Genomic DNA, 72,089 nt, shown 5'->3' with positions numbered 1-72,089 from the left:
TCACAATTTTCTATTTATTTATTTTTTATTTCAGCATATTATGGTGGTACAAATGTTAAAGTTACGTATATTGCCCATGCCCTCCCTTCCCCCTTGAGTCAGAGCTTCAAGTGTGACCATTACCCAAATGTTGCACATCTCACTCATTATGTTTTTATATACCCATCCCCTCCTCCCCGCTCCCATCTGCCTGACACCCGATAAATGTTATTCCTCTATGTTCACTTAGATGTTGATCCATTGCCAATTTGCTGGTGAGTACATGTGGTGCTTATTTTTCCATTCTTGAGATACTTCACTTAGTAGAATGGGTTCCAGCTCTATCCAGGAAAATACAAGAGGTGCTATATCAATTGTTTCTTAAAGCTGAATAGTACTCCATGGTATACATATACCACATTTTATTAATCCACTCATGGATTGCAGGTGTCCCTTTTGTAGAGTGTCATTTGATCTTTTGGGTAGATACTCAGTAGTGGAATTGCTGGATCAAATGGTAGATCCACTTGTATCGCTTTAAGCTATCTCCATATTGCTTTCCACAGAGGCTGAACCAGTTTGCAGTCTCACCAGCAGTGTAGGAGTGTTCCTATCTCTCCACATCCATGCCAACATTTATTGTTTGGGGACTTTTTGATAAAGGCCATTCTTACTGGAGATAAGTGATATCTCATTGCAGTTTTGACTCGCATGTCCCTGATGATTAGAGATGTTGAGCATATTTTCATATGTTTCTTGGTCTTTATTCTGTCTTCTTTTGAAAAATTTCTGTTCATGTCCTTTGCCCACTTTTGAGGTTTTTATCTCAAAAACTTGATCCAAAGTGATCCAGCTGTGTATACTGGTTTTATTGTATTTTGTCTACACTTTAATTTTTAAAAGTGCTTCAATCATGTGGAATTTTGTAGAATCCCTTTGCAAATTGGAAGAAATATTGAGGATGTAGGAATCTGTTATTATACCTCTTATTTTCCCCATTAAATTGCTAACTGAAAAAAAATAGAGCAGAGTGGATTTTTAGGGCAGTTAAAATATTCTATATGATACTCTAATGGTGGCTACATCTTGTTACTATACATTTATCTAAACCCATAGAATAAACAAGAGTGAACCATAATGTAAACCATGGACTTTGATTGACAATGACGTGTCAATGTAGGTTCATCAATTGTAACAAATTTATCACTCTGGTGGGGGATGTTGACAATGGGGAGGCTATCGATATGTTGGAGCAAAGGTATACGAGAACTCTCTGTACTCTCTGTACATAAACAGCTGTAAAAAATAGTCTTAAATAATGCTGGCTAGAATATTTTAAATTATTCCTCACATGAATTATACATAGTTGATATCATTTGCTTGTGTGTAGAATTATAAATAGTACTCTCACCAACACACACACACACACACACACACACACACACACACACACACACACACACACAGATAGTATATTTTAAAAGACCAGGTTAGTAACAGTAAAGTTTTTCATTTTGGAATGCTTTTGGATTTGGAGTGGTTTATGTTCTGATTTTCCTCAGTTATCAAAGTACCTTTAGGCCTTGGGAAGATAAATTAAATATATAATTATTCTTTTAATTAAAAAAAGATATAATAAATAAGTGTGGGTACCCGATAAAGCAAATATTGGCATTTATTGTCTAAGTTGGATTAAGAGACAACTAAAGTTTGACATAATCTTGTATGTTCAAGTTTCTTATCAGATATTCTTTTACTCAAGAAATATTTTTCATTAAAAAAATAAGGGCTATAGATTGTTTAACACAAGAACCAAAAAAAGTTCCTTACATCTTGCCTAAAGCATCTAACCTCAAAACTAATTAGGTTTTATCTATAGAGGGGAAAAAAATGATTCATTAATATTTAACCCCAGAATCACTGGCATGAATGTAAAAAGAAAATTTAACTAATATCAAATATTAAATAGTAGTAGAATTTATATCTTTGCAATTTGAAAGGTCAGATGAAAGACCTCTAAGTATTGTTTTGCATTATAAATATTCTTATGTAAAAAATGACTGTAGACTATGTTTCATGCTTGTTTTTAAAGGGTCATTTTTTTTTCTTTTTTTTTTTATTTCGGCATATTATGGGGGTACAGATTTTAAGGTTTCAATAAATGCTCATTTCCCCCCCTCCCCCCAAAAGTCTGAGTCTCCATCATGACCATCCCCCAGATGGTGCACATCTCACTCATTATGTATGTATATACCCGCCCCCCTCCCCCCTCCCACCTGCCCAATACCCTATTACTGTAGTACCTATGTGTCCACTTAGGTGCTATAAAGGGTCATTTTTTTTTTTTTTTTGAGACAGAGTCTCACTTTGTTGCCCAGGCTAGAGTGAGTGCCGTGGCATCAGCCTAGCTCACAGCAACCTCAAACTCCTGGGCTCGAGTGATCCTTCTGCCTCAGCCTCCCGGGTAGCTGGGACTACAGGCATGCGCCACCATGCCCGGCTAATTTTTTATATATATATCAGTTGGCCAATTAATTTCTTTCTATTTATAGTAGAGACGGGGTCTCGCTCTTGCTCAGGCTGGTTTTGAACTCCGGACCTTGAGCAATCCGCCCGCCTCGGCCTCCCAAGAGCTAGGATTACAGGCGTGAGCCACAGCGCCCGGCCTAAAGGGTCATTTTTAAGCAACTTATTTTTCTTTCTCACCCCAAAATATCAGAGCTCATATATTTGCTAAATAATTGTCTATTTCCTGGAATTTCTTGATGTCAGTGGTACTCCCTAAAATCTTTGGCATACTTTTATATGGATAGCTACTGCCTTTTTAATCAATTGTTCTGATCAAAGGGAAAAGAAATATCAAGCCAGACTGTGAGTATGTCTGTCCATAGAAGCATTCATTTATCATTAAAAGTTTATGATTCCCGTTCTATATCCCTTCTAGCAAAACTTTGTTTAAAGGACTTTTTAAAAATGTATTTTTTTTTTAAGAGGCAAGGTCTCACTATGTTGCCCAGGCTGAACTCAAACTCCTGGGCTCAATCAATCCTTCCACCTCAGCCTTCTAAGTAGCTGGGACTATAGACACAAGCCACCATACCCTGCTCTTACGGGGCTTTGTTAATAATTCTTTGCAAACACATTCCATATTTCAAACTTAATGAGAAACTTGGATTATGGTTATCAATTGATAGTGTGGCACTCAGTATTCTTTATAACATCTTAATAATTCTAAATATCATTTAAATCCTAACTAATAAAACATGTAAAATACACATTTTTAATAAGTTTTTTAATTCTCTCCTATGGTGACAAAACAAATTCCTAACAGGCAGTGTTAAGTATGGCTGTATTAAGTAAGATCCCTTTCTTTGTAAATATACATGTTCAGAAAATCCTTGTTTTGAAGTTATTTAGTTTATTTCAAAAATTATTTCTTAAATGAGAAATATCTGCTAATACTGTGAATTCCAATGCTATATAATTATTATTAATCAAAATTTACACATAGAAGCTCTTTGGAGTCTAAAATATTGACTTCCTGATCCCACAAAAGGAGACCTGCATTATAGTACTGCGATTTTTAGGCAAATTTGGAAAAAGAAGCCAAGAAATCAATGCTTAACCACTTCGGTACCAGCGTTGACTATAGTCGATAGGCACAGATAAACTTTAGTCGACAGCTGTGATAAGACTTTTCTAATTTTTCATTTATCAAAATAAAATTGTGAACATTTAAAAATAACGTAATGAAAACACATATGTATATGTTACCTATTCTGATTTACATTACAAGTAAAGCTGCCTGTAAAGTAAAACAAGCTTTCAGTGCTTTAAAGCTTTCCTCATCACACAAGAGCAAAACGGATTCGTCATCAATGCACAGCACAAGCTATCATGCAGACTATGAGTGCCGGCTGTGGGCAAGGTTTCGCAGCTGGTGAGCGTGGTTCCGAAGTGGTTAACTATCAATTATTAACATGAATATTATTTCCATTAGACCGCAAACTTTAGAAAGCTTCAGACTATGCTGGTTTTACTCTTCTCACTCATTTCCCTGGGCCTTCCTTTCCTGCTTTTTATTAGTATATATTTCCAAATCAACAGTGGCAAAAGTAAAATATAATGTAGAAGATATAGTTTACTAAAATAAAATTATAAAACTCATTCTAAAGTCATATAAGGATAGATATTAAACTATCAAAATTTTGAAAATGTGTGATGTTCCTTTAATTTAAATGCTTAGTTTACTGTGAATTTATTTATTTATTTATTTATTTTTTGAGACAGACCCTTACACTGTCACCTGAGCTAGAGTGCCACGATTTCAGACTAGCTCACAGCAACCTCAAACTCCTGGGCTCAAGTGATTCTCCTGCCTCACCCTCCCATGTAGCTGGGACTTTGCATCTGCCACCACGATCAACTAATTCTTTTTTTCCTATTTTTAGTTGCTCTGCTATTTTTTTTTCTATTTTTATTATTATTATTATTGTAGGAGAGATGGTCTGGCTCTTGCTCAGGATGGTCTTCAACTCCTGACCTCAAGCAATCCTCTAGTCTCAGCCTCCCAGAGTGCCAGGATTATAGGTGTGAGCCACCATGGGTTGGACCAATTTTTAGGATTAACATTGGTCTTTTATTTGTTGGACTTTTGAATAGGCTTTACATCCAAACTGACTAGTTTCCAATTGTTTCACTTTTAAGAAGATGTATTATTTAAATTCATCTATGTTGTGCCAAAATTTCCCAGGAAAAAAATGGAAACAAATATATTTTTACTTAAAAAATTGAAGGTGTGTACAAAGTCCAACTTGATGCAGTCCAACAGAATAATCTATAATGGTGGAAATGCCTTATAGCTGCACTATCCAATACTGTAGCCTATAGCAACATGTAGCTATTGATTATTTGAAATGCTGGTGCAATTGAGGAACTAAATTTTTAATTTAATTAAGTTTTAATTTTTAAAAATTTTAATAGTTTTGGTAGCAACTACCATTTATGTCTACACATAAAACATTACATCGTGGGAGGTGGAGGGAAAATAAAATAAAATACAACATTATGTCAATGTTTTGCCCTTCCTGTTATTCTTCATATTTTCCTAAAATTATGCAGATAGTTTTATAATTAGCATACAAAACATTATCGAGGAAGATACAACAACTGTCACCATTGTAATTTGAAAAAGTGATCAGAGTTTGAACTACATGCCATGAAAACTTTTTCAATATTTTTTCTTCAATATTTGATGGAGTAACAAAGTTCTATTTTCAAATAAGTGACTCAAATGATGATGAGCTTAGAAGGACACATATAATTATGTTACCCAAAATAATTTTTTCCATAATTGTTTCTTTTATATGATCACTACTTTCAACTTTTAATGACATTCCTTTTATAAGTGAATGACTTTTCATAAAGACATCCATTACACTTTCTAGGACCAATTGACTTCTTCCTGAATGCCTGCTTTTAAAAATACATTTTTCAAGTATTTTTTTCAAGGCTTTTAATGATGAAGTCTTCACTTGATTAAAATACATGTTTCATTTGTTGGTATTTTGAGAATGACAGGCATGGTTTTATATAGCCAAAATAATTTATAAAACCTGTCACAAATTTGACGCATTTATTATTGTGTATATAAGGAAATTCCAATCATAGGATTGTCCCAAAGTGCTCTCTAAACTGTGGGTGGTGTAATTGGCATGATGTTATTTTGAATATATTCCCCAAATTAGTGATTGATTATATATCTTAGATTTAATAAAAATAATTTACATTTTTATTGTCAAAAATGTTAACTATATTTCCTTTTGTGTTTTTTTTGTAGTTATGTTATTAATATAATATATCATTGCTATCCTGTTTTATTCCATTGATAAACTCTAAGCTTTCTATTTCTGGAAGATAGAAACACAAGGTAAAGAAAATAAACTTATTGAGTCAAAGTTGGAAAAATATAAAGAATCATTATTTTTTGTCATATTAAAAATACTTTTCAGATGAGGAATTATTCTTTTTAGTCACATTAACTTTACTTACGTGATTCTATATGGCAAAAAGAAATTAGTAAAATTGAGTCTAACATTGGAAGAATTTAAATTTACTACTTTAAATAATATACATTAAGGGAAAACACACAAGTAGATAAACTATTTTATATCTGTGTTATTTAGGACACAGAATAGTTAAGAAATATTGAGAGATGTTGGAAATAAACTTTCATATAATGTATATAAAAAGCATTAGAGTGACTTTTGTTCTTTTGGGTAGATGCCCAGTAATGGGATTGCTGGATCAAATGTATACAATTATAGATCTACTTGTATTGCTTTAAGGTATCTTCATATTGCTTTCCACAGAGGTTGCACTAGTTTGCAGTCCCACCAGCAATGTAGGAGTCTTCCTGTCTCTCCACATCCCTGCCAGCATTTATTGTTTTAGGACTGTTAGTAAAGGCCATTCTCACTGGAGATAAGTGATATCTCATTGTGGTTTTTATTTGCATTTCTCTGATGATTAGAGAAATTGAGCATTTTTTCATGTTTGTAGGCCATTATCCTGTCTTCTTTTGGGAAATTTCTGTTCATGTCCTTTGCCCACTTTTTGATAGAATTGTTTGATTTTTCCTTGCTGATTTTCCTGAGTTCTAAATAGATTCTAGTTATTAACCCTTTATCAGATGTGTAGCTTGCAAAATTTTCTCCCATTCTGTAGGTTGTCTGTTTACTCTCTTGACAGTTTCTTTGGCTGTGCAGAAGCTTTTTAATTTGATCAGGTCCCAAACACCTGCACTCGAATGTTTATAACAGCACAATTCACAATTGCAAAGATGTGGAAACAACCGAAGTGCCCATCAATACATGAGTGGATTAATAAAATGTGGTATATGTATACCATGGAGTACTATTCAGCTGTACGAAACAACGATGATATAACACCTCTTATATATTCCTGGATAGAGCTGGAACCCGTTCTATTAAGTGAAGTATCCCAAGAATGGAAAAATAAGCACCACATGTACTCACCAGCAAATTGGTATTAACTGATTAACACATAAGTGAACATATAGGAATAACATCTATCAGGTGTCGAGCAGGTGGAGGGGGAAGGAATGGGTATATATATATATATATATATATATAATGAGTGTGATGCGCACCAACTGGGGGATGGACACATTTTAAGCTTTGACTCGAAGGGGTGGCAAGGGAAATATATGTAACCTCAACATTTATACCCCCATAATATGCTGGAAAAAATTAAAAAATAAAATAAAATAAATAAAATACAAAGCATTATAAAAGGCTGGGTGCATTGGCTCACGCCTGTAATCCTGGCACTCTGGGAGGCTGAGACAAGAAGATCTCTCAAAGTTAGGAGTTTGAGGCCAGCCTGAGCAAGAGCGAGACCCCATCTCTACTAAAAAATAGAAAGAAACTAGCTGGACAACTAAAAATATATAGAAAAAATTAGCCGGGCATGGTGGCACATGCCTGTAGTCCCAGCTACTCAGGAGGCTGAGGCAGAAGGATTGCTTGAGCCTAAGAGTTTGAGGTTGCTGTGAACTAGGCTGATGCCACAGAACTCTAGCCTGGGCAACAGAGTGAGACTGCCCCTCCGTCCTCCCCAAAAAAGCATTAGAAAAACTGGATCCTATACTGTTATTCCATGCTGCAAGTTTATTTCCAGGTAGGCTAGTAGAGTTCTTTTAGCATTCAAAGCTAAATTTTTGTATTTAATTCTATAACAAGAAGTTTGCTCACTGCTATACTTTTATATTTAGGTATATTAGCATTAATAAAGAGAACAAGTAGTCATTGATCCAGAAAAGTAAACCATATTAAGTTGAAAACACACTGATATTTTAAAATGATTATCTGTAGTCGCAGGTTTATATTAACTTTTTCTAATTAAAAGCATACAATATGCAATTATAGGCAAAGGTCAGTCTTATTTTTAATTATTTTTCCCATGTACTGAGACATTTATTTCTCTGCAGATTAGAATTTGCAAAATTAAGATACTTATTTAAAGGTCATGGATTAAACACAGGTGAAAGGCATTATACATTAACTTACATTTCTAATATTAGGATATACATATATATGTATGTGTATAAAAGATGAGACACAAGAATAAATATACTAAGATCACTGTAAAAAGTAGACATTTTGGTGGTTTGTTTTTCTCTTTCACTTCTGCCTTTATTTAAAAAAAGGGCATTAAATAAAAACAAGCAGAGGGGGGAATAGTCAAACCAATATCAAAATTGATATAGGTACATCTTAATTATATATGATTTTAATGTATATTACATATGTGAGTTTTGAGCTGTGTCACCCACCTATGCTGTTTACATGTAGATCCTGGAATTATATACTTGTAAACTTACTTTCAATATCTGAAAGATTTATCACAATTTGAAATATGTGTTCATATGGGCAGAAAGTACAGTATGAAGCCTCAAGTTTCTGTATGAAATTTAATTGATCCTATTCTGAATCCAGGATTTTGGATATAATATATTATGGAGAAGATTGATTTTTATGTGTTAATACCATTAGTAAGTATAATTTCATCTTTTGTTTCAAAAATTAAAACCAACTCACAGATAGCAAAAAGGAAGCAAGGCCTTTTTCAAAGCATGATTATCTATGGGCTGTGCAAAAACAAGTGTATAATGGAGGCAGATACTGAAAGAATGCAAAATCTGAATAATAGAATATAACATTTGCCTCATTAGAAGTACACAGAAGAATAAAAAGGTAAAAAGGGGAAGGTCAACACCTTGAGAGGATAAGATTGAATTTAGGTGACTTTGATAAATTAGAGAAGTTATGAAAAACAAATGGAACTGACATTCAATAGGAACAAGTGTAGCATAATGCAATTAAGACAGAGAAAGGGGTTGCATGAAAGCAATGAGCAGTAACAGATTGAAGTATGTAACATTCATAGCATGCTCAAGTAGGGAGGGAAGTGGAAGCCATTTAATAGAGGAATAAAGAGATGTAGAGAGCCTTCACAACTCATCGGTAGAAAAGCTAATAATATTATATCTGTCTCTGGTCTATCAACCCAGTCATTTCTCCTCAACACCATGTTGTCCTGGCATCTCACAGGAGGAAATGGTCCAAGGACTCATAATTGATTGACAGAACTAACTCTCCACTCCTCAATATTCAATCTGTCAGCAAATCTTTCAGCACAACTAAACACGTATCCTGAATATCTTTATTTCTCTCATTTCCAGTACTTCTGTACTAGTGTAAGACATCATCACCCTACCCTGTTCTGACATCCACTTTTCAGATAGCAGGTCAAGTGATTCCTTCACCCGATACCATATCCTGTTCCTATGTTTATAAAACCTACTGCAGCATAATGGCATTAGAATGAAAAACAAACCTCTGGACATTGCTAACAATTCTTCATATGATTCGGTCCTCACCATTCCCACTCTTACCTCTCTACGTTTGCATCAACTTTCCTTCTTTCTGTTTCTGAAAGAAGCTATATTCACATCTTCCTTATGATAGTACGTTTTCTGTTTCCGAATTAAAAACCCTTTTAAATGGCATGAGGAATAACCAGTATAGCCAAGGAGTCTGATAACATCTTTGAAGTTTTGCATATTTCAATAAAAAAAGTTCAGGTTAGGTATGAAAAATATTTTAACCAAATTTTAAAAAAATATTGAAAATTTAAAATAAATTTTAAAGTAAACACATTCCCTATGTAACTAAGCTAATTTGTAGGTGACTGAGACAAAAGGGCAGTTTCTTTCCCCAATACGAACACATCTGTATTCAAGGGCACATTTTGTTTGAGCTTTGTCACTTTTCACATGAAATTAATTTTTCTTTGCTGACTATTGTCATAATAATTGGATATCCACTCCATGGAAAGCAATTCTTTGATGTTCCAGTCATATCTCTGCATTTCAATAAAAACTTAACAGAGCAGAAAACAGAAGGAAAACATGTACACTGAATAGGAGCTGTATTTTTGCCCCTGACTCTGGGTGAGCACATGTTCTGCAGAGTAGAGTCAGCTTACGGATGTCTACCATTCTCTTCATTTGGTGCCGCAGGTGGCAATTATCAGGAATTTATTTATTTATTTGCCTCATACTACTTCTTTGCTTAAGCTCTCACAGCCTTGGAAACTGTTCAAGAAAGCACAGGTCTGGGGAAGCTGAGCAATACTCATTATATAACCAAAATAGTTCATTAAACATAAACTGAATGTAGGATTGTGGCTGCAGGCAGTTGTCTGGTCATGCTTTGCCACATCCAGGTTATTTTAAAGTTGGTATAAATTAAGTTCCTTTTATGGAAGTATCTCCGGGGCTCAGGCATATTTCAAGAGGGAAGAAATATAATTAATTTTGGATTCTTACATATTCAATATGCCTGTGAGCACTGCTTTGGAACCATTTATAGAAAAAATCTTTCTATCATTAATATCACTATAGTTCTAATAATTGTCAGCAACAGATTCAAACAGATAATATATACGCATTTTGAAAAAAAAGTTGCAGAAAAGAAACTGTTGTTTTTCTTTTTTGTGTTACAAGCAAGAAAATCCTAGTCTATGTCATGCTAGAATATGATTAGACATGAAAATTTGTGTCAAGTTTGGGATGAAACAGTAATGCTGATATAATTTTTCTGCTCAGTTTCCATGATTCATTTAGGTAAACCAATATAAATGGTTTCATTCCAAATATCCAAAACTTTTAAAATACGATTTTGTTTTTATTTATGCTAAGAGATTTTTCCTACATTCTCTATATTTTATTATATTTTTGTGAGCATTATTAAATATTCTAGATATTAGATATTTAAATAGAACTAGATGTTAAAATAGAATATTCTAAATATTCTATTCATTATTAAACATACTTAATTTTGATTTTTCAGTTTTATTAAAGTATAATTGAAAAAATTATATATATTTATGGCATACCACACACCACACGATGTTTTGAGATATATATATAGATAGATATACACATACATACATAGACACACACATATACACAGTGAAAGGATTAAATCAAGCTAATCAACATACATCTATCACCTCACATACTTAACTTTTTTTTTGTGGTGGGAACATCAAGATCAACTCTCTTAGCAATTTTCAAGTATACAATATGACAACTCACAGCAAGTGACTAAAGCAAAGATCTCAATCAATGGAGATTTATTAAACCACAGTTTAATAGATGTGCCAAGGGAAAAAAAGCATCTGTGACTGTTCTTCTGAAGAGGAATTTTGGAACTCCGTATTTCAAGAGAGACAGCACACAGAAAGAAAAAGGAGGAATGGGATGGGTAATGAGGCAAAAGTTTACATTCCCATGGGGCCCAGGAAATCTATATTTTACAAAAGGTAAGGTGAATATTTGAAGAGTAAAAAGGAATAAAGGAAGAATAAGTTATGCAGATGTCTCTAGGTAGGTGGAAGAATGATCTTGTCCTTTCTCTGTTCTGCACCTGGAAATATAATCTTGTAATTAACGTTATTGGTGTGGAATCAAACAGCCTAGTTTTAGGAACTAGACTTAGCCTGTAGATCCACAGTTACAATTTGCACATCCTTATTTATGGGAGGCCAGCAAAGAATTTCATTTTGAATGATCTGTGGGGGCAGCCTTGCATAGATGCTTGAGGCCTTTTTTCTTTCCATGGAAAAGGCTGATGCATAATTTTAGTAACAGCTATTCATTTGGAAAGGGGTGTTGCATGACTCTGCCTTCAGGTTTGACCTTATCTTTGGCGTAAGAAATTGGAAGGTGGTCCTGAGATTTTTTATTTTCCTTTACAAATATGTTTTATTAAGTGAAAACATACAAAACTTCTACACTCATTTGAACCTATTAGAACCAACTTTCTTTTTATTATGCTTTTATTTTCTCATGTGCAATATCTCTTACTGATAGCAACAAAAGCCTTGGCAAAGTTATCTATTGTTTCATTTCATTTGTACAATAACCTATTAAATATACTTTACAAAGTAGTCTTTTTTTATAATGAAATAGTTTAAAGATTTTTGTGGGTTAATCTATCTTCATTTATATTATGTTACTGGAGAAGAATTTATCTTAATACATACATACTGGTGGTCTAAGTAAAACTTATTTCATGATCTCTACCTTGCCCTGCAAAATAAGGAGTTATTTAATAATTATGGACTAAACACTTGCCCTTTAACATATAAATTTACCTTCTCTCGGAAGAATTAATTTGCCAAGAATGCCATTTTTCAATGTTATAAGCTGAAAATAAAACAGTAGTTATTTATCAAGAGCCAAAAAATGTCTTGAGCAGTTTCTAATTATAGTTACATAGGTTAATCTTAAAACCACGAACAAAGAAAAGGTTTGCTTCCCTGAGAGGCTGAAGTATGATTCATTGGCAATGAACATTTTTGTAATTGATAGTCTTTTTTTTCTGTTTGGTCAAGAAGAAGCTAAAATCCAAAGTGTGGATCAATTCTAGCAGCTGTGTTGGCCTTAAGGTCTTGTGCATTTGTGTACCATGACTCCTTCCCTTCTTGTGGCACTTTCTTATCCTGATGCCCATTTTGATTTTAACTTTATAGTTGACTTTATACATTTCTTGATACTGAGTTTTTCCATATGTTGTGAAATTAAGCCAGGTACGAGAATCAACTAAATAGGTAAGCAGATATTGAAAAACAAAAATAAAGATAAAATATGTCTTAGAAACCATTTTTACTGGCAAATTATATTTTATCTAGTATACTAATTAAACAGCACTTCAAGGATATATGGAATTGAAATATTTTAGAATAAGTAAGGAGCATTTCATTCATCCTCAGTCCAGTCTTTGGTGGCACATTGCTAGTGAGAAGTTTGGCAGGAAAAGGACACAGTGACTTGCCTGACAATGTGCTATAGATAAAGTCTAAAGTCAACATTTTAGATTTTCTGGGAAATTACTACTTAACCAAACAAACAAATTTAAAAAATCATCTACAACCAGTGCACTGGTTTTGCTGTGGACATTCTTATCTATTGAGACATGTTCAAATCATATGTCCATATGTTGCTATCTAATAGGGACTATATAAGAGAATAAATAAGATAAATTATATTCTTCCAGATTTTATTTATCTCAATGCTAGGTAATTCTATCTTCATAGATTCTGAACTAACTTAACTATTCATCCTTTACAATCGAGTAAGGAAGAGCTTTCTAAATTCTAATTTAAGTCATGTTAGTTTTTGGCTTAAAATTACTTATAGTAGCTCTTCATACATAACTTAAAATCCAAACTTCTTTACATGGTACAAAGTCCTTCATTAGCTGGTATTTGCCAGTTGTCTGGGTTAATTTCCTGGAACTCCCTTCAACAAACCTTATACTTCAACAATAATAAATTACTTGCCATTCCCAATACACAATACATTTTGTCTTACTTTATTTAAAAAGTCATTTTATCTTCTAGAAATGTCCTTCTTTGCTGTACAGTCTGATACATTCATGCTTAGATCTTAGGAACAGTCCTCCCTGAATTTTAGGAAAAGTGTTAGTAGTTTGTGCGTTTCCTTTATAATTCTATGTGCATGCTGGGGAGTGGCTGATGACCCAAACATGTGTCACTCTACATCTGTACTAGTACAAGGGAGGTTTGGTCTCTTTGCCTTCCACATCTTCTTTGTTCAAGGTTACAGTAGGAATTAGTGTATTGTACAAAGTTTCTAGTTGCCTTGAATATCGACATATTTAAGATAAATATTCCCTGAAAATGGAAGATAGCCTTGATTAGAAAAAAGTGTGGGGGACAAAAGGAAAACTGATAATGAGCAGATGGGTTAGAATATAACCTCCATGTACAGAACATTGTATGGCAAATTAAGGTACATAGAAAACTGTGACTATTGCTTTATCTCCAAAGGGAATAAAAAACGAACAAGAAAGGTCCTGTACAAAATCAGTGAAGCCAGAATTAGAGGGGAGAGAGATGGAGATAGGCATTTTGATTTTTGTTTTTTGTGGCATGAGCCTACTGATCTTGAGCATGGGTTCAGCATGACGACTTGGAAAAGATAATAACAAATGCTATAGACTCTAACAAGCTTGGATTTAAAAGTGACAGTACTTATTACTTTATTAAAATCAGTAGTTTGTCTCTCTATTTATATAATGCCTTGAGGAAGGGTGTCTGGACTATTTATTTTCAGATATTTAGAACATAGTGTGATATCAAAATGTTAATGTGAATGTTTTAATGACTGAGAGAATGAGTAAATAAATACATTGCACTAGTATTTGTTTCTGCTAGTGAAGGGGAAAAAGTAGTGTTTAGTAGGAGTCGAAGCACTAGTGCATATTTGATTGCCCAGTTGCACTGCATAAGAGATATGGTTCCCATTCTTAAAAGTAGAGTTTAACATAGGAAAGAATAATCACTAAGATAACATAAGGAATAGATATTTTGTATTATCAAGAAATTGTTACACTTTCATCAATTCAAGTGGCATTTAGGACTTCTGCAAAACTTGAAACATGGCTACTATTGAAAATCTATCATGTTACTTGGAAGGGAAAATTCAAGTTATTATTAGATGCTGTATTAATCATTTCATTTTATCATGCTGAGCAGGGTACACCAACAAAATGCCTTTCCTTTTTGTAGGCAACCTACTTCTGCAAAAAGCACACAAAGAGTAAAACTGTTTTAAGTTATTGGTTTGCATTAATTTCCCTGTTAAATCTAGGTGAATTTTCTATGCTTTCCTAAATAGATTATCACTTTTTAATGATTTCTGCTGTGCTTGTAAATTCAGACCTCTTACTAAAGTATTGATTTGGATGAGGAAGGCTAGGATTCTAAATATGATACACACTTAAACCTGTTTGTGTGGTCATTCTTTGTAACCACAGTATTAACTTTTGGTAAAAAATGGCATCTTTTTGTTTGTGCTTTTTTTTTTTTTTACCTAGATATATGAGTCCAAATAATCCTCTTACTATTTAATATATTGTAAAACTTTACAGGTAGTATACCTTAATAACATGTTTTGACTGTATCTATATGCTAAGTTGGAAAATGCTAAGACTACACAGCTGACCAAAGAGAACAACTTCTGTAGTACAGGGGCCTGGAGAGAGGGCAGCTGTCAGTCTCATGCCCACTCACATACCAGTAAATAATGCTTATTTCATAAAGATTGTGTTATTGAAATAAAAATTAGCACTTAAAATAGTGTTATGCACAGGTTCCCTATATCTTTATTTGAAGTTTATGAAGAATAAAGTAAAATTTATCTTTATTATTGATTATAACTCTTTTGGGGGTTTGAAATATTTTGTTTTGTTTTGTTTCATTCATCATTTACTAAGCAAAGTTAGCAATCAGAATTGAGTTGCTTAACCACAGTAGCAAGGCTCAGGGAAATTTTATTTATTCTTTATTTATTATATTTCATTTATTTCAACAAATTTAGGGGGTACAAGTGTTCTTTGTCATGTGGATGAATTGTATAGTGGTGAAGTCATGATTTATGGTGTACCTGTCACCCAAATAGTGTACATTGTATCTGATACATAATTTTTGATCCCTCACTCTCCTCCCAACAGCCCCTTTCTGAGTTTCCAACATCCATTGCAAAAGAAAAATGTTAACCTCCATTTTTCTTTAAAATCACTATTATGAAAGTATCCAACATACAGTGCACTAGAGAAAAATATTTAATAAACATATCTACACTGATAACTTGTATTTAACAACTGTTAACATTTAGACTTAATCTGTTACTTATTTTGCTTATATATTCATAAGTAAAGTTATCATGGCATTTTACCCTTAAAAATTACAGCATGCATTTACAATGAATATATATATTTCCTGTATAACCACAATGTTATTAACTTATCTAAATGTTAAAAATATTTTCCTAAAATCATCGAATATTTAGTCCATATTCAGATGTTACCAATTGTTCCCCCAAATATTTTTATTATAAATAGTTTTTGAAGACCAGCATTACAATAAGGAACATACATTGCATTTAGCTATATCTATTAAGTTTATTTTAATCTAGAATCGTTTTTAACATAAGGTTTTACAAAGTAGTTAGTGAACTTTTGTCAGTGGGAATACTTCAGGGTGGCAGTTTCACCCTTTGTCCTGTTAGGATGGTTGAAGGCTGTGGCCACTGTGAAATACATCACTCAGACTTCCTTGATACAGAGGACCTGCTGTGGAAAGTGTAGTTGGCTGATAATCTCCAGCTTTGAACATTTAGGATTTACTGCAGCTTTCACTTAAAGGCCTGACTGTCCTCAAGCTGCTCCCAGCCAATTTCTTACTTATTCATTTCTGTCTTGGTGACTGCTTGGTGAGTTTTTTTTTTATCATGAAATGATAAAAAAAAAGATGTAAGGAATGCAGAAAACTCTTTTCACATTCATTCTGGTTTCCCTTTTTTCTCAGATGTTCAGCAGAACAAGAACAATCTGAAAAAAATGTGTATATATATTATATACATAATATATATATAATGTTTCCATTTTTAATGCCATAGCAAACTAGAGTGATGGATACTGGTTTTTTTTTTGTTTTTTTTTAATTATTCTCAAATGTGAGTTAAGGTCTCCCCCCAGCCAAAGGGTTTCATGTACATCTCCACTCCTACTATTACAAACTGCTGATAAACAGTAATACTTCGGGCTAAAATACTGAATAATATTCCTTGCCACTGCTAGGGGAGAGAAATTGTAATTGTGAAATTAAATCTCTTTATATTTTTACTGTGGGTCATAATAATACGTTGATAAGAATGAAATTATATAAAATTATTAGTTAGGCTTCTATTTCTGTTATAAAAATACAAAATGTGACAAATTCAAATGTGCTTTTATTTAGTCATTGGGTTCATTTATTTATTCATTCGCTCACTCATTTATTCAATGAAATTTTCTTGAATTCCTAGACTGGAAAAGATTCGAAGTTGAGTAATAGCTGTCTCAATTCTCAAGTTGTTATAGGAAAGAAAGAAGCATAAGAAAATGCCATAAGAGGGAACTGCTTTAAAGTGCTAAGCAGAGGAATGAAGAATAAGCTTTGGAAGCTCAAGGAAGGATATGTTAATTATAACTAGATCAAGGGAAGCATCCAGGTTTGCTGCTTAACTGTGCCGCTGTTTTGATGCATCTCCAACACCAAAGGCTCCAGTAAATCAGTGCAGCCTGGATTCTATGGAAACTAAACCAACCAAACAAAAATCTAGGATGGAATTAATGTGGATAAAATCGTTGAATTCTGTAGTGAATGCACATAGCAACCTGCACAAAAGAGGGTATTATGTTTTTCACAATAATTCCATGTTACACATTGGCTGAAGTTACCAAAATCAAATCAGTAATTAGACAACAGAAGGTTCTGTTTTGAAAGGAGTTGAATCTTTTTTGTTTGTTTGTTTGTTTATTTCAGCATATTATGGGGATACAAATGTTATGGTTATGTATATTGCCCATGCCCCCCTCCCTCCTTGAGTCAGAGCTTCAAGCATGACCATGTCCCAAACGTTGCACATCTCACTCATTATGTTTGTATGTACCCATCCCTTCCTCCCATCTCCCACATTGGAAGAGTTGAATCTTTATGGAAGAACTGGTATATGGTGGATCATCTGTTGCATGCCCAAAACTCAATTCACTGTCACTAATGTCACATTAAGGTCTGGAATGAGTGGCCAGAACACAAAATATGGCTATTTCCTAGAGTTAACTGTTCTCAGAAACTTAAGCACTTTGCCTGGGAAACAGAGAGTAACCTTTATAGATTTGGCTTTGCATTTAGAAGGCCATTAATCAAGGGGAGAGCTCTTACTCCAGGCAATTAGTTTTGACAATGGAACAGTAAATAGACCCTAATTAATGACTCCTTGTAATTATTCTTTCCTATGGGGACATTAACTGGTATTCAGGCAGTAACTGTGACATCAACATGATGGCCTATCAATGAAAAGACCATTTTGCAGCTTAATTATGTATTTCAGAGACTCATATATCTTATGGCTTTCAGAATCACTTTAGCTTCTAAGTTTTTAAAAGGACTAAGAAGTCTGAAGGAAGAGGTCTCTTCTGACTTCTTCTTTCCTTGTCCATTTTAATCTCTTATGCCACATCCATACAACTTCCTCTCACCCACCTCACTCTTGAAAAGACCCATAGAAACACCATAGGACCATATTGTGCCATACAAAAGCTACTAGCCACATGCGGTGATTTAAATTTGAATTTCTTAAAATTAAATACAATTACAAATTTGGTCCTTAGACTAGCTGCATTTTAAGTGTTCAGCCACAAGTAGGTAGTGGCTAGCTATTGTAGCCACCAACATACATATATCTACATATAAACACCTCCTCTCCATAATCACAGAGATTCTAATGGACAGTACAGAATATAGAAAAAACTCCATGAAGGCTAGGTTTTTGTCTATTTTGTTGATTGACATATTCTTAGAGTCTAGAATATTGCTAGACACAGACGAGGGTCTCTGTTAACTATTTGTTGGTTGATTAAATGACTGCTCACTTTCTCTTATGTTTGAATTTGTTTAGGGATTGCACCTAGAGACACAAACTTCAGGAATGCCACAAGTGCACTTTCAACAGGGATAAAAATGTGTGATGGGTTACTTACTCATTTGAGCTCTCTTCCAGAGAAAATGCGTTAATTAGATTCAGTAAAATAAATGCTTCTGAAAAAAGATGAAATAAATTATTTTTACCAAGTATGATGAACACATGAGAGTAAAAGTTCACAAGATATTGGCTATGATAAAAAATTCATCTGGAATCTTATTCAGTTATATCAAAGAATAATTATCTTATCACCTTTTAGAAACATTCTTTGGAAAACAAACTTCTAAAACAAAGAATAAACTGATAAAAATTAAAGCAATGATTAGAAAATGAGAGAAATAAAATTGACCAGCAAAAGATAGAATGTTTCAGAAAGGAAATTCTAGATTGATGTATTTCTCTCTCTCTCTCTTTCTGTCTCTCTCTCTTACACACACACAAACACACAGCTTTGTGACCCCCAATTTTTTTATTTCTTATACTTTAATGCTAGTTGGAAATTATGATAGTAATACTAACCATACATACAGCAAAATAAGTAGACTAAAGTGGAGGAAGCTGAACATATTTATAAATGGCAGTTTGTTGATATTGATTATCAAAAGACTATGATATTAATGTGATTTAATCAAATGAAATGAAAACTTGAGTGAATTGCAAATAATGAAAGTAAATTATATAAAATGTCAAAATAAGTAATGGAATTCCAGCTATCCAATGACAACCAATAGTTTTTAATTCTTAATAGTATTTGAGAATGTGATTAGAGATTTTTTATAATATCCTTCAAAGCAAATTTATTTAGACATATTGTATTCTCCATTAATCAATTAAGACATCTTCGTACTTTAGAAAGAGTTCAAGTAAAATGCTTTTTCTTAATATGGCCTAAAAACTGCATAATATGAGCAGGTGATAAGTTAATTATAAAACAATGTCTAAACACTACTTAGACAAAACTGAAATGTTGCAGAATTCAAGAATTATTCATAGGTTCCCACAGATATGGATTAAGAAAATTCCTAGCTTTGAGTTAACATCAGAGTTTAAAGTAGCCGAAATTTTAGAAGCCAGAGGTTGATATCTATCAACACTGATGGTCTGGCTTAGAAGAGGGCTGCACTAGAAGTACAAATTTTGGAGTCATCTATATAGGCCACTCCCATTTCTCCATTTAACTCAATTTGTCAGTCACTGAACACCTACTTGGTTCTAGGTGCTGGGCTATATGCTGGAGACCCAACATTGTATAAGATTAATTATATGTTTTTTGTCCTCAAGGAGTTTACAATCTATTGAATAAGATTGATAATTCAACATATTCTTAAAACAATTGTACTACAACTTCTAAGGGAGACTGATATAATCTGACTGGATAATCAGAATGATGTGATAGCAAGAGTTTATTTCTTATGTAAAACAAAAGCACATCATAATTTACTTAATAAAGCCTAGGTACTATTTTTTTTACATTGAACAATCTAACTTGTTATGGGTACCATCTATTAAATATGAGATTGAAATCTAGTAATCATGTCCTAAATGTATATATTCAAATATTTTGAGCAGATAATAAAATTACTTATCTAAAGCCTCAAAATGGTCTTATATCTTTTCATCAACTAAATAGCTGATATTATAATGAAAACAATTATCTTAATTTTCATAGGTCAGGTAACTTTAATATTTAAGACAAGTTAATGCAAGCTGAGAATTCTTGCTTCAAACAAAAAACATTGCAAGTTAAAATTACTGTTACTGCTTACTAATTTAATGTGATATATCTTATGATAAAATTGACATAATTAAGTCTTTAGTTTTTATAGTGTTTGGTCAATGTAGCATAACTGGAAAATTTATTGATATTCTAAGAATGTCCCAGTGGAATTTAGGTGAGCAGAAACTTGGAAAGTTCACATTGCTCCCACAGTATTGCCTCTTTTAAAGCTGCTCCCAATGAATAAACTCAACATTTAACTTTAGGAGCATACTAATGTTCTAACACATTAGGGATGAGCTATCCAGTCTGGGTACATTAAGAGCTGATCTAACTCTTTTCCCAAGGTTGAGACTAACCATTTGGGAAGAGTGATTTCGATGTGTTACATTTGCAGACCAAATTATCTCCTAATTCTGGCCAATGCCAGTGCTGAGAGTCTCTGTAGAAGCCTTCCCCCCTCCAACCCCCTCCAGAGGCAGACTAGCTGAACTAGAAAAGTTTTAGAATCATAAGGGTTGATACTCTCTCTATAAGATAAAACTCTTTGAGAAATATTGTGAATAATTTAAGGAGAAATTCTCCTTTTACCTGAATTATAGCAATAATTACATGCGATACTTCAGGAGACAAATAAAACAAATTCTTCAGTTTTTTCCTGATAGTTATAGCATTTAGGCAAAATTTACCTTTTGTAATTAAATTAGTCAAATAATATATAGACCAAGTTTTGTCTTCTATTGTCTTGGCTAATTCAAAAAATCTGACTGAGACAACTCAGTGTATTAGGAAACAAAAATATCCTGATTTCTTTATCATCTAGGCAGCACTTGATTTAAATGTAAACAATGTTTGTCTTATATCGCATTGATTCCTTTGATTTTCTACTCCATTTTATATATGTTTTCTGAAATTTCTAGTTTCTAATCAAATTCCTAGAATCAAATATTTTAAGAAAAAGTAAGTTAATATTTGTATATGTTTTCTCATTGAGAGCCTTCTTTCTTCAGGTTGTTTTATTAAAAAAGTGCTTGTGAGTACTGTGAAAATTCTGTGAAATACTCTGAACCCTGCTATCTTGACTACCTAAACATATACCATCACACAGCCAAGATCAAGTGGTTTTTAGATCACAGAATGCATTTCAGGCTGATGATTAGAGGTAAAAAATTCAATATTAGATGCTTGAGGGTAGAGGTGGCATCATTTAAATTTCTTTTTCCTCTCTCAACCCTCACTCTCCCCAAAGAATCACAAATGTCCTCCTAGAATCATGCCTCTATCATCTCCTTGATAATTATTTGCCTTTGCAATTAAATATGTATTGATTTTTGAGTTTCCTGTCCATAGAACTGCAACAAATATATTCAGGATGATGAAGTTGTATTTAATTTGTGGCAGTTCCCTCTTACCCAGTATGTTGTGAGCTCCATTATATAAAAAGCTTTTGATAAAATCTGCTTCTCTTCAAATAAGTTAGTTCACCAAATCACTCATTAAATACCTACAAGATACCAGGTATTAAAACATAGAGTATGTCTTTATGACCTCAGCAATGTGCTATTATAGGAACTTAAAAAACATTCACTGAATGAGTAAATTAAATTGAGGTCATGAATATAGCAAATATCTTTATGCTATATACTAAATGTTTATATTAGCTGACATTAGTGCCATTAGTTTTAATTGTTGAATTTTTTCAGTGTAGCAACAACAATAAATTAAATTGGTCAAAATGGCCCCACCTACAAGATCAGATTATCTTCTCTTCCCCATTGTGAACGTACCCAAGTCAGCATCCCCTACCCACTATGGGACCAAGTAGGATACAGTTTCCAGCAAACAATCAAAGTCTGAGTTACTCTTCAAAGTTTCCCAGTATATATGGATGGGTATATATGGCTTTTAGTCCTCCTTGGGGTCAGGAAGACCTCAAACCCAATTCTAAGTAACATTCCCTTTAAAGCTGCTAAAGTCAAAGTAAAGGAAGAGGAAAGAATCAGGTTTGGAGGGAGAGGGCAGCTCTACTCTCACAAGCAAGAATCTTCATTCAGTTTGTTTTGGTGGTGGTTATGCGTGACTACTTATCCATGGCTGAACCAAATGAATACATAATGTTCTGGTTCACCCAAATCTCTATGTTGAATATTGAGGTCCTTATCAATGACAACATTAATTTCAACTTTGAGGACTCAGCAACCACAATCACATTGCATTTTAGTTTCGCCTAGGGCTACAGAACATGCTGTGCTGTATCATAACATTCCTTCCTCCATCAGCCCAGAAAAGACTAAAATAGGAACCAAAGTACCTTTTGGGTAGAGGTTTCAATCCTATCTCTTAGCACTTAGCCTTGCAACTTTCATTAGAAGGTAGGACAGTGAGAGATGCTCTTCAACCTCCTCACCCACAGCTTGGACAAGAGCATTGGCAACCAGCATGGGAGAATCTTCTCACAAAGCTGAATCATCCAGCAGGACTGTATCTTTCCTCATCCATAACAGACATCCTTGTCTGTTAGCATTCTCTCATTATTGCTAGAATTGTCAAGAAATGGGAAAGTTCTGAAATTTTACTCTACTTATGAGTTAGCAAGTTAGCTGGTTCCAGTTTCATTGATGCTGATAAGAGACATTAAACTCTTGGCCAGAGTTAAAGGGTTTTGTATCTCATGGCAGAGCAATCAAAATGTGTTCTGCATATTTCTGTCAGTTTCACATGTCCCTAAATCCATGAAGGTGACACAAATGACTTAGGTAGATATCAGTACATACAATGGTTTATGTTACAGGACAGTGCATCTAAGCTTAGTAGCCCTACGTTTTTGGAAACCCAGGTCTTTTATAATGCGAAGTAAGCATGCCTTCTCTTGGCTCTAAGGGAAACACTCTTAACTTCCAAGATTGTTTGCTATAGAAACATCACTGAAAATATAGGGTGGGGCAAAGGTGGGGCAAAATATAGGGTGGAGCAGAGATAGAACCAAAACCTTTTTTGAAATCTCCTGAAATTTCTATTACATAAATATATTATGTAATTAATAAACAAAATTGAAAGTTCATATGTAATTAATAGTAATAGTTTAAAATAATTACTGAAAATAGTATTTAGATTTTTCCTATATAAATTTTTAAGATGCTCCCTAAACAGATATTCAAGCAGATATTCATATTCAAATATGAAACTGATATTCAAAGAAAAAGATATTTACTTTATTGCTTCTGTTATATCTTGACACATTATGCAAGTACCCACTGTGCTCTAGAGACACTGTGATGAGAATACACTTGCATAATTAAGAAGGTTTAAAGACAAGCTACTTATGGATTTTTTAGCTTAATTTATATACATTTATGCTTTATGGAGTAAACTGTATGTATTTTCATGAATTAATGCAGGTTTAATAATCATGTTAGTGTTTTGGCTGTCTGTAAATGTTTAAAAAAAATTTCTGTCTGATACTGTGATAGAGAGATGATAGAGAGAGACTCATCCTCATTGGCCCTAACTCACAACTGAAGCAATATTTTAGTGTACAGAATGGAACAACTAAAGAAAAACTGATTTTTCAGAACACTTCATTAGTCAAGTTTAGTCCTGCCTGGACTTGTTGCTGGTTATATTATATTTTTCTTACCACTCTTATTTATGATGAAATGAAAATATTGCCTCAGGTACAGAAAAAGAAATTAATATAGAAAGGAAAAACTCTTATTGTTAGAATATGAAATATTTACCATGGCACCTGTAAGTTATGTGGATTCCTATTGCCAATAAGATCTATACATTTACTTTAGCTAATACATGTAAGAATGATGAAAGTTTTATGTATCACAGTATAATTGAATAATTTGTCTTTTTGTCTTCACTGGTATCTTACAGACAAAAGAGGACTCTTCCAAATGCCTTAAGGATTCTTTGACAGATGCTAGGAAAATGTTTTGATTGGATGATCTCATAAATAATCATATCCGTGGCAATGTCACTGCTAATACTGAGCTTAACAGTCAGGTATATTTGTGGTAAATCTAACACAGGCTGTAAGACTGAAAATCAAATATAGGAAATATTATATATATGTGTTAAATTAGTAGCAATATCTTTTTTGTTTATAACATAAAAGTTGATGGCAAATGTGTGTGAAATGAACTACAATTTGCCAAAGTTAATTTAAGAGACAGAAAAAACAAGTTATCATTGAAGTGGCAATTAATTTTCTACATTCTTCCACCATTGTTATAACTAATTTTTTTGAAGATAAAATAGAATGATATGTAGAAAAATGTTTTTATATCAAAAATAACAATTTGTTTTACATATATTGACTAGGTTTTGTATCTACAATTGTAAAATTTATTGTACTTATGAAAAACACTTTTTAAAATTGTATATATTGAGGTCTACAACATAATGTTTTGCTATACATGTATACATAGTGAAATGATTAGTACAGTCAAGTAAACTATCTTATTACCTTTCATAAGTACCTATGTGTATAGTAAGAGCTCCTAAAATCTACTATATTAGAAATTTTTACTATATAATATTAACTGTAGTCCTTAGGCTGTGCATTAGATCTCTAGACTTTTTCATCCTACTAATAACTAAAAGTTTATACCATTTGATGTACTTCTACCAATTTTCTACCCCTCCCTGTCTCAGTTAACCACCATTCCCAATTTTTAATCCATTTTTCTGTCAATAAATGCTTAAGTTGTTTTCATATCTTAGCTATTGTTTTTGCTTGTTTTGAGGTTTTTAAAAGAGATATAAGTTTCTTATTTGATAATGTTTAAAATTTAAATTTTTTTCTTAACTGACAAATACAAATCATATATATTTATCATGTACAACATTATGTTTCAAAATACATATACATTTTAGAATGGCTAAATTGAGTTTATTAACATATGCATCATTTCACATGCTTATTTTTTCATGGTGAGAATACTCTCTTAACATTTTTCAAGAATACAATACATTGCTGTCAACTATAGACATCATGGTGTACGATAGATCTCTTGAACTTATTCTCCTGTCTAACTGAAAGTTTGTTTTATTTGTCCAATATCTCCTCAACTCCCTGCCCCCTCAGCCCCTGGTAACCACTATTCTACTTTCTGCTCCAACATTTTAGATTCCACATTTATATGAGATCATAAAGTATTTGTCTTTCTTTGCCTAGCTTATTTCACTTGACATAATGTCCTTTGGGTTTAACTATGTTGTCACAAATGACAGGATTTTCTTCTTTTTTAAAGGCTGAATAGCATTTCATATATCACAGTTTCTTTAACCATTCAGTACTTGATGGACACTTATATTGATTCCATATCTTAGTTATTGTGAACAAGGCTGCAATGAGCATGGGAATTCAGATATCTTTTCAACATACTGATTTCCCTTGGATGTATACAATATTTCACTTGGATATAAACAGTCCATTTTGTGATGCTACAACATACTTGACACTAGATAATTTATGGAAAATTTTTAAAGAACAGAGATTTATTTCTTACAGTTCTGAAGGCTGGTGGGAGGTCCAAGGCTCAGAGGCTACACCTGGCAAGGGCCTTTTTGCAGTATTATCCCATGGCAGAAGGCAGCATGTGGGTAAGGAAGCACAGATGCAATTGTGTGCACAAGAGAGAGAGAAAGAGAAAGAGGAAAAGGGGGATGAATTCATCCTTTTATCAGGAACCCACTCTCATGATCACCAATCCACTCCCACAATAATGCATTAATTTATTCATGAGGGCATAGCAAGTTAAGTTCTCACCTCTCAATACCATCGCATTGGTGATTAAACTTCCAACCCATGAACTCTGATAGACACATTCAAACCATAAGAACTAGGTATTTATAATAAATAGAAATGTATTGGGTTATACTCATATCTTGCAAAGGCCTTATTGCTATGGTATAACATGGTAGATGGCATCACATGGAAGAAGGGCAAAGAGTGTGCAAGAGGAGTGAACCCACCTCCTGATAACAAACACTATTTCAAAATAATGGTATTAGTCCATGAGTGGAGAGTCATCATTACCTAAATACCCACTAAAGCTTCCACCTCTTAATACTGTTATTACACATTGGCAATTAAATGTCAACATGAGGTTTGGAGGAACAAACATTCAAATGATAGCATTCTGCCCCGCTGATCCAAAATTCATGTTTTTCTCACATACAAATACATTAATTTTATACCAATAGCTTCAAACATCTTAACTCATTCCAGCATTAACTCAAAAGTCAAAAGTTGTATCTAAATCATATATGGGTTAAATCAAAGGTACTATTCATCCCAAGGAAAATTTTCTTCCATCTGTGAGACTATGAAATTAAAATAAATTACACATTTCTAAAATACAGTGTCCGGACAGGAATAGGACAGACATTCCCATTTGAAAAGGGAAAAATAGACAAGTAAAAAGGAGTAACTGGATCCAAGTTTGTCCAGAAACCAACAAATAGAAAAACATCAAATCGCAAGGCTCCAGACCAATCTTCCTGGACTCCATGTCCTGTCTCCTGGACACAGCAAGGCAGGTGTTGGGACCCCAAGGCCTTGGGCATCCCTGAATATACAGCTTTGCTGGGCTTAACCCACACAGAATCTCTCACAAGTTGGAGTCTTACACCTACAGCTTCCCCAGGCTGGGTTGCATGCTGATAGCTCTACAGTTCTGGGTCTTAGGGTGTGTAGGAATGAGGGGGAATCTTCCCCATTCCCCTGAAAGTTCACTGAAAGATCAACTCACAAGTATGGCAGATTAATAAGAGAAAGGTTTGTTTCCCATGCACATGGGGAGAATAACAGAGTATCACTCAATATTGCAATGAAGTTCAGATATTTTTATACCTCTCCTTTTGGAGATGAGGGGGAGATGAGGAGTACAGGTAATTCTGTTTAGGGGCAACAAATGGTGCTAGAAAGGATGAATGGATGGGGGAAACAGATTGTAAATGATTCACCTTGCAAACTGCATTAACCTGAGAGACAGGTATTATATTTGAATGATTTGGGCCAGGTTTGGTTGCATCCTTGATTTTTTTCCTGTAATATATTGAGATAACAGGGGGAGGAAGGAAATTCAATTGCCCTTTGATTATTTATTAGCCAGTCCAGTTTATGCAGATAGAAGGAAAGCCCCTCCAATATTTTTTGATATTGAATGGTCTTTAATTAAATATATTCTTTATACCAAGGAGTCATATTTTGGAGTGAAATTTCCTGAACTCTTTCAGGAGCTCTGAAGTATCTTTACTCCCATTGACCCAATAGACATAGCCCCAGCAGAAACTGTGTGTGGTGGCTTCACCCTTGTAGCAAGTCTCTCTCTGGGCCCCCAGGCTGTTTCATATATCCTTTGAAATCTAGAAGGAGTTAGCCATGCCTGCACACCTCTTGCATTCTGTGTGCCTGCAGAATTAGCACCCATGAATGCCACTAATATTTATGGTTTGTACCTTCCAGAATGGTGGGTTTAGCCACACTTGAGCCTGCTTAAACCATATCTTGCATGACTGGAAATTACTTTGCAAGTATTTGGAGAGCCCAGGCCCCAGATGACCCTTGGCATTGAATCCTGAGGTTCCAGGTGCATCTTAGTCTTGTCGCCATAACAGTAGTGTACCCAAGGCCTTAGTGCTCTGAGCCTGTGATGGTAGGGACAGAATGAAAGATCTCTAAAATGCCTTCAGGGTCTTTCTTCCACTGCCTTAATGAATGGCAGCTAGCTTCATTCTATGTATGCTAATTTCCTTATCAAATGGTCTCTTTGCCATTCTCTCCAGAACATTATTTTTTTTTATTGTTTACATGGCTGGGGATGTTCCAAATTTTTATGTTCTGCTTCTTTAATTATAAATTTCATGTTTAAATCATTTTTTCTCTCCTGAAATCTATGATATGTAATTCAGAGATACCACACAGCTTCTTCAATGCTTTGCTGCTTAGAAATATCCTTTTTTTTTTAGCCAGATATTCTAATTCATTACTCTTAAATTCTACTTTCGATAAACTCCTTGGACATGGACAAAATTCATACAAGTTCTTGGCCACTTTGTAACAAGGGTGGCCTTTATTCTAGTTCCCAATACTTTGCTTCTCATTTCTATCTGTGACTTCATCAGAATTGCCTTTGCTGTCCATATTTCTACCAACAGTTGGATCACACTTAAGTAAGCTCAAAGAAGTTTAAGACTTTTCCTACAACTCTTCTCTTCTGGGTCCTCACCAGAATCACAGAACAATTAATGTTCTGTTCATGGCAGTATTTTTCCAGCGTTAACTTCAAAACTGTTCAAACTTCCACCCTATTAGGCTTATCCTTCCTAGTTGTTCCCTAGGGAAATAAAGGAATGGAATATAAGAGGAGAACTTACTTTCCTTATTCTTCTCAGTTGTTTGAAAAGAATTTATTACAGCTGTTGATTGTTCTGGTCCAGTTGCTCACTCTCCCTGGAAACACCCTCTATACAAATCCAAGGCTCTCCCTTCCCTTGTTGTGGATGCTTTTTCTGGCCTCCACCCATCTGCACCCAGATGCTCAAAATAAACAGCATTTTGATACAAATTCCTACAAACATATATAATCTACTAAAACTGACTCATAAAGAAATAGAAAATCTGACAGAACAGTAATGAGTAAGGATAACTAATCAGTAATCAAAAACTTCCCAAGAAAGCAAAGCCCAGAACAGGATCACTTCATGAGTAAGTTGTTTCAAGCATTAAATAAAAATTAACATCACAATATGCTGAAATAAAAAATTAAATTAATAAATAAGTAAATAAGTGAAAAAATAAAATAAAATCAATGCCAATTTCCTCAATTTTTTCCCCAAAATTTGAAGAGAAGGGAGCACTTCTAAATTAATTATACAAGACCAGAATTATTCATATACCAAAGCCAGGTAAAGAGGCTACAAGAAAAGAAAATATAAGGCAATATCCATGATGGACATGGCTGAAAAAATCCTTAATAAAATATTAGCAAACCAAGTTAAACAGCACATTATAAGGATCACACAACATGATCAAGTGAAATTTATCCCTAGGATGCAAGGATGGTTCAACATGAGCAGAGGAATAAATATGATATGCCACATTAACAGAATGAAGGATAGAAATCATGTTATTATATCAATAGTTAAAGAAAAGGATTTGAAAAAATTCAACATTCTTAAGGAATGCACCTCTACATAACAGAGGCCATATATCACAAGTCCACAGCTAACAGTATACTCAATGATGATTTTCTGAAACCTTTTCTCTAAAATTAGCAACAAAAGTGTCCACTCTCACCACTTTTATTCAATATAGTAAAGTTATAGCAATTAGTTAATAAAAAGAAATAAAATGTATTCAAATCAGAAAATAAGTAAAATTGTCTCTGTTTGCAAAAAACCATGATCTTATATATAGAAAACCCTAAAGACACCACTAAAAACTTGCTAGAAATAATGAAAGAATTCAACAAAGTTGCAGGACACAAAATCAACATACAAAAATAAGTTGCATTTCTATGCACTAGCAGTGAACTACCTGAAAAAGAAATTAAGAAAACAATCCTACTTATAATCATATTAAAAAGCATAAAATAGGAATAAATTAACTAAGAAGGTTATCTGTACATGGAAAAATATGGAAAGAAATTGAAGAAGATACAAATAAATAAAAAGATCCTATGTATATGAATTAGAAGAACTGATATTGTTCAAATATCCTACTATCCAAAGCAATCTACAGAGTCAATGTAATCTCTATCAAAATTCCAATAACATTATTTACAGAAATTGAAAAACAATTCTGAAATTCATATAGAGCCACAAGAGGCCCATACTTACCAAAGCAATTTTGAGAAAAAAGAAAGAAAGCGGGAGGTGTCACTGTAATTTCAAACAATATCACAAAGCTATAGTAATCAAAGCAGCATGTTATTGGCAGAAAGATAGACACATGTACTAATGGAATGGAATAGAAAGCCCCCAAAATAATACCATGCATAAATATGGTCAACTAATCTTTGAGGGAAAGGGCAGTTTCTTTAACAAATAATGTTGGGGACTTTTTGATAAAGGCCATTCTTACTGGAGTTAAGTGATATCTCATTGCAGTTTTGACTTGCATTTCCCTGATGATTAGAGATGTTGAACATTTTTTCATATGTTTGTTGGCCTTTATTCTGTCTTCTTTTGAAAAATTTCTGTTCATGTCTTTTGCACAGATTAATAAAATGTGGCATATGTATACTGGAGTACTATTCAGCTTTAAGAAACAATGGTGATATAGCACGTCTTGTATTTTCCTTGATAGAGCTGGAACCCATTCTACTAAGCCAAGTATTTCAAAAATGGAAAAACAAGCACCACATGTATTCACCAGCAAATTGGTATTAATGGATCAACACTAAGTGGACATATAGGAATAACATTTATCGGGTGTTGGGTGGGTGGGAGGGGAAGGAGGATATGGGTATATACAAACATAATGAGTGAGATGTGCAACGTTTGGGGGATGGTCACGCTTGAAGCTCTGATTTGAGGGGGGAGGGGGCATGGACAATATATGTAACCTTAACATTTGTACCCCCATAATATGCTGAAATAATAAAAAAAAATGGGAAAACAATGATATTGGAGAAGTTGAATATTCACATGCATGGAATGTAATTGGACCCTTGTCTTATATCACAGACAAAATTAACATGAACTAGGTTAAAGATCTGAAATTATAAAACTCATAGAAGGAAATACAGGGGAAAAGCTCATTGCCATTTTTCTTAGTAATTATTTTTGGGATATGACCCCAAAGCATAGGCAAAAAAAGCAAAATAAACATGTAAGATTACATTAAATGCAAAGCTTTTGCTAAAGGAAGGAAACAATCAACAAAATTCAAAGGCAACCTATAAAATGAGAGGAAATAATTTGCAAGCCATTAATCTAGGGCTAATCTCCAAAATACATAAAGAACTCACACAACTCAGTAGCAAACAAACAAAACTTTGATTTAAAAAATGTGCAAAAAACCTGCATAAACATTTTTGCAAAGAAGAAATACAAGGTGAATTGCTATATAAAAAGTTGCTCAACATCACTAGTCATCAGAGAAATGCAGATCTAAACCATAGCAAGTTATCACTTCACACTCATTAAGATGGTTATTAGCAATAAGACAAAAGATACAAAATGCTGAGAAAGATGTGGAGAAAAAGGGACCTTTGCACACTATTAGTGGAAATGTAAATTGGTACAGCCACCATGGAAACAGTATGGAGAGTCCTGAAAAAATTAGAAATAGAACTACTGTGTGATCCAACAACCCTACCTCTTGATATATAGCTAAAGGAAATAAAAACAATATCTTGAAGGGATATTTGCACTCCATGTTCATTGCATCATTATTCACAATAGCTATGACATTCAAACAACCAAAGTGTTAATTGATGGATGAATGACTAAAGAAACTATGGTACATATATACAACAGATTCTTATTCAGCCATTAATAAAAAGATGCTGCCATTTGTGACAACATGGTGGAAACTGGAAGATATTATAAGTGAAATAAGCCAGATACAGAAGGACAAATACTGTATGATACCTCTTATAGGTGGAATCTTAAAAAAATGAACTCACTGAAGTATAATTGAACTCAGGATGATGATTTCCTAGGTCAAGGAGTTTGGAAAATGGAGAGATGTTGGTAAAAGAGTACAAAATTTAAGTTGCAAGATTAGTATGTTCTGGGTATCTAATGTATAGCATGGTTGGTGATAGATGTGTTAATTAATTTGATTATGGTAATCATTACACAAAGTGTCATATATCAAATTTTCATGTAGTACACTTTATATATTCAATCTTTATTTGACAAATATTCTAAAATTAAAAAGTCACTGCATTCAAAAGTATAAAATAACAAAAGTAAGATAGAGATTTACAAAATGCTTAAACATTATTGTAAACTATTGTAAAATATTTCCTCTTTAAGGCCACAAATAATTAGATAATTTAAGTTGACTTGTGTCTATAATTTCTGCAGCATCTGAACTGAGAAGAAAGTAGAGGAAAAGAGCATTACATCTTCCCATAAACCTTTGTAAAATGAAAAAAAAATGACAGTATAAAATATTTTTAAAATCACAAACATTGTGAGTATGCTAAATGGGTAATACTGTGTAGATTACATATGTGTATATAATATATATGACATATATAAAATATATATGCCTATACACACATATAAATTAAATGGAATCAGAAGTTCTAGTGATGAGTTTATGAACCGAGGATTTGGGAAGGTGATGGATAGAGAAACCTGTATTGGAACTGGTGCATCAACATATGTTATAGCAGAATACAAGCCATGCCCCTGTATGTGCACTGATATTGTGAGTACCTAAGTGCAAAGTAGGTTTACTGTGCAATACTATCAATCCCAGGGAAGAACTCTAAACCCCTCTGCACTTGGGTGGGAATTTTTATCACTTTCATGAGGTCAGTGAGATGAACACTGGCACACAAGCTATACAAAGCAGTCTTGCTACTCATAGCTAGACAACAGGGACAAAAAATGCCTAGGATTCATGGTGAGCTGGTTGCTCAAAGCTTAGGAAAACTGCCTAGAGAGGATATAGTCTCTTTGAACTGTAGCTGATGGTCACTGGAAAGGAGACCACCTTGAATTTCATACACCAGGGGCAACAGGATTCACGGGGCTGAAGTGTTGTATATCATCCTATTGAAGGAGAGACAGAAAGAGAGGCTGCCTCTGGGTTGTTCTGACCAATTCCTTTGTATCAGAGGATGTTACATTTTCAGCATATTCTACAGGTATTGTTGAGAACTATAAATGAGAAGAGGAAAAAATGTGGTTTGTCCAAGTACACCCAGAAAACTGTCTTGCACTAAATATAATGCAAATTTTTAACTACAAATAATGTATATGAGAAATAAAAGTGTTATTGTCCTCTATTCATTTTGCCCTGAATGTGTTTTGAATTAGAGGCAAATTTCTAATTAATTACCATCCAGTAAATAATAATTGCTTTGGTCTTTCATGTGCCATAACCTATCCATGCAGTGACATGATGAAAGCCAGCTAGAAAATTCTTCTACAAGAGTGACTGGATATTTCATTGGTAAGGGACAAAACACGGATTTTTTTCTCAGTTTATGTACAGGATAGTCCACCAAACCCTACCCTTTCACAAGAGTGGGAAGCTGTTTTGCTTCTTTGAAATGGGATAGAAACAAGCCTGTGTTCTCACACTAACTTATTGGAATGAAAATACATGTTCCCCAGGGCCAAATAAATGCCTACTCTCTCTGTCTTTTATGACCTACAGATGTCACCCATATTTTCTTTTGAAAGGTCAATAACTAGGGAGATTGTTCTGTAGTCTGCTTGGTACTTTGCGGACCTTAATCTAGGGACCTGGTGTGGGTTATAACCATTTGGCTCACTTGAGGAGATAAGCAACTACTTAATATCCTTTCATAATAGAGCAATAAACTACATAAATAATGACATTAATATCACAAAGAGAAAGTGAGCTTTACAGAAGCAAAACAAAATATTATGTTGGTCTTTGTATGTACTTTTCCTTGCCCTTAACTAATTGTTTGTGACTTAATCTGAAATATGTGTTTCTGGGCTAGTGAATTTATCTGTTTGTTTTTAGAAAAAGGCTAGGATATTTTTATATTTTCTGAATAATTGATATTTAAGTGATTTTGACAATGGTTGTCTACTGGACTTCCTTACCTTATAACCAATCTATGGACACTTAAATTCAAGAATTAAAAGAAAAAGTGTATAATGTGGTAAATTAAACAGTATGCTATAATACCATAAAATAGTACATCTAATTTTACTGAAGGGGGAAATCACTTAATGAGCCATTATTACAACAATATTTGTGATCAAATTAAAAAAAAAACAAAATCAATTCATCACTTTTTTTAAGGGGTAATTTTTCATAACTTGTTTCTGGTTGCATTTTTCTGAGCCATCACATGAAACAATCTGAAATACAACCTCAATGCCAAGATTTTGACCTCTAATTCTCTGATCCTATTCTTCATTAGAAGGAACCAGGATTCTTAGTGGACTGATTGAGTTCATATTTTGGACAAGAAAATTCAAGGTGAGCCTTGCCAGTAAGAAAACATTTTTGCATAAATGCTAAAATTTGTACCAAGTAGATGAAATAGAACTTTCAACTTACAGGGAAGAAAAATAGAGGCCAAAAGGGACAAATTGAACTTTGAAACAAAATAAAATTCTTGCTTTTGAGTTAGGTGTAGTTGGTCTTGGCAGAACAATGCTTCCTCTGATAACTACTAGGGAAACCTGAATAAGCATGAAAAATTGTATTTTTGAAAACATCCAAGAGAAGTAGAAGCAGTGAGGACTAACTGAAGCTCCAGAGAAGAGAAGATTGTTCATAAGTGACCTGACAATTGTTTATTACTTTTTCCTATAAGCATTTATTGGTTCTGGGCATGGGCTGCAGATATGGGAAGACCTGGCCACAGGGTCCTGCTAGGCCAACTGTTAAATCACCAAAACTTGTCTTGGTGAGATGGGCTACTAAAGTGACAAAATTAGAGACATGTGGGCTTTGAATATATGGCTTCTCTTCAGTACCAGGCATTTTCTGAATTCTAAATGAGATAGTGAAATGGCCGGCAGTCTAGTTGAGCTTACAAACAAAAGATCCACCCATCTAGAGTAAGGAAGCAGAGAACAAAAGAGTGTAGATAATATTAAAGGAAGTTGCACATTGACACTGGTCAAGTACAGCTATTTTTTTCATGTGGACACTTAAGATTTGTAAGTAATTAGAGCTAGTTAGAGCCTGAGAATTCAGGAATGGTACCTATAAGAAAACACTGCTGAGGAACAGGAATCCAGGAAGCATTTTCATTTTCATATGGGGCTAAAGTGACAGATTGGAGTCTTCAAACACATACCTTTTCTTTACTTCTAGGCATTTACCCAAATTTGAAGCTGTGTTGGGTAAAATATTAAAAAGCAGAGCTAAAAACTTCTAATGTGCAGAATTCAATATCCTACAATCTTGCAGTGATGAGGTGACAAAGATCTATAGGATCTCATTTAAAAGCCTCAGAAAGAAAGCAATGCCTTAGGAACAGTAGTTAGCAAGAAGTTGGCAGAGTCTTACTAATATAGAACCCAGCTGTAACTCATAACTAGATCTAAAGAGAAAAATTTCACAATCATAAAAAGTTTAATTCAAAGGTGAGATATCAGAATGCCTAAACCTGTATGTTATGTGAATATTATGTCATCTATAAAGAGTCAGGAAACTATAAAGTTATGAGATAGTTCCCAATGGAATATTCTAGGGCCTAACATATTTGAATAGAAAGAGAGTTCAGTTAGAATGAAATATCATGTATTTTTAAGGAGATGTGCCAATATTTTACAGTGTTCTGAATTTTCATGCAGTTTTTGTTTTGGTAGCCAGAACAAAAAGAGGTAATTAGTGAACGTAATTAAAAAAAAATCAATTTAAAAGATGACAGTGAGGAAACAATATTATAACTGACCATGTCTTTTATAAAATCAAATGTAAACACAAATATATAATTGGCTTGGTAAATTAAGAACTAAATATTTATAGACAACTCAGAAGAATAATGAGTTCAACAGTGAAGGGGAGAGTTAGAGAGTTTGAGGGGTAAAATGAGCAGGCATTTTAGCTGTGGAGCTGTGTGTGATATGCTCTTGCCGGGAATGCTTATTGGGGCTGCACATATGAACAGAGGAGCATCATAGTGTCAATGAGGCAGCCAGAGTTGGGAAAACTTAAAGCATGTTTGGGAACAAAATATGGGGAAGGGATTAAGGATGGAAACCTGAAATAGACACAAGTCTGCAATCAGGAAAAGAAATAAAGTGAGAAGCAAGAAGAGGTAGTCAGGATTCTGGAGTTGAGGGAAAACAAAGGATGAAGCACATATTCATCAAACCTGATAAAGCAGTTACTTAAGATAAGGGTAAGGCACTGGTTCATAAACAAGGTGATTGGTGATTATAGCAGCCATTGTGGGGGCTACTCGGATGACCGTTCATTGCGAAAAATGGGAATACTTAGATATTCAAAGGACAGTTATTGCACACAGAGTTGACATGGTATCTGAAGACCTCAAGAGTCATGATGGCCCTCTTCTTAGAATGGGGCTTAGAATGGGGCTACATGGAGAGTGGGGACAAATGGGTCAATTCAGTGGGCAAATGTCCAATAATAGCCAAAGTCCAGTGGGTCCAGTGGTTCTATAGACTAATTTGGCATATATTTATTAGTTTCTGAATACATAATTGGGTCTGACACACACACACACAAACACACGTATATATGTAGTATGGCCTATGTCATAGAATATGTATATTTATATACAAACACATATATTATTCTTATTTAATAGAAAAATAAGACAAACAGAAGTTACATAATTTCACACAGCTAATAAATGACAGAACTGAGGTTTGAGTCAGGCTGTCAGGCATAGGTGTCTGAGTAGTCAGTCAACCCTTATGACACCAGCTATTCTGAAAGTATAATAGAATATTTGCTTTTGGGTTCACCAAATGATGGAGTAAGCATTGAACTTACACCAGAAACACCCATTTCATCTCAATTCTAACATGTACTGTATAGTAAAATAAATAAATAATATCACAAAGCAAGTCATTCTGCTTTATAAAATTGCAATGATTTTTTTCATCATCCAACATAGTCTGATTCTGGCAAGTTTATTGTGCTGCTGATTTGAGTGCCAACGGCCTCTTGAAGAAAATTGGCTTTTGCAAAATAGTACGTTTTAAAGCAGTCACATTGCAAGCCCCTCCAGCAGAAGGGAGTAAAAATGCTATTACAGTTCTTTTGTAATTTCTCTTTGGATCTGCTCTTCTGGAAAAGATAAAATTGAGCCAAATAGTGTTCACTGCATTGGAGGTCACAGAAAAGAATCCTTTTTTTATGGGAAATGGTCCACAGAGACAGCACCCAATGGCAACCAATTAAATAGCTGAAAAGGTTCAGCTGAGTTTGCATGGCCATCTCTGCACTTGCCACATTGCACCCCTGATGAAGGGAAACAATTTTATGATTCTTCCAATATTATTCTCAAAAGCGAAACAAGTAATCATCAGTTTGGACCGTCCAGTCTGTTTCTCTAAGGTAAAAACATGTTTTATCTGAAGCCATGAGAGGGAGAAAAACCCTCTCCAACACTCCTATATACCAGGGGAAGTTGTAGGCATCCCTTTGTTCTCTTGATTTCCTACTTTAAGTTGGAAAACTTTCTATTTGCTCTTTGAGTGTTACATTTCTGCAATAGATTTTTAACAATGTATATTAATTACCTCATTCATGTTCACATCGTTCACTTTTATACCAATATTCTCCAACTGGTAAAGAGAAAAAGATGACTTTTCCAAAGTTGTTCAGTGTTGATATTGTTAAAATGGGCTCATTTATTTATTTAATAAATATTAATTAACCGATAATGATATGCCAAGCTTTACATTCAACATTGGAGATAAAAATGTGTTATAAATAGGACCAGCCCTAAATGAACATCCAATCCAGCAGGAGAGATGGAACTGTAAACAAATACAAATATATTAAAATAATCTTTACAAATATATTAATGCAAATAAAGTATAAAAAGTGATAAGATTGTACAAGAATCAGAGACAGCACAGAGGAGGGAATGATTATTTCTCTTTATACTCTTGCTGACTTTTGCAACTTCTTCATCTTCAGACTTTTGCAGCTCCATGCATAGAACGAAAAACACATGAAAAGAAATTTTAAGTTTAAAATTAATTTATTAGCAACCACAAAAATTTTATACAAAGTTACTGACAATATTATTGACTAAAATTGAGTATGGCTTGGTTATCATGTGGTGCTTACTCTTTCAACCATTGTCACAAGGCTCAGTTTATTTTAAATTTTTAGTTATATAATAAGTATTCCAACATGCATATTATATGTAATAATTTTCCATAAATTTTTAGAGAACATACTTTTTCACAACTTCCAGTGACTTTTCAGGATTACTATCATTATTATTTTGTGAAAGGTTCTCACTCTGTTGCCTAGATTGGAATACAGTGGATAATCATAGTTCAGTGCAATCTCCACTCTCAGGCTCAAATGATCCTCCTGCCTCAGCCTCTGGAGTAGCTGAGACTATAGGCACGCACCACCACACCTAGCCAATTTTTCTATTTTTCTGTAGAGATGGAGTCTCGCTATTGCCTAGGCTGGTTTTGAACTCCTGGCCTCAAGTGATCCTCCCACCGTAGCCTCCCAAAGTGCTAAGATTACAGGTATGAGACACCACACCAGCCAGGGTTATTGTTTAACAATTTTCTTACCTACCTAAGAGGCTTAGAAGAATTAGAATTATTCTATAAATTACTAAATGGCCAAATACTTAAGCAGAATCTTCTGTAGATGCAATCTCTAGTTATGATGGCTATTGAGATTGGAATTACAAATTGGAAGACAACCTCACCCCTTTTCTTTGAGGGAATTGCTTCCTCCTGACTCCAGCTTTATATTTCTGGCTAATTTTCTTTCAGAAAACCCTGACAGAACTGGCCCACTCATAGTGCTCCCATTATTCTTCCTTATGGAAAGCATCCTGATTTTGATTTTAGCTCTTTGTGTCTCATTATTCCATATTAATTTCTTTATTGTTCTTCTACTTAACAAAATTAAATTTGTCTTTTTCCTTGCTGGTTCTTTATTTCCCCCATTGTAATTCAAAATACAGATAGAGGGACCTTTTCTTATTCATTTCTATATAACTAGGCTGAGAACATGACCTGGAACTTAATAAGGTTTCATACAATATTTACTGAATGAATGGATTGGCATAAGAATAGGGAAGTGATACAGGACACAATCAAATTCCTTCACCCAGGATTTTCCAAGTATAGTTGACGGGGAAATCTTTTATTTTAGGTCCCAGAGTTATGAGAATGTAGTCTCAGAGCCACCAGTTTCCATACATCTATGGAAAAGTCTAAACAAATGAAGGTGACCAACAATAAGAAGCAGAGATTAGACAGAAAAAGATGGTGAGAGTCTGTCCGATTAAATCCCTGGTTTATACATAATGAAGTCCCTAGAGGAGTCCAGATTCCTTCAGAATTTCCTTCAACTCCGAGTTACCCTGACATGCTTTCAATAAAGAATCTTTTAGTAAAACTTATAGTTGCAAATCTAACTTCCATGCCAAATAATCCTGACTAATTAGGGCAGAAGAGTAAAACAGTTTGATTCATCGAACAACTGTAGATAGAAGTACATCTCTAATCAAACTCATAATATTTTCCACTTAGTACTTTAGAAAGTAAAAAGCACTTTTATGTAGAACAGATCATTTGAGATTCATAATACTTCTGTGAAGAGTTCAATGCAATAATAGCCCCATTTTCTAGATGAAAGTAGTGATGCTCAGGCAATATATATTAATATTTTAATAATAATAAGATCTATGATTTTTTGAATGCTTATAGTATGCCAAAACTTGCAGTGAGAACATTATTTAGATTATTTATTTAATCCTCATGAGCACTCTGGAGGTAAATTCTATGATCACATCCCTTTAGGATTTGAGGAAACTTTGGCATAGAAGAGTAAAGTCCTTTCCTAAGCCAAACAGGTTTTATAGTTTGATGATCAGTGAAATTCACAAAGCTAGTCATAGAACAAGGACCTGAACTTTAAATAAATTCCCATAAATCCCTTATCTGTTATTATTATTATAAATAAGCATCAGAGTATAATCAGATGTGTTTTGTGGGTAACTTTTTGGAAAGTCATTTTATTCAACATAACTGATTTGTTTAACATAAATGATTTACCATGTCTTGTGGACTACTTCCAGATCTACATCTTTACTCCTAATTTTCTTTTTTTGTTTTTTGACATTTAAGTGTTTTTTATTTCACCTATGGTTGACTTCCTCGGAAAGAATAATACATTTTACAGTTAAAAAGCATACCCTCTTACCCAGTCAAACTGAACCATTTGGAATCGTGCTATTTTGTAGCTCTTTGTCTTTTCTCCCTGGACTGTCCTGCCTCTGTCTGTGACCAGCTCACTCTTGTAACATGGTTCAAGTATTGCCTCTTCTGGAAAGCCATGCTTGTGCTTTCTTCCTGTCCCTGATGTGATTCCTACTTTTCTTTCTGATTTGTAGATGAAACTATTTGAAGAGCAAATTGTTCCATTAGGTTGGAGTATAGAAGAGGGACGTTTGAGATAAACTGAGAATAGTAGCTACTAAATAAGCAAATTGGGGCCAGTTTGTAAAGAAAAACAAGTAACAGGCTAAGGAACATGTTCTTTAAGTCTAAGGGAAGAAGCCAGTGGGGACTCTGGTTAGAACTGTGCACTTGTTCACATTTTCGACCACATGGTTCTAGAATAAATGCTGGTCATTCTTATTTGGACTATTTAACTTGCCTCTTACTTTGGTTTATTGGATTTAATTTTCCACCCTCCAATATTAAACTGCTATTATAATTGTGTGGTTCTACTCCAAAAGCATAGGATTTTCTCCATGACACATAATAAAGTCCAGATAACCTAGCCTGAAATTTACTAACCTCAATCTAAAATTTCAGAAGCATTTGCTCTGCACTGCTGAGATGAAATTTTAGCTTTGCTGAAACAGCCTCCCATATGCATTGGGACCTCAGTCAGGCTGTATCCATATATGATCTGCATTTTCTAATCTTGGTATTTCCTATACCTGCAGTGGTCTCCATCCTTATTCCTCTGTGGGAAAATTTTCCTCATCTTATAATATTCACTGCAAAGTGTACTTTCTCTGTTATGCTTGTTCTTATCTTTCAGTGGAAATTAAATTCTCTAATACATGTTTTCCTGATTTGATGGCCCATCAAATATTGATCTTGTGAAAAAATTGTTCATTGTTCAAATCATTTTGTAAAATGTTGAGTTACAGGAACTTTACAGATATGTCTCTTGAAAAACCTCTGAAGCCTATTTTATGATAGTGTGGCTGTCTCTAAGAGGGGACCATGCTATCCAGCATTTTTCCAGAATTATTTAACTATGGAACTTCTTTCGTGGTCACCTTTTAATATCTCTTAGGATCACTCATTCACAGAATATTATTTGTGAATAATAGCATTATTTTTGTACTATTTTGCTACATTTATTAAAGTTGTAATTATGTTACAATTACCTATGAATATGTATTACTTCCTGTACCTGATTAGCCATTTTGAGGGCAAAATTTATCTTATTTATAGGTGCTTACACTTAAGAGCTTGGCAAAGGTGTATAGCATATGGCAGTTGTTTATTAAATGTTAATTAAATTTAATGTAATTTTGCCATCACCTATCGTTTTCAAGAATAAAAGGCTATTTTTTATTAGTTAATATCTCATATTAAATACTTTTTACATACATATCATATATCATAAATTTTTCTTAAAATAAAACAATTTTACATGTACCAGAGAGATATTAAATATTGTACCAAACACACAATCTTTCCTTAAAATGTCAAATGATTAATATAATATTTGGGTTATTTTCTAGTATTTAAAAACAGGAAATTTTCTTACTTTTTTGAAATATGAAATAATCTACGATAACTTGGTAACTCTTTAAAAGATCTTCATTTCTCTTTATCCTCAACAATATTTTATGATTTAGTGACTCAGAAAATTTCTTCACTCACCCAATATCTAAATGATATTTTTGTGTGAATATAAAAAAAAAGTTAATTAGAGCATTCTTTTATTCATATAGTGCCATAGAAGGAGATATAGGATGTAAGCTGTGTGGCAAATAAACTGAACAAAGTAAGACCCCAGAAATGTTTTATTTTCCAAATCTCTACTTTGCAATTTTTTCCTGTCCTTTAAATCAGTGGTTCTTAACTGGAGGTAATTTTTACCTCAGGAACATTTGTCAATGTCCAGGAGACAATTTTTTTATTTGTTTCAACTGGGGAATATGTGCTACTGGCATCTAGTGGGTACAGGTCAGGGATGCTACTGAACATCTGAAAATGCACAAGACAGCACCTCTATTTCCCCCCCCCAAAAAATTTCCCAGCCCAAAATGTCAGTAGTCCTTAGAATGAAAAAACAGTCTGTAAATTATGGTTTATAAGTTGTCACAAATATTTGCATATGTTAACATGAATGTTTTGAGTTATTTTGCCAATTTTCATTATTATTGCTCAGAAATACTTAGACAGGGCTCAACTTGATTTGTGAAATACACATATAAGGCAATAATAACAGCCATGGGATATTTACCAGGAAGTTATTCAAGCCCAGGTTTCAGGGGCCCTCCCTTATATAGAACCCTTACTGAGATACTGAGAAAGACTCTAGCAATGTGTTCATATGGTATTATTATTATTATTATTTATTATTATCTTACCATTGCAACAGTAAGATGGCTTAGCACCAGTCATTTAAGTCATACTCTGTCATTCTTACCTTCCTGTTGAGTAGCACTGGAATGACCATATTTGTTATCTTTTTTAAATTTGTGATTTATCATTCAATTAAATATTTAATTTTATACCTAACATAGAAGGAGCCATCAGCATCCTTCCAGTTTCTCCCCACCCTCAGGCTTTTCTGGAGCTCAGCTTAGACTTTGCTGGACAGTTTGGTACATGTCCATGGCTTCCACCTAAAACTTTTCTCTTCCTTAATACTTTCTCTTGCATAAGTATGTACAGCCCATGGAAATGCATGAACACAGAGAAGGCCAGAAATGATGAAGAATTACTAGTCCCAGGAACAATCTTCATCAATGAGGAATAGGAGTGGTACATACCCCGGCTTCCTTGTCTCTCGGTGTAGCATTCTGAGGTGTGATCTAAAATGTCTCCCAGGGGGCCATACAGCAAGAATGAACCCCAGTTGCTCAAAGTGGTGACCCTATTGTTTATGACCCCCATTTATTGGCTTTATTCCTTCTCCATGTCAGTATTTTACTTCCTCACCATGCTTATGGACTGACTTCCCATATAATCTAATTGTACCCATGCTCTTCTCCTGAAGTTTGCTTTTGGGAAATGTGGTTCAGTCTTTGCAAATTTGTATTATTTTTCTTTAAAAAGGCCTCAATATTGTGTAACCTTCCAGCCCCACACAGACTGTATCCCTCTTTCAACTTGGCACATTTATTTTGGAATAAGAAAATCGTTAGCTAATTCTGAGGGTCTCCACCCACCCCAGGACAACAGGGTAGCCATTAGGAAGCAACGAGATACACTCACCCAATTTTCTTTAAAACAATTTCTGCCTTTTTATATCTCGAGATAATCTATATAAAGAAAAACTCAATTTTGGAATAAAAATATTTTAAAACTCTACCTCCATCATTTCTCAGGAACAGAGCTTAGGGACTGAAGCAGTGAACTTTGATGCCATTTTGACCTGATTCATTCAACTACCTTGGCCCTAAAGCTATGTTAAATTAGAGAAGTTAAACCAACAAACCAAATAAAGGTAGTAAGTTAATGTCAATTTGGCTTGCATTCTCATAAACAAGAGCAAGACTGCTATTAAAAAAAAAAAAAAAAGCAAGTCAGGATTGGATTGTGGATGTCTTCAATGGCTTACAAGATTGACAATGGGATATAGGAAGCTTTTCCTTTCTGGGTCAGCAGTCTGAATCCAGCCTGGGTCAGTGGAATCCAAAAAAGTCATTGCTATTTCACAGCTGACTTACACACTTCGTGGAATGAGTCTGGTTTCACTCCAGGTTTTGGAAGACAGGTGTCTTTAGCCTAGCACTCCCCCTGCCCCAGAGCAGTAATTGGCTCCCTTCTTAGCAGTCTTGACAGAAAGGACAGGGATTAAATCAACTTTGAAACTGAACCACGCTCATGGTGGCCCAGGTAGGAATGTCAGTCCACTGGCCTTAGTGGATTGATAGCAAAGTAGCATTTTCCTTTCCTACCCTGCACTGTGTAGATTTAGGGAAAATTCAGTCAGCTTGCTGTTTGTGCAAGACACTTAAAACATTTTGAAAAGAAAAGGATTTCAGAGAAGCTTATCAAAAATTGCTTTTGGCATGGAGCTCTGCTTGCCATGCTTCAACATAAGAGTAAAATGCCATGGCCAAGTTATAACCCCTGTATACATAAATTCCTCATCAAAGCACACACTGAAATGGTTCTCCTTCGGGCACTTGGGTAAAAGGTGGGGCTGCGTTCGATTTACTTCTGGTTTCATGATAGGTAATAGAGTGGTCATTTTTGAACAGTTAGTAAATTAAGAAGTAAAAAATGGATTTCAATTTTCATAATTTTACTCAGGGTGTCTTTTGAAGTGTGTATTATTAGTTTGTCCTAATGCAAAACTACCAACTGAAACTAATCTCCCTAATGAGGTTCATTTGTCCTTTGACAAAGCAATAGTTTCCTCAAGAAAAACTTAACTAATAGTGTGGCCAGTACCTTATAATTAATTTTCTTCCCCAATCCTTGCAAGCATGAAAACAAACAGTAAATTTTTCATTTGTTCATCACTTTAGAACAACTGTTTAGCAGAGATATGCTTGATTAATGGATTTAATTTGTTCCTTTCTTCTGTAGTCAGTTTTCATATTGCATTGGTTATCAGAGGATAGGACAGTAATGTGGGCATTCTCATCGCAGTCCACTCCATCAGTGTCAGTGCTGGCTTCTAGCTCCGGGTCTGCATCTTTAACCTTTGTCGTCCTGCAGAATCTTTCATCAATCTGTGTTATAGTCACCTTGGGAAGAAAAGGCAGAAGCACTCAGTCAGCACTTACAGGTAGTAAAGTGTGTCATTATTTCTAACAAAATGCTGGCAGCGGTGCACCTTTCATTTCCAACTGAAATATGATTTGTGAGATCAGCAGCCCAACTGTTAAAAGAGAAAAATGGAAGGTACCAGTCTGGTCACTACAAGGCCCTCTATAAAAACCAACACAAAATACCACATGCTTTCCTGCATGCTGAGCACTTTAAAATGACTGGGGCTAGTTTTGCAAATTGAATCTTATTGTCAGATAATGAAAGTACCTATGTAGAGGTCAAATGGCATCATAAAAATATAATAGAAGTTTTCATAATACTGACCACTTCATAGTAGGGGACAAATATCCATGGTTCAAACCTGTACTTCACTTGACTTCTCAGTGTGACATAAATAGCCCTAAGCAATAGGTTGAGGGGTTTTCATTATTTTTTAAACATATACGTAACAGACTCTGTAGAAAAATGGAAATGCATAAGAGACTTTAAGGGATACCTTTTTTTAGGGCATTTTTGACTCCGACATAAAATTTAAACCTAAACCATATGTTTAGATTTCTTTGTGTATGGAATGTCCCTATATGTTGTACAATTTTATCAAGGATGTTGCCTTTTGCATATTAAAAGATAAAGATTTAAATTAGTACACTTAAAATATAGAAAATATATTCTAAATACATACTGGTAGTTTAAAGAAACTTTCAGAAACTTATTTTGGATTCTGAGTTCCACACTTTAAAAAAATGACTTTTCTTTCTATATAATTGGGGATCTTTTAAAAATAGTTAAAGTGGATTTTATTATTTTCTTAGCATCCTTGTCAGTATTATTAGGTATTTCTATTGCAGTATTAGGTGCAAAAACTTTAAATTAATACTTTAGAGAATATCTCTGAAGCAGTACATTTTAAAATAATTTTTGGCATTCATTCCAAACAATCTTTTTTTTTTTAACCTGCTTTGGAAGATAAAAATACAAGCTAAAATAAAATGTCTAATATTTAAGAAAACTTGCACAATTTACTTGTAACTGTGATAGATTTGAACTGACAGAGAATCAGATTTAAGTTCTATTGCTGGCTTTGTCATTTACTATTTTTGAGTTATTAGGCTAGTCATTTATTTTTGTGAGAATAATACAATTATCATAAACCTCTTAATTATGTAAATTGAGGCTCTCTGTTACATGACTTCACAATAGAACAAATTTAATGGCTCCCCAGCATGCGCTAATTTTACTGATATTTTTTATTTTGGCATGAAATGTACTTGGCCAATCTAACTTTCCAGCCACATACCCCACTCCTATCACATACATATAAAACCCTCCTGTTATCTTGAACTTCTTACTGTTCTCTCTATTCCCTGTGATTGCTATGGCTTTGGCTCTGTTATGCACCACTTCCTGGCTGGTGCCTACTCGTCCTCCCTCTGTATATCTCTGCTCAGTCAACTCCTACCCATTTTCACAGCTCAGATAAAAAGCCCCTTACTGCCTGAAATCTTTACAAATTAACCCAGTTGGGATTCATTTCTTCCTTCTTTGTGGTCTCATAGTACTCTGTTTTCCATTTTTCTAACACACCAACTGCATAATAATTTGAAATAGATTGTGGGCTATATGTCTGTCTTTGCCACTAAATTACAAGGTCCTGAGGTCTATATTACATATTTTTCTAATCAGCCCCTGTCCTACAGGCAGAACAAAAATATCTGGCATACAGTAGAGCTCACTAAAATTATATTAGGTGGACACATGAATAACTTAATTATAAATTACATAATACATTTTTACAGATTATAATATAGAGCTACTATGAAAGGCATTCCACATAAAATACAAGTCAATTCACCCAAGAATTTAGTTCACAATATCTTACCCATTATATGCAACTTAATATATTTAATTATTAGAACTAAGATAAATGCTTCCTTAAGGCATCTAAATTCAAATCTCAGAATTATCCCAGAAAAGGGTTAAGGAATATTTTTTTCTAAGTAAAATACTATAAGTAAAAAAGCTTTCTATTAATGTAGATTTTTTTTTTTTGAGACATAGTCTTGCTCTATTGCCTGGGCTAGAGTGCAGTGGCGTCACCATAGCTCACTGCAACCTCAAACTCATGGGCTCAAGCCATCCTCCTGCCTCAGCTGCCTCAGTAGCTGAGACTACGGGCATGCGATCACATTGCTAATTTGTTTTTTTTTCATAGAGATAGGGTCTCACTATCTTGTTCATGCTGATCTCGAACTCCTGGCTTCAAATGATGCTCCTGCCTCGGCCTTTCAAACTGCTGGGGTTACAGGTGTCAGCCACTGCAACTTGCCTGTTATTTTAGATTTTAATAGACAACATTTTTTAAAAAGTAGATTCATGTAGCAAAATATTAAATAGCTTCATAAATTTGCCCACATTTCTCAAACTATTTCATGCCATATGTCTCTTATTGTCACCCCTCAGGTAAATGCTGTCAGGCCTCGTCAACAAGTATTTTGAAAAAATATACGTTTGTTCATGCAGCTTAAATGTAAGAGAGGAAGAGAAAGGAAAAAAATCTCAATAAAACAATTGTTATATTAATTTTAACTTCAGCGGCTACTACACATATGACCTTTGATAGAGGATGAGAAAACCAACTTTAGAGAACATTGTTAAAATTGGGAGGAAGTCTGTAATAAAAGCTATTTGATAATCTCAAGGATTGTCCTTTAGTCTTTAGCAGCTTATGGAAACAAAAAAGCTCACAAAAATAAAGGCCCAATTTGCCTAGCTCAAGAAAACCTCAGGTTTCCCTTTGAGATTTCCTCCCTCTGTTATATACGCATAGGCCCCAACAGTGTTTTGACCAGGCTTCTATTCTATTCTCAGTTCAGTCCAAGGAGCTGTTTCCCTTCAGCTCTATCTGCCTATCTTTATTGTATCCAGGAGGATACAATAAAGGACCACCTGCCAGCATTGTACCTCCTTTCTATTGTCACTTTCCCATTTGGAGAAAAGATTGTTCCTTTCATTATTATCATTACTCAAAGTCTTGTTTACTCTTAAAAAAGCACTACAAGAAAAATACAATCTACAGTTTATATTGGAATTTGCTAAACCAACTTGACTTCAGATCATTGACAATCCAGACTGTATAATGTTTCTGTTGTCTTCCGACACTGATATTCATTGCTCATCCATCTTGAACAACTGCTCTCAACATAGGCAGACACAGGTCTACCAAAGCAATGAAGATTGTGAAAGCACAACCTAGGACAAAAGGAAACTGGATGAAAGGATACTTTAAAGGCAAAATAATGTACAAAAATGCAATTCCACTTCCAACATAGATAATCACTTACATTAAAATATAACACAGCTTGGTTCAGTAGAGCCACAACTTCTTAAACATAATCTGTTTATAATTATGACTTAGACTGCCTATTGTTATAGGATCTGGTAAGTAGTAACTTTTTTCACACTAGAAGCTGAACAGATTTTTTTCTTAATTTTTAATCTATTTTCTACACACGTAATTTGTGTAATTAATTAGCAAAAGTAGAATTTTCAAGAAGTTAAAACCATTATTCTCATATAAATGTAAAATGAGCATATAACTCATTAATTAATAAAAGAACCAGTAAGAGTTTAAAATCAGTAAAGATTTGAATCACAGAGAATTTACATCCTCTACCAGTTAAAATTCATTTGCATTAGCATGAATAAGAACCATGTCATTGCTATGACCATGAAGAATTTGTATTACTCTCAGTTTCTGCAAGTTAACTTCCACCAATAGCTCAGCCAAATGCATTCAAAGGTACACAGCCCTGTAGTGTCAGATAGTACCCAGGCACCCAGCATTCCTGTGAAAGAAAACTCAGTAATCTGTTTTACCCATTCCCATTATTTTCAGGTTTTACTGAATATGTTTATATTCAAAAATGTTTCCCCAATTATCCTTAAGTATGAAATTAATCACATTGTTGTTTTCACATTTATATAAAATTGTGAGATTATTCCAATTTTTCTTCCTTTGGGGAAAATGTTTCTTTCTGCTTTTTCTCCAAGGGTTCTTTATCCCTGTAGCTTTTTCTTGTTATTCCATGCTAGAGTATTGAAATATCTTAGACATGTCACATATACCCTTAAGAAAATGTGAAGAATTTTTTTAAAAAAATTAAATGAAAATCACTCAAACTCAGAAATTTACCATAGGTTGATCTTTCCATTAAGAAGGAGAACAATTTTGAAAGACATACCATTGACATATTCTCAAGCCTCAAAGAGAGGGAGGCATTGTTGTAAACACAGAGACAAAAGCCTGTTCTAGGGCAGCATTCTCCAACCTTTTTGGCACGAAGGAGTGGTTTCATGGAAGACAATTTTTCCACAAAGAGTTTGGGGAGCTCAGGCAGTGATGTGAGTGATGGTGAACAGCTAAGCCAAAGCTTCCCTTATTCACTCACCACTCATCTATTGCTGTGCAGCCCCTCTACTTCCTAAGTTTCATAGAAGAAAATCTTTCCATGGATTGGGGGGGTATGGTGGCAGAGCTCTGAGACCCTCTCCCTAACAGCCTGGGGATTGGAGGACTGCAGTTTTAGGGGAACAAAAATAATTCAGTTCTCTTTGAATTCCCAAATGATTTTAGGCCCCATTTTTAGAGTCAGTGCTATAATAGGTACTAATCAAACTCTTAATTGGGGGCACATTAATGTTCACATTACTCTACAGAATCTAAATATTTCTTTGGTGTTTGGGTTTTAATGGATCAGAGGAAGAAATAAACATATCTTAAAGACTGTCCCTGTTTAGTGCCTTAGATATTTGATTAATAAGCCTAATATAAGATAGGGAGCTAAGTTAGAACAAAAGGAAGTTTTTGTTTTGTAATGATTACTTGACCATTTAAATTCATTTATGTTCTTGAGACCATATTAACAAGTGAATGTGCTTGGTTGTTGTGCTTGGTTGTGCTTGGTTGTTTTTCAGATGAAAAAACACAAAGTAATAATGGGGCTTTGTAAACTAGTAGTAAGTATATGGCTAGTTTCATTTGCAAAGTTTCATTGTCTTGGATATATAAATCCAAGACAAAAAGAGAAAGTTATAAGATAAACCAACGGTTGTTAGGTTATCAGTTTGTCACCTAAAACTAGTAAGGGTACTACTGAGGACACAGTGCATTTAAATGCTGCCTGTAAGTAAAATGAAGTAGATTTAATGATCTACAGAAAAGGCTACTTCCTTTTATAATTTTATTAAAAGTTTATAGTTCATAAGCTTTAGCAAATAGCAGAAATGAAGGATAACTCTAACTGTAAATAAGTTAAAATAGACTATTGTAAGCCTATTAAGTATATTCTGACCTCTGGTATAAATTGTGTATTATTAGCTAGTTGTCTTTTCCATTAGAACTACCAATGGTAGTATGTATTTAAAAATTTGGTCTTATTGTCAGGTGGGAAGTCTTGTTTTTAGTTCTTGGTATGTTCTTGGCTAAGAATGACCAGACACACTGAAAGCAAGGTAAGCACAGAAATGAGGTTTAATGAGGAAGAATAAGATAGGTTTATAGAGCAAGAGCAAGATCCACTCACCACAGATGGTGAATGGGACCCCTGTCATAACAAGAAGCTCTGGTTATGGTCTGGTGTCCTGTTTTATACTGTCCGGATTGAGCCCCCCTCATGGTTCCGATGTCACCATGGAATCACTCTGATGGATGGTTAATGACATGATAATTAGCCTTAGGTTACTCTAGGTTACTTTCCAGATCCTGTTGTACCTAGGCTGCCAGGCCCAAGGGTTGGAGAATTCCCTGCATTCTTTTGCAGATTAGCAGGAAGTTCCTAGTTCCCCAGGTGTGGCAGTTGCTCAGGGGCAGGATTAAGGTGGGGCAGCATCAAGAAGGGCTGCCTGTCCTTGTCCTTCTTCCCCAGGTGGGGCAACTGCTTGAGACAGCACAAAGGCTGCACACCAGCTTTTGTCCCCTAGGAAGGCTGGATTTTCCTCACTATCTACCTAAGACTGTCATCTTTCAAATCCATTAACTGAAAAGGAGTAATAAATAATAAGAAATCATGCTGTAAAAGATAGTCCAGGGGTACTCTCCAAATCTTCTTATTCATTATTACCATTCAAAATTGTATGCACGCTGAAATTTACATTATCTTACTCTCTGTGTAGATTTAGATGTAGTATTCACTATCACCATGATTAACAGTCCATAGGTATTTCCATACAATATAAAACATCAACATCTTCTTTAAGATTAGGATAAACTGACCAGATATCTATTTTTTTTTTTTTTGAGACAGAGTCTCGCTTGTTGCCCAGGCTAGAGTGAGTGCCGTGGCGTCAGCCTAGCTCACAGCAACCTCAAACTCCTGGGCTCAAGCAATCCTACTGCCTCAGCCTCCCAAGTAGCTGGGACTACAGGCATGCGCCACCATGCCCAGCTAATTTTTTTTTTATATATATATTATTTGGCCAATTAATTTCTTTCTATTTATAGTAGAGACGGGGTCTCACTCTTGCTCAGGCTGGTTTCGAACTCCTGACCTTGAGCAATCCGCCCGCCTCAGCCTCCCAGAGTGCTAGGATTACAGGCGTGAGCCACCGCGCCCGGCTCAGATATCTATTTTTGAAACTAGGACATATGCTGATTAATTTTAGGATCTCTTTGTAAACATTGATCCTGATAAATATGATATTTGAATATGTATTACTAAATTTTTCACTACTGTGTTAAAATGTTGGACATAGACATAACCCTCAAAAATATAAGATATAAACCCTCAATGAGCATGCAAATAGATAGTTTGAAAGTATCTGTTGAAAAGAAAGTGATTAAACAGTATACAAAGGGTTAAAAATTAACACTAGTTCTAAAGATAAAATATAATTCAGGTATCAGTAAAACCCATAAATGAAGTTTAGAATTATTTTTGAAGGCATCAAAAATGTCCCTGTTTTTCTTGAGGGAAAAGGGGTGCAGGTAATAATTCTGCCAAAAAAATATTAGAGGAAAAAATGTAACAAATGCCCAAAAAAAGGAAATGATTTTTTTGTTCCAAAATTAACTTTTATAAAACTTGAGAATTGTTTTTTATTTTGATTCCTATATATTTTTTTCATGTTTATGGGGACAATATCTCAATTACCTTATTGTTGCAACAAAGATTATTGAGACTTCACATTAGCCTAAAATGTCTTTGATCAATGCTAATTTTGCATGATTATAGAGAAAATCCAAGAAAGTCATTACAAAAATTGAGAAGAGCAAAGAAATTTAATATAGATTGATTTATTCCTATGACTATGACTTCACAAATTCAAGTGTTAGTGCTGCAAAGAAACTTTTTCTGGATTACTTAAGGTAATAAAATAAATGGTTAAGTTTTGGAGATCACAAATTAAAAGTTGGAATTTTCTGCTTGGGGAAAAAGAAATAAGAATTCAAAATGCTCTGAAATGAATACAAAATTAGGAGCAAAAATGATATGATTTAAAGAAATGTGTTTTACAGCCCAAAATGTGTCTTAATGATCATAAAGATATTGATTTGAATAAAATTGTTCATATGAGGAGATAAAATGCTTTATGAAATGTAAGTAGACAATTCATAATTTGAAATTAGTAAGTCAGAAAAAAATATCCAAAATTTGGAAACAAGACAAGAAATGTAGTACATTCTTCAATGTCCTGGTGACTCAAAAGCCACCAAAGCATTGTCTAGAGAATGTACTTAAATTTACTGTTTGCTATTCATTAAAGACTCTAGACTTAGTTTGGTTAACTGTAAACTTGTAGACTTTTGTATGTTAGAATTGCAAATAATTTTCATTCAGTGTAACAGATAACACCAGAGATGTATGACACTTGTGAACTAAAATAAAATCTTGAGTCCCCTAGCTGACTGAATGGACACCCTCTTGGCCAACAGTACCCCAAAAATATTCTAAAAGCTGAATTGTTGGCCATGAGAAGGGAGATCAGACCTGTCTCGTCATGTCTCCTCCTTTCTTGGAGATAGCTTTCCCAACTAACAGGCTGAAAGCTGTGCAAAACTAAGGTTATACCACACCTTTAGGTCTTCAATTTACTTAACAGATTGGAATATATGTCTGGTGACTTGTTTCTGATTAACAGATTTCCTTATCTTGACTTAAAACATTCTAAGCCTTTTGACAAAGCTTCATTTCTTTAACCAATTACAAATTAAAGAATCTTTAAACTCACCTGTATCCTGTAATCCCCTGCTACAAGATGTCTCGCTTTTTCAGGCCAAACCAATATTTACCTTCTATGTATTGATTCATGACTTTATGTGTGATTCCTATCTCCCTGAAATTTTTAAAACCAAACTGTAACCCAACCGCAGGGGGACCACTTGCTCAAGGCTTCTTGGATGTGGCTCTCTGGGGCATGTTCTCACATATGGCTCAGGATAAACCTCTTTAAACTATTTTACAGAGTTTGGGTTCTTTGTTGTTGACACACTGTTTGATATTAGCCAGTTTTGACTAAGGGAGCAATTTTATCCTACCCTTGACGGTAAACATTCTAGCTTCTCAGATGTTCTTTGAACTGTTCATAACATCTTACTGTTATATTTGAGATTCGCAGGGCTGCAGGACAGAGAGACAGAGTCACCAAGGTTGTAATTATCAAAAGGAGTTTTATTGTCTAGCTTGAGTTAGGGTCCAAGCCCCCAGAGTGCCAGTGCAGTGGCCTCTTCTTTAGGCAGGGACCCCCCCTTTGTGTGCTAGTGACCCTTTTATAGCTAAGTTGTTTACACACTGATCATGCATCCACCCCCACAGTGATTCTTACTTCATCCTGCTCCTGATAGGCTCTAACCTGTTCCGGGTCCTAGCTGAGAGACTCTGGTTTCCGCATTGTTTGTCTTTTTCCTCTGCATCCCATAATGTACTCATAATGCCTTGTGGTTAGCAAACAAGCAGTAAACAGAAGCTGGAAGGTGTCCATTGTCCTTATAGCCCAGTATCTTACATTCCCCCCTTTCTCTTGGTTCTTACAAGCATTCTTGCTCGTATCCAGAGTCTTGTATCTCTGCTATTCCTAAACTGTTTTCTTTAAGACTAACCCTTTGGTATTGCTGCTGCAGTACCATTAACTGCACAGTATTTATTCGTTCCTTTATGAAAGTGACTAACCTGTTCAGAATACATGGCCCAAAGGTGAGGATGAGCATGAGCACTATTATAGGTCCCAACAAGGCAGATAGCAGGGTAGTTAACCACAGGGAACTGTTGAACCATGACTCAAACCATCCTTGTTGTTTCTCGCGCTGTCATTTTCTTAGGGCAAGTCCCTCCCCGGCCTTTGCCATAGGCTCTCTAACTACCCCAGTATGGTCTGCATAGAAGCAGCACTCTTCTCCTAGGGCCGCACATAGCCCCCCTGGTGGAGGAATACTAAGTCCAGCCCCCTCTGGTTCTGCAGCACTACTTCAGACAGTGAAGTTAGGGATTTTTCTAAATGGGAGATGGATTTCTCAATTCTGGCTATGTGTTTGTCTATGGCGGCCGTTAAGCTATTGAACCCCCTATGCTGCACTGCCAAGGATGAGATGCCTGTCCCTGCTCCTCTTGCTCCCAGACCAAAAACAGTAGCTAAGGTTATTGCTGTGAAAGGCTCCCTTTTTTTTTTATTTTTTTTTTTTTTTACAATTAAGTTGGAGTCCTTTCCTTCTCTGGTCCAAGCAGCATAGACAGTGTCTTCTTGATGATAGATGACCTTAGAGAACACTAGTACCATAATGCAGTATTATTCAGACTCATTGAAAACTGATAGGCTTAGGCAGGGGATTAGGCCTGTCTCTAGTACCTAGGTTGGACATAGGATATTTTAGTGAAAAGAGGTTGTACCTGCCATTTCCATGCCCCATCATTTGTGGTCACACACCACCATTTGGCACAATAATAGCCTCCAATACCCCCACACTGATGGTTTTTCTGAGCGGGCTGGAATCTCGGACAGGTGTAAAATGCATTCTGGCTTATAGAGGTCCATTCCACATCTTCCCTCCGTGGTCCAGTTACCCAAGAACTAGGGATTGGGGCAGCAGCGGGGCCTCCCGAGGATATTAGTACTGTCTGTGCTGGCTTTTCTAGGGGACTGACTTTTTCTAAGTTGAAATATAAATCTGGCCACCAGGTGTTTAGTGGCTCTGCCCTTGAGGTGCTATGGTATATCTCATGGGTTTCTAAGTTTGTTATTTCCCATGTAAGTTTATATGGCAGATATGGGTTCTCATTATTAATTATAACTGCAAAGCTTTGGTCTAAGAGCAGGATATCCATAATGCACTTGCATATGAAACATAGAACAATACCAACCCCATCTTTACAGCTTAGTCCAAATCTTTGGGGTAACTAGTCCCAGTCCGAGTCCTAGAAGGGCAATCAGCAGTTCTACCAGAATCTGAGTCAATAGTCTTGTTTACTCCGCAGACGCCACACGGGTCAACCTGGTCTTCAGTGGATGTGTGAGGTCTGCTGTCCCCTCCACTCGTCCTGCTGTTGCTTCTGCTCGTCCTCACCAGCCGGTCTCATGTGGGAGTGGTGGATCCAGGTTGCTACCCCATCAACTTTAAGAGCAGTGGGGGTAACAAGAATAATTTGAAAGGGTCCTTTCCATTTAGGCTCTAAGCCAGTAAGGCTTAGGCTCTTACTGTTATGCCGTTTTACCCACACCCAATCCCCTGGCTGATGATGGTGATACAAGTGTTTAATACTCTTGCTCCTTGGCCCAGTTGTCTGGTAGATGGCCTGGAGGGCTGGCCACACTTGGCTGTGAACACATTGCAGAGCTTGTACAGCCTGCAGTACCTCTCTAGGGTGTTCAGGGAGAGCCTCAGGACTCACCCTGGGGATTATAGGCAGAGGGGTACCATACACAATCTCAAAGGGGGTTAGGCCCAAATGGTAAGGGGTGTTCTGGGCTCGGAACAGGGTGAAGGGAAGGAGGGTCACCCAGTCCCCTCTAGTTCCTAGGACCAATTTAGTGAAGGTCTCCTTTAGGGTTCTGTTCATTCTTCCTACCTTCCCTGAGCTCTGGGGATTATATGCACAATGTAACTTCCAATCCGCCCCCAGTGCTTGGGCTAGCCCTTGACTGACCTGACTTGTGAAGGCTGGCCCATTGTCAGATCCTATGCTCTCCCGCAGCCCGTACCTAGGAATTATTTCTTCCAATATTTTCTCTGCTACTATTAAGGCAGTGTCTCCTTCAATAGGAAAAGCTTCCACCCACCCTGAGAAAGTGTCTACCATGACCAACAAATACCTGTACCCATATTTTCCGGGTCTTACCTCTGTAAAGTCTATTTCCAAAAATAATCCTGGTTGCCTTCCCTGCTCCCTGATACCTGCATGTGTCCCTCTGATCCTCCCCGGCTTCATGACCTGGAAGACACAGCAGTTTTGGACAATGTCTTCTGCTATCTTTCCTTGTGATTTGAATCTGATTTGTGCTGTGTCCAGCAATTGTAGCATCTTCCTTTTTCCCAGATGCATCGTCTGGTGCAAGAGTCCTAGTAGGTGGCTCCCCAAGGTTTCAGGAACTACTAGGCAGTGCTCTTCATCTTGGAGCCAACCATCCTTACTCTGTGTTGCCTGCAGTTTTTCTTTGGCCCAGTTTATAACCGTGCTGGAATAATCCGGTTGGGGGGGTATCTTTTCCATCCCAGGAGGTGGCAAGCTCAAATATAGAACATCCATTAATGTTGGTTACTCTGCAGCACTTTTTGCCTCAGCGTCTGCAGCCCATTGCCCTGGGCTTCAAGAGAATCCCCTTTCTGGTGTCCCAGAATGTGGACTACTGTCACTGCTTTTGGCAACAAAATGGCTTCTAGCAGCTGAAGTATTTCAGGCTTATGTTTGATTTCTCTGCCCTCAGCCATGATGAAAACTCTCTCTTTATAGAGAGCCCCATGTATGTGTGTACTGTCCCAAAGGCATAGCGACTGTCGGTGTATACAGTCAGCCTCTTTCTTTGGGTCTGGCGGAAGGCTTCTGTCAATGCCACCAGTTCCGCCTTCTGGGCTGATGTCCCCTGTGGGAGGCATGATGCCCAGATAAGATTACCTTGGTCATTCACTATAGCCGCCCCCACATACCTATGTCCGTCCCGGACAAAGGTGCTCCCATCAGTGAACCAGGGCAGTTGCTGTTTGCAAGAGGTCGGCCTTTTAGGTCTTTCCTGGCCATCTGGGTCTCAGCCAGGATTTCGAGGCAACTATGTTCAGATGTTTCTGGCTCGGGATCCAGCAGGAGCGTGGCTGAGTTCAGGACGCAGGAGTCTGGAACTCAATGTGAGGAATGTCCAACAGAAGCCCCTGGTAGTGACTCAGCCTCACATTTGTAATTCATCGTCCTGGTGGCTGCTTCAGGATCCCCTCTATGGCATGAGGGGTGGTAATCGGAAAATGCTGACCCAGGGTGAGCTTATTGGCATCTTTGACCAGTTAGGCAGTAGCCTCGATGATTCGCAGGCAAGCCAGCCATCCTGCTGCTACCGGATCTAGCTTTTTTGACAGGTACACCACTGGGCGCCTCCAAGGTCCTAGCGCCTACATGAGTGCCCCCTTGGCTATTCTCTTCTTCTCATCTACAAACAGGTGGAACTCTTCTGTGAGATCAGGGAGCACCAGGGCTGGGGCCTCTAACATGGCTCTTCTCAAGGCTCAAAAGGCACCCTCCATCTGCACTGCCCATTTCCACATTTGCCCTGCCTTGCACCCTACATACAAGCGTTGAGCCTTCTCTTCAAATCCCGGAATCCAGAGGCGGCAGTACCTCACTGACCCCAGGAACTCTCTCACTTTCCGACATGAGGTCGGGGTGGGTATCCCAAGCACAGTCTGTTTCATTGCTTCTGTTAGCCACCTTTGGCCTCCCTTAATTTTATATCCTGAATAGGTGACTTCATCCTTGCAAATCTGGGCCTTCTTGGCACTAGCCCTATAGCCCATTTCTCCTAACACTCTGAGTAAGTCTTTGGTGCTCTCCAGGCAGGTCTGAAGGGTCAGAGCAGCTAATAGTAAATCATCTATATACTGCAGCAGGGTCACCTCTGGGTGGTTGGCACGGTACTCACCCAGGTCTTCATGAAGGGCCTCATTGAACAAGGTGGGTGAGTTCTTAAACCCCTGGGGCAGTCTTGTCCAAGTCAGCTGCCCCTGGATCCCCCTCTCTGCATCCTGCCACTAAAAAGCAAATATTTCTTGGCTGTGCAGTACCACGGCTAGGCTGAAAAAGGCATCCTTTATTTATTTATTTATTTATTTATTTATTTATTTATTTATTTTTGAGACAGAGTCTCACTTTGTTGCCCAGGCTAGAGTGAGTGCCGTGGCATCAGCCTAGCTCACAGCAACCTCCTGGACTCAAGCAATCCTTCTTCCTCAGCCTCCTGAGTAGCTGGGACTACAGGCATGCGCCACCATGCCCAGCTAATTTTTTCTATATATATTAGTTGGCTAAAATTAATTTCTTTCTATTTATAGTAGAGACGGGGTCTCGCTCTTGCTCAAGCTGGTTTCAAACTCCTGACCTCGAGCAATCTGGCTGTCTTGGCCTCCCAGAGTGCTAGGATTACAGGCGTGAGCTACCAGGCCTGGCCCAGGCATCCTTTAAATCTAGGACAGTGTACCAAATCTGCGTTGGAGGAAGTGAGCTTAGTAGGGTGTAGGGGTTTGGAACCGTAGGGTGGATGTCTAGGACACGCGAGTTGGCCTCCCTGAGGTCTTGCACAGGCTGATAATCCTTTCCACCTGGTTTCTTCACTGGCAACAAAAGAGTATTCCAGGTTGACTGGCAATTCTGGAGAATCCTGGTGTCTAGGAGCCTTCAAACGTGGGGCATTATTCCCACTATAGCCTCCTGGGCCATGGGGTACTGTCTAACTCGGGCTGGCTCAGCCCCTGGGTTTAACTCAATGTATAGAGGTGGCTGATGCTTTGCCCAGCCTGCACCCCCCATTTTAGCCAAGGCTTTGGGAAATTTGCAGAGCCAGTGGTCTATGTCCTTTTCCTGGCCCCTCGTGGGCTGGTATAGTCTATACTCATCTGCCTGTGCCAAGGTCAAGATTTGAGTGACCCAGGAGCTGCTAATAAGGTTGCCTTTATCATAAGTTATTATTATTCCTTCTTCTTCAAAGTAAATACGGGCTCTTAATTTTGTGAGTATGTCTCTCCCTAATAATGGGATGGGGCACTCTGAAATGACCATAAAGGCGTGACTCACTGTCCCGATCTTTGCCGTGTAGTCCATCGGTAGGGCTTGGTTCCAGTTGCCCCCTGCACCCAGCTAGTCTTGTTTGACAGTTTTCCCGTGGTCTCAGTAATCGCTGAATGTTCTGCCCCCGTGTCTACCAGGAAATTGACTGGGTTCCCCTCCACTAGTAAAGTTACCCTGGGCTCAGGGAGGGGAACCGAACCCTGCCCCCCCATTCATCCTCTATTTGCCCCACCACCATAAGCTTCTCGGAGGATTCAGCTCTCTATCCCCCCTTACTCTTGGGGCAATTCCTAGCCCAGTGTCCGTGCTCCTTGCAATTGACACACTGATCCTTGCCTAGCCTCTCCCTTCAGGGTCACTCCCAGCCTCCTGCCCCTAGCTGACCTCCTCCCGTAGCTGCGAGTAGGATTTTGTCCATTTCTTTGTTCGCCCTGCGTGCCTTGCCCACCTGAAACTTTCTATCTTCCAATCTTAGTCTCTCTAACTTCTCTTCGGGTGTTTCCCTGTTATTATATATTTTTTCTGCCACTTCTAGCAAGTCCTGTAGAGTTTTCTCACACAGCCTATCTATCCTTTGCACCTTTTGCCTAATGTCTGGGGCTGCCTAATTTACAAAGGCCATCATTATGGCCGCTTTACTCTCTTCTACGGTGAGATCTATTGGAGTGTACTGCTGAAAGGCTTTCATAATTCTCTCTAGGTAAGCTGCTGGACTTTCCTCAGGCCACTGACGGACATCTCCTACCTTAGCCAAATTTGTTGGCCTCTGTGCTGCTGCTCGGAGACTGGCCATCAGAGTCTGGTGGTAGACTGGGAGACGCCCCCTACCTTTAGCCTCATTGTAATCCCAGGGCGGCCGTTCAAGAGGGAAGTTCTGGTTGATGACTCAGGGGTTGATAGAGGGTCTGCTGTCCTCTCCTGGAACCAGCTTCCATGCTTCTGCTTGGATTCTCTCTCTTCAGTTGTAAAAAGTACCTTAAGCAACTGTTGGCAATCATCCCAAGTGGGCTGATGTGTAAAAAGGACCGAATCTAAAAGGTTAATTAAATCCCTCGGATTTTCAGAAAAATTTGCATTTGGGGATTTCTAATTGTAGAGGTCACTGGTGGAGAAGGGCCAGTACTGGTATATCTGTTCCCCATCTGCTCCAGGGGGTCCCACCACTCTCAGGGGAAGCGCCCTCATGGGCTCCGTATCTGGAGCCCATCCAGTCCACTGCCTAGTCCCGTAAGCCGGTCCCCGCATCAGCGGTTCCATTGCGACCATAGGTGCTGCAGGTGCAGGCGCCTGGTTAGCTGCGGGCGCCACTGGGAGGGGTGCGGGTGCGGGTGTGGGTGCAGGTGCAGGCATGGCGGGGAGGGGTGCGGGCACAGGCGCCGCCATCTTGTTCGCCTCGGTGTCTCCCTCTCCTCACAAAGAGTGATAAACTTTCTTTTTTTTTTTTTTTTTACCTCCAAGGACAGGTCCTGTGGCCCACCCTCACATCCTTAAAGTGACTCACGAGGATAGACAATGGCTTCATCAGGGTTTGACCCATTCCTGAAAAGAAGAAGTCCTAGACACAGGACAAAAATCACTCCCTCAATCGCACAGGTGACACGACTAGACAGACGAGGAATAAATAACAAAACGAGTAGAAGGATGAGTAAATGAGAAACAATGACATACCTATTCTGAAATCTCTCCCCGGTCCCCTTCTGACCAACCCTCCAGCTCCAAGGAGGCCAGCAGAAGACTCCGTCTGGCCTCCACCGGTGACTCACCAGAGCATCCCCGTAGGTCCTAATGCCGGTAAACTAGTCCGGGGATCCAATCTATACACTCCTTCCCCGGCTCTGCATCTTATCCAGTGGTCTGCAAGAATCCCGGACGAGCCCCCAAATGTTATATTTGAGATTCGCAGGGCCGCAGGACAGAGAGACAGAGTCACCAAGGTTGTAATTATCAAAAGGAGTTTTATTGCCTAGCTCGAGCTAGGGTCGGAGCCCCCAGAGTGCCAGCGCAGTGGCCTCTCCTTCAGGCAGGGACCTCCCTTTGTGTGCTAGTGACCCTTTTATAGCTAAGTTGTTTACACACTGATCAGGCATCCACCCCCACAGTGATTCTTACTTCATCCTGCTCCTGATAGGCTCTAACCTGTTCCGGGTCCTAGCTGAGAGACTCTGGTTTCCGCATTCTTTGTCTTTTTCCTCTGCATCCCATAATGTACTCATAATGCCTTGTGGTTAGCAAACAAGCAGTAAACAGAAGCTGGAAGATGTCCATTGTCCTTATAGCCTAGTATCTTATACTTGCTAGTTGTTTAATGTGTGTTTAGCTATATTTTTGTAATATTTATAATTTTAACATTTAAAAATTATATTAACTATAATTTCAAATATTAAATATATATTACAAAATTAATAAATATTATGAGTTTATATTTTTTCAGTATCTCAAAAGTTTATGTACTTAAGTTGACCAAAATAAAAGTTTGAATTTTTTATTGGAAAAGTTAGGAAATCATCTTCTATTGAGTAACCTAAAACACTCAGGTTCAAAAAATATGGACTAACAGGTTAGCACTGGTACTTTTGAAATAGAATTAAAAAATAAGATTATCTAAAATTGCTTTCATCAGAATTACTTGAATTTTCAAATGATAGTTCTCATGCCCTCAGGAGGAAAGAAAGAATAAATGTAAAAAGGATCATAAAAGATCCTTGTCTGTTGGACAAGATTAGCAAAATGGCAAGTTCAATGTAAAATATTTCAAGTGTTCAAAAAAATGTGGAAAGAATATTGCCTCTGGTTTGGGGTCTAACATAAACACCAATATAACCTTGGGGAAGCAATTTCAAATGCTTGAAATGAAACTATACCATAAAATGAGGAGATTGGCCTAATTTATCTTGAAGGACATTTCTAGGAATTAAATTATTTGCAAATACATTTTGAGTTTATGACTTTGTTATTTTATTTCCCAACTAAAATATATAATAGTATCTCAGCATAAGACAACATTTTATAATTTTTAACACTAAGACTAAAAACTACACTATGCTAAAATGTTACAAATTTCCATTGCTACAGTATTAAAATTTATCCAAGTGAATAGGCTTTGCTGACCCACCAGATGGAGGATAATTAAATTATCTGATCTTTGACTATAGACTTGAGTTCTTTTCTGAGATTGTAAATTCAAATACCTTCTGGTGGCAGACAGGCAGTCAGGCAAAAAAAAAAAAAAAAAGCCCCCCAAAACCCCCCCAAAAAACAAAACCAAAAAAACCATGCAAATCACACTCTATTTTAATCCATAGGGAAAATTGGGGTATATAATAAGTATATGGCCTATCTAAAGGCATCCAAAAAAAAAAAAACTTAAAGAACTATGTAAACTAAACCAAATACATCTGTAAAGGTAAGAAACTCATGGTCTACACCAACAAAATATATGCAACTTTATTGTTGGCAACCACTATCTACCACCTACTGTTTGTTCTTCCCCCTTTTTACACAACCATAACACTTTTTTCATCTTCTCCCTTTTCACACGACCATAATACTTTTACCATCTTCTTTTAGGTAGTATTTCCAAATACTTCAGATCTGGGGCTGAAGTAGATGACCATTACACATATTACACAAGAATATTACACAAGAATATTACACAAGACATGCAGATTGAGTAGTATAAGGAATGTATGTCGGGGAAATTGTGGGGAAGCTGTTCTTTGAGTGTTCCTATTTGTCATTGATATTCTCTCTCCCCTGCCCTACATCCTTCCCTAATAGAGTGAATTCAGTGTTTAAGATAACTATAAATTGAAAATAAAATATTCCTTGATCTACTAACCACACAATATTAAAAGATTGTTGCTATTTGAAATTTGGTGATGAATTATACATGTCTACCAGCCTTCTAGGCTCATACTTTAAGGAGTAATTTCTTTTTTTTTTTTTTTTTTTAATTATTTTTTTTTATTTTGGCATATTATGGGGGTACAGATTTTAAGGTTTCAATAAATGCCCATTTCCCCCCCTCCCCCCAAAAGTCTGAGTCTCCATCATGACCATCCCCCAGATGGTGCACATCTCACCCACTATGTATGTATATACCCGCCCCCCTCCCCCCTCCCACCTGCCCAATACCCTATTACTGTAGCACCTATGTGTCCACTTAGGTGCTACTCAGTTAATACCAGTTTGCTGGAGAATATATCTGGTGCTTGTTTTTCCATTCTTGGGATACTTCACTTAGTAGTATGGGTTCCAGCTCTAACCAGGAAAATATAAGGTGTGCTATATCACCATTGTTTCTTAGAGCTGAATAGTACTCCATGGTGTACATATACCACATTTTATTAATCCATTCTTTGATTGATGGGCACTTGGGCTGTTTCCACAGCCTTGCAATTATGAATTGTGCTGCTATAAACATTCGAGTGCAGGTGTCTTTTTTGTAGAGTGTCACTGGATCATTTGGGTAGATGCCCAGCAATGGGATTGCTGGATCAAATGGTAGATTCACTTGTATCGCTTTAAGGTATCTCCATATTGCTTTCCACAGAGGTTGAACTAGTTTGCAGTCCCACCAGCAGTGTAGGAGTGTTCCTCTCTCTCCGCAACCACGCCAGCATTTATTGTTTGGAGATTTTTTGATAAAGGCCATTCTCACTGGGGTTAAGTGATATCTCATTGTGGTTTTGATTTGCATTTCCCTGATGATTAGAGATGTTGAGCATTTCTTCATATGTTTGTTGGCCATTCTTCTGTCTTCTTTAGAAAAATTTCTGTTCAAGTCCTTTGCCCAATTTTTAATGGGGTTATTTGATTTTTTCTTCCTAATTTTCGTGAGTTCTAAGTATATTCTAGTTATCAGTCCCTTATCGGATGCATAGGATGCAAAAATTTTCTCCCATTCTGTAGGTTGTCTCTTTACTTTCATGACTATTTCTTTGGCTGTGCAGAAGCTTTGTAGTTTGATCATGTCCCATTTATTTATTTTTGTTGCTGCTGTGATTGCCTTTGGGGACTTCTTCATAAACTCTTTGCCCAGGCCGATGTCTAGGAGAGTGTTTCCAACTTTTTCCTCTAGAGTTCTAATAGTTTCATATCTTAGGTTTAAGTCTGTTATCCAGCGTGAGTTGGTTTTTGTGAGAGGTGAAAGGTGTGGGTCCTGTTTTAGCCTTCTACAGGTGGCTATCCAGTTTTCCCAGCACCATTTATTGAAGAGGGATTCTTTTCCCCAGCGTATGTTTTTGTCTGCTTTGTCAAAGATGAGACGGCTATATGAGGATGGTTTTATATCAGGATTCTCACATCTGTTCCACTGGTCAATATTCCTGTTTTTGTGCCAATACCATATTGTTTTAATTACTACAGCTTTGTAGTATAGTTTAATATCTGGCATATTAATGCCTCCCATTTTGTTTTTGTTGCCTAGAATTGCTCTTGATATTCGGGGTCTTCTTTGGTTCCATACGAAGCGTAAAATTATTTTTTCTATATCTGTGAAGAATGCTGATGGGATTTTAATAGGTATTGCATTGAATCTGTAGATCAGTTTGGGTAGTATAGACATTTTGACGATATTGAGTCTGCCGATCCACGAGCATGGTATGGATTTCCATCTGTTTACATCCTCTGCTATTTCCTTCCTCAGTGTTTCATAGTTCTCCCTGTAGAGGTCTTTTACCTCTTTGGTTAAATATATTCCTAGGTACTTTAATTTCTTTGTTGCTATTGTGAAGGGAATTGAGTCTTTGATTTGGTTCTCAATTAGATTGTTGTTGGCGTATATGAATGCCTCTGATTTCTGTGTATTAATTTTGTATCCTGAGACTTTACTAAATTCATTGATCAGTTCCAGGAGTTTCTTGGTTGAATCCTTGGGGTTTTCTAGATACAATATCATATCATCAGCAAACAGTGAAAGTTTGATCTCTTCTGCCCCTATTTGGATACCTTTGATTCCATTTTCCTGTCTGATTGCTGTAGCCAAGACTTCCAGCACTATGTTGAATAGAAGTGGAGATAGTGGGCAGCCTTGTCTGGTTCCAGTTCTAAGTGGGAATGATTTCAGTCTTTCCCCATTCAGTATGATGTTGGCTACGGGTCTGTCATATATGGCTTGTATCATTTTTAGGTATGTCCCTTCTATGCCTATTTTCTTAAGTGTTCGTATCATGAAAGGGTGTTGAATTTTGTCAAAAGCTTTTTCTGCATCTATTGAAAGAATCATGTGGTCTTTGTTTTTGCTTCTGTTTATGTGGTGAATTGCATTTATAGATTTACGTATGTTGAACCATCCCTGCATCCCTGGGATGAAGTAATTTCTGATATAAAAATCTATAAAGAGGAGAAACAGGAATCTCTTTTTGTTTATAGACAAAAATATGACTAGGATAGATCTTTCTGGTTGAAGTTGAAAATAAATAAAAGTGAGACCTCTGACAAAGTTCAGTACAAGAAAAAGAGAAAATGATTGAAGTTGCAGAAGCACATACTCTTGAAAAGATTGACTATGGCAAAATATTTAGAAAGCACCTACTTTATTTTGTCAATTAGATAGCATAAAGGCTTAGATCTAAATGAGACAATAGAAGAGATGGAGGACAACTGAATTGGAGAAAGTGCTGGTAAAAAGCAGTTGAAATAAAAGTAAAGTTAGATGAAACAAGAAAGTATAAGAACACTACAAATGAATAGTATAATTAACACTTACAGTAGAAGAATTAAAACATACAAATTTCATTTAAAGTCAAAGGTAGGGAAAAGATAAGAAGTAAAATTTGATGAGGAAATGATAAAGACAGGAAAGAGAACAGAGATCTGAACTTCAGAATATTAGCACTCATACCTGAAGAAGAAAGAAGTCAAACAAACTCCATAATTAAATACATTATAAAAAGATATTTTTTATTTATATAATCAAGAAATATCAGATTCTGAATACAGAAAGAGACTGCCAACTATAAGGTAAAGTTAAATGATTCACATATAACAACAATCTAGTGAACACATGAATTTTGAGCATAAATAACATAAAAATGAACTAGAATCAATGTATTTAAAAAAGGAATAAATAAAAGCAAAAGGGGGGAAGCTGGCCTCAAACTTAAACATAATAATAAAAGCCAGAAGATAACAGAAGGGCAAGAGGTTTGAATAGTACCATTAGTCAGAGTGTCAACAGGGTGGCATGTTTAGGAAGCCATATCTCTTATCTCCAAAGGTTGCCCACTCTGTGTAAAGTTTCTTTCCTTTCTCTGGGAAATATGTATTTCCCAGTACTGAATCATTTAGATAGAATAGAACTTATCCTATTAGAACAGGTATTATGAGAATATATTCTAAGTAGCTCAGAATATTCTGGGGTTGGTAGGAGGTTGGCCTTTCAAGTATGATGCATTTTGGATCCTTTTATAAATACATTTTTAAAATTTTCCCCAATCATCTGGCAGACAATAGTAGAAATTCTCATTCTTTTCCAAAGACAAAAACTAATTTAAATAGGAAGTAAAATCTAAAACAATGATAAGGGGAGAAATTATTCTTTCAGAATTTGTCATCTCTGTATGATGGAGTTTTAATTGACATTTTATGAGACACAAATATCTTCCTTCTTCCTTCTCCTGCACACTGTACATTTTAGTGCACAAATGCATGACTAACTACTGCATAGAAAAATTTCTATGAGGAGCTCATATTGATAAAAAGGGAGAAATGTAGATTTCATGAGGGGAAATCAAATAACGTTTAAATACCAAGAGTCAGAAGGAAGTCACCATGATCAGGAGACATGGCAGCATAATCAGAAACATTCTATAAAAGAGGTCCTAATTTCCTGGCCCCTATAAAGCATGACTATGAGATACACTCTTGTAGATAATATCCGAGACGTTAAGAACATTTGAGGCCATATGGATACTCCATTACTACCATGTAAGCCCTGCCCGACATAAATTAAGCTGACAAAATTCAGCACACAGATAGATCTGGTTTTGTTCCAGAAATCACCTCATCTGGGCCAGGTATACCTCATCAATCTCCAGGAATGAGATTACAGAGTACCATGGAGTATAGTGCACAGAAGCATGAAGTCAGTCCATATTTATCACTCTCAGCTTTCACTGCTAATGAAGGATCCCAGGACTTTCCTGAACTTCAACCAAGAAATAGATAAAAAGGCCTGTTATCCAAACATTCTGGAATCATACTAACAGGCTCTTACAGCAGCCACAAATCCTGTCCTTTAACTCCCTTGAGCTTTACTAGAAATCATAATTTTAAAAAACTAGGCCACAAATTCATAATTAACTGATTACTAAGCCATAGAAAATCCTGCTCCATTAGTTTAAAAATGGTGATTTTGAAGAATACTTAATAATAGGAATATTTTCATATCATAAACTAAGGTGAAACATGTAATCCTATAATTATGTGCATTGTGTATTTTTTATTTGTGCATGTCTAAATATTTTACTTATAGCCTTTTTGAAGTGTTGAGAAATTTTTTAAAATAATTCATGCCTTTGTTTTCTATAATATCTAAAATAATCATGTTTAAATTTTATAATCAGAAAATATGTAAAATATATGGTAATGAAAATTGGGCTCCCATAATACTATATTAAATTTAGGATCTACAATGGTATTGATCTATTTGATTCATTTAATAAATTAAACAGAACTATAGAGTTCGAATAATAATGAACAGGCAAGCCACTATCTGTTTGCATAATCATTATACGCTCATGCTAATTAAGTATGTAAGCCAATTTACATTAAGTTGTCTTTGTGAAATAATCTGCTAAGGACTTTCAAAATCATAGTGCTAAATAGCTTATTATTACTTGATCTGTACTGTTTAATAAAGAAATATGCAGAGAAGAAAATAGTAGGTGAATTGCTTAGTTCTTTGCAACTTAATATGAGTTAGTAAAGCTCCATGTTTATGTAATTTGTATGTAAATGATCTTTGGGTTTTAGGTGACCACAGCTCAATATTGTTTAGTTATACTTAACAATATAATACCAACTCATACCACATGAATAACTATAGTGTATCTTAGTCATGATTAGTAATGTTTTCATTATATGCTAAGCTAACTAGAAAACCTTTTGCAATTTGTTTTCAATTCAATTAGAAGGAAACACATCCAAAATATTTTAGAGGAAACATGACATAACCAAAATAGAGAGCATCCATAGGAAGACACGAAAATAGTGGATAAACAAGATTTTATTACAAGAGGAATAGTTGAGGATTAGGAGATTTTTAATCCAGAAATGATAAAACACAAGACAAAGAAAAATTGCTGTATTCAAATACATGTTGAGACGTCAAATGTAAGAGAGTTTGCTCAGAATTTTCTTGAAATTAGAAATTATAAGAATGTAGATTTTAAGAGGTCAATAGACAATGTACAACATGGTGACTATAGTTAATACCAATGTATTATTGAAAATTGCTAGGAAAGTAGATTTTCAGAGTTCTAACCACAAAAATATATGTGAGATAATGCATAAGTAGCTTGATTTACTCATTTTTTCTACAGTGTATTTCAAAACATCATGTACACATTAAATATATGCAATTTTTATTTATCAACAAAAATAAGCTTAATAAGACCAAAAACAACAACAAAAAAGAATGCAGATGTTAGATCTGCAGTGTTTATATCTGTAGTTAACCCATTCAAATCAACAAAAGTAAAGAAAAAGATGGCCATTATATAATGGTGAAGGGAAAATTCAACAAGAATATATAACATATATAACATAAATATTTATGCACCTAACACAGGTGCCCCCATATTCATAAAGCAAACCCTAATTGATCTGAGCAAAATGATAAACAGTAGTGTCTTAATAGCCTGGGACTTTGACACTCCACTGACAGAACAGGACAGATCCTCCAAGCAGAAAATAAACAAAGAAACAATGGACTTAAATGGGACTCTACTGTGTTTCATTTTCTGCAAGTTTTCTTCATTTGGTGAGGAATATGGCCACAGGCAATTCTAGGCATACTTAGTTCCCAAATTTTCTGATCTTAGAAAGTATAAAGATATACTTTCTCCAGCATTCTGAGAGATAGTAAAATAAGTATTTTTATTGGCTCTTTTATTTATTTTTTATTGTATTTCAGGAGTAATCCCTGTTGTTCAAAGAGTGAGCCTAGAACAAATTTACACTTTTGTGGTGCATAAGGATTGGTAGAATTGGGCAGAAAAATCACATGTAATGAAAAAGAGACAAGAATATAATAAATATCTTGTATATGTACATTTAACAGCTAATCTAAGGTACATTTTGATAGACTTACCAACACAAATACTTGCCTTCCTTACATTTTTTTAAGCCCATTTTCCCCTAATCAAGTTACTAGGCCCAGATCCTAGCTTTGAAATGGAAGCAACATCTCTGTATAAATAGAAAACAATTTTGTCATATGTTTTTTGGTCATTTGTCTATCTTCTTTTGTAAAGCTTCTGTCTATGTCTTTTATCCACTTTTTAATGGGGATTTTTTTCTTGCTGATTTGCTTGAGTTCTTTGTAGATTCTGGATATTAACCCTTTATTGGATGCCTAGCTTGTGAATATTTTCTCCCAGTCTGTAAGTTGTCTATTTGCTCTGTTGATTATTTTTTTGCTGTGCAGAGGGTTCTTAATTTAATCAAGTCCTATTTATTTATTTTTTGTTGTTGCTGTAATTGCCTTTGGGGTCTTAGGCATAAACTCTTCCCCTTGCCAGAAGTTTAGAAGAGTTTTTCCTACATTTTCTTCTAGAATATTTCTGGTTTCATGCCTTACATTTAAGTCTTCTATCTATCTTGAATTAATTTTTGCAAATGGTGTGATATATGGATCCTGTTTCATTCTTCTGCATGTGGCTATCCAACATTCCCAGAATGATTTATTTAAAAGGACTTCTTTTCTGCAGTATGTTATTTTCTGTTTTCTTGAAGATCATTGGTTGTAGGTAGATGGTTTTATATCTGGGTTCTCTGATCTGCTCCATTGGTCTATTGTTGGGAAAATATAATTGAGGAATTAATGAGATGTAGCTCATAAGACAAATATTTTATTGTATCACCCAATATTACTATATTAAAGACAGAAACAGGAGTTTGCAGGGTTTTTCCCTAAAGGAATGTGTGAACTCAATGGTTCACTTATCAGAGGCTGCTATCAAGGGAGGGACTTGTTTCTCCAAGTTTCATTTCCCATTCTGGGTTTGCCTCATAGACAAAGCAATCATAAGCAAAAAGAACAAAGCTGGAAGCATCACATTACCAGACACATTACCATCACATTCAAACTATACTACAAGGCTATAGTAACCAAAACAGCATAGTATTAGTACAAAAATGGAGAGACAGACTGCAGAGAAATTGAGGCAGGCCCATGAGGAGATTAGCTACTTCTCCCCATGGAGACAAGTCCCTTAGATAGGGGTCGCCACAGGGGATAAGAACATTGATAGGAAATATGACTCACAGGATGGAAGCTGGAGACAATGAGTGCCTCTTGCCCAGAGACATGCCCTTGTGTTATTTCCCCCTTGTTTTTGTAGTGATGGGACTTTTATAGATCTGACACATGACAATAATGTTTGCAATCATTTGGTACATTTTTCCATTTTCTTTAGTCTTCATCATATGACTTGCTTTGGTCAACAGAATGGTGAGCAGCTACAACCTGCCCATCTTGAGCAGATTATAGAGACGTCATGAATTTTCAACAGTGCTCTTGCTCCTATACACTCAATCATCAGAAGACATGACTCAGCTTGAGCTGAGAAAGAGAAGGAGACCCAAACCTTACCTATGGCTTACAGCAGAGCTACAGTAACACACCTGGACCCTCAGCTGCTGACAGGTAATACAAATGAGAGACTGAACATACAAATGCACAACAGCCAGACTATATAAAAATATAGAATTCTGATCCACTGGCTGCAGGAAACAGCATAACCCAAACCCAATCACTGATCTTTCCCAAATTTTTGCCCCTGCTTCCAACTTGAGACAAAGCAGAGGAAGCCAGATATGACCCAAACTGACCACATAGGATACTTTACTTCTGGTTGCCTGACTACAACTTCCCTATGCCAACAGCCTCCAATCAGTCTCCAAAAGCTTTTGTTTATTTTTTATTTTTTTACATTATAAAACTTCTTCAATGCAAGTGATAGTGGCAGACTCTTTTGCTATAGAGCAAGGTTTGAATAAATAGCCTTTGCTTGTTCTCATTAGTATGGTCTTTGTTTATTTCCACAAAAATTAAATTTAGAGATTGCTCCTTTTTAGCATATATTAGGAGATGCTGAATATCACAGTAACAGCTGACTACAAAGGATATTACCTAAAGAGAAGCAGAGACATTTGTCCATAAGGATTTATTGGCCACAAGTATTCATAAATCAAGTAATGTCATAATCTATGTCTAATTCAAGAAAAAGACATTTTCAAAAAGAATTTATAAGACAAAATACTACTATATCATGTGAAACTTTTCCCAGTGTCAGAATCCCTTCTTTCCATCTAACCATGAAGTCAAACACAGAATTTCTTTGTGCTATTCTTTGCTTTTGTGTTTGTCTTTGCTTTTTCTACCTGACAATACCAATGGTAGTCAGAATTATCTATA

Source organism: Microcebus murinus, chromosome 1, assembly GCF_040939455.1.
Source record: "Microcebus murinus isolate Inina chromosome 1, M.murinus_Inina_mat1.0, whole genome shotgun sequence".
In the NCBI taxonomy this organism is placed as follows: domain Eukaryota; kingdom Metazoa; phylum Chordata; class Mammalia; order Primates; family Cheirogaleidae; genus Microcebus; species Microcebus murinus.
This window is presented reverse-complemented; position numbering follows the sequence as displayed.